This window comes from Melopsittacus undulatus, unplaced genomic scaffold (assembly GCF_012275295.1).
Source record: "Melopsittacus undulatus isolate bMelUnd1 unplaced genomic scaffold, bMelUnd1.mat.Z mat_scaffold_514_arrow_ctg1, whole genome shotgun sequence".
Taxonomy (NCBI): Eukaryota; Metazoa; Chordata; class Aves; order Psittaciformes; family Psittaculidae; genus Melopsittacus; species Melopsittacus undulatus.
This window is the reverse complement of record NW_022994383.1, coordinates 1-56,453: the sequence shown is the minus strand read 5'-3', so window position 1 is coordinate 56,453 and position 56,453 is coordinate 1. Positions and strand designations below refer to the sequence as shown.

General features: G+C 52.3%; 3 protein-coding genes across 3 annotated transcripts; 2 read left to right on the top strand and 1 right to left on the bottom strand.

Moving 5' to 3' along the window:
* Positions 1-2,848: 2,848 nt before the first annotated feature.
* On the top strand, positions 2,849-7,614 carry LOC115946911 (IgGFc-binding protein-like; the record flags this gene model as incomplete). The annotated part of the gene is given in 7 exon segments (XM_034074079.1): positions 2,849-3,033; positions 3,035-3,334; positions 3,372-3,437; positions 3,515-4,045; positions 6,434-6,814; positions 6,915-7,008; positions 7,505-7,614. Coding segments are annotated over 7 exon segments (1,667 nt in total), but the record flags the coding sequence as incomplete, so codon positions are not given.
* Positions 7,615-41,784: 34,170 nt separating this feature from the next.
* Positions 41,785-45,641, bottom strand: LOC117438638 (cytochrome c oxidase subunit 6B1-like). Its single transcript, XM_034074078.1, has 4 exons — positions 45,508-45,641; positions 43,338-43,446; positions 42,438-42,538; positions 41,785-41,964 (listed from the first exon to the last, which is right to left on the bottom strand). The coding sequence occupies exons 1-4, from the start codon at positions 45,601-45,603 to the stop codon at positions 41,911-41,913; spliced, it is 360 nt and encodes a 119-aa protein (XP_033929969.1). The 5' UTR covers positions 45,604-45,641; the 3' UTR covers positions 41,785-41,910.
* A 1,486-nt stretch (positions 45,642-47,127) lies between these two features.
* LOC117438637 (rRNA 2'-O-methyltransferase fibrillarin-like) lies at positions 47,128-54,903 on the top strand (the record flags this gene model as incomplete). Its single annotated transcript, XM_034074077.1, is given in 8 exon segments — positions 47,128-47,188; positions 48,438-48,602; positions 49,949-50,043; positions 50,982-51,152; positions 53,213-53,345; positions 53,422-53,504; positions 53,506-53,535; positions 54,858-54,903. Coding segments are annotated over 8 exon segments (784 nt in total), but the record flags the coding sequence as incomplete, so codon positions are not given.
* Positions 54,904-56,453: the final 1,550 nt, after the last annotated feature.

The following is a 56,453-nucleotide window of genomic DNA, read 5'->3' as shown; positions in this document are numbered from 1 at the left end:
ATGTGGCCGGATGCTCCTCTGGTTGTTCAAGGGGATGGTCCTATATGCAACCAACAGGAGAAGGAGCCCTATAGGGGTGACCGGTTATTGTGGGGTCAATAGCCAAACATAGGAGGTCCATTTAGGCGTGTCACGGTGTGTCAACCCAATGGGGTTCTGGAGGATGTGCCTTTGATGCCTGTCAATACAAGGGACACCGCGACACCGTCTGTAAAGCCATTGCGCCTATGTGACCGTAGTGTCAGAGCCATGGGGTGGATGTGGGGCCATGGAGGACGTCGACCCTTCTGTGGTGAGTGGGGTTGGAGTTTGGGGTCTATGGGGTTACCCTATAGGGGTATGAGGGTTGGGTCGATTTTAGGGCACCGAACACATGGGGGGGGGTTAGGGGCAATGGGAGACCCCAAATGCTTCCCATGGTGGGGTGGGTTGTACCATGTCCTATGTCTTCTTGGGGTGGAGTGGGTTGGTCTTCAATATCAGAATCAATATTTGATATCAAATATTCAATATTCAATATCAAAATCGATATCAAAATCAATGTCCATCAGGTCAATGTCCATCAGATCAATGTCCATCAGATCAATGTCCATCAGATCAATGTCCATCAATGTCCATCAGGTCAATGTCCCATCAGATCAATGTCCATCAGGTCAATGTCCATCAGATCGATTGTCCCATCAGATCAATGTCCATCAGATCAATGTCCATCAGATCAATGTCCATCAGATCAATGTCCATCAGATCAATGCCCATCACATCAATGTCCATCAGATCAATTGTCCATCAGATCAATGTCCATCAGGTCAATGTCCATCAGATCAATGTCCATCAGATCAATGTCCATCAGACCAATGTCCATCAGATCAATGTCCATCAATGTCCATCAGGTCAATGTCCATCAGATCAATGTCCATCAGGTCAATGTCCATCAGATCGATTGTCCATCACATCAATGTCCATCAGATCAATTGTCCATCAGATCAATTGTCCATCAGATCAATGTCCATCAGATCAATTGTCCATCAGATCAATGTCCATCAGATCAATGTCCATCAATGTCCATCAGATCAATGTCCATCAATGTCCATCAGATCAATGTCCATCAGATCAATTGTCCATCAGATCAATGTCCATCAGATCAATGTCCATCAGATCAATGTCCAATCAGATCAATTGTCCATCAGATCAATGTCCATCAGATCAATTGTCCATCAGATCAATGTCCATCAATGTCCATCAGATCAATGTCCATCAGATCAATTGTCCATCAGATCAATTGTCCATCAGATCAATGTCTATCAGATCAATGTCCATCAGATCAATTGTCCATCAGATCAATGTCTATCAGATCAATGTCCATCAGATCAATGTCCATCAGATCAATGTCCATCAGATCAATGTCCATCAGATCAATTGTCCATCAGATCAATGTCTATCAGATCAATGTCCATCAGATCAATGTCCATCAGATCAATGTCCATCAGATCAATGCCCATCAAGGCCAATAGTTGATGTTGGAAGCATCCAAAGCCACATCCTTCCTCCCTCCATCCCTATTGTCCTCCAGACCCTTCCAGTAATGTCAATCCCAAACCCCATCCCCATATCCCCATCAATGCTCCACCACCAACCCCATATGGTCCTCAACACCCCTCTATGCACCAACTCCATCCCATTGCTCCCAACACCTTCATCCTCCTCTTCCTCCCTCCATCCCTATTGTCCTTCAGACCCTTCCAGTAATGTCAATCCCAAACCATCCCCATATCCACATCAATGCTCCATCACCAACCCCACATGGTCCTCAACACCCAACTCCATCCCATTGCTTCCAACACCCTCATCCTCCTCTTCCTCCCCTTCCAGTAATGTCAATCCCAAACCCATCCCTGTATCCACATCAATGCTCCATCACCACCCCATATGGTCCTCAACACCCCTCTATACACCAACTCCATCCCATTGCTCCCAACACCCTCACCCTCCTCTTCCTCCCTCCATCCCTATTGTCCTCCAGACCCTTCCAGTAATGTCAATCCCAAACCCATCCCTGTATCCCATCAATGCTCCACCACCAACACCCCTATATACACCCAACTCCATCCCATTGCTCCCAACACCTTCATCCTCCTCTTCCTCCCTCCATCCTATTGTCCTTCCTCCCCTTCCACTAATGTCAACCCCAAACCCATCCCTGTATCCACATCAATGCTCCATCACCAACACCCCTATATACACCCCACTCCATCCCATTGCTCCCAACACCTTCATCCTCCTCTTCCTCCTTCCATCCCTATTGTCCTTCCTCCCCTTCCAGTAATGTCAATCCCAAACCCATCCCCATATCCACATTGATGCTCCATCACCAACCCCATATGGTACTCAACACCCCTATATACACCCCCTACATCCCATTACTCCCAACACCTTCATCCTCCTCTTCCTCCCCTTCCAGTAATGTCAATCCCAAACCCATCCCCATATCCACATCAATGCTCCACCACTAACACCCCTATATACACCCCACTCCATCCCATTGCTCCCAACACCTTCATCCTCCTCTTCCTCCCCTTCCAGTAATGTCAATCCCAAACCCATTCCCCGTATCCACATCAATGCTCCACCACCAACACCCCTATATACACCCTACTCCATCCCATTGCTCCCAACACCTTCATCCTCCTCTTCCTCCCTCCATCCCTATTGTCCTTCCTCCCCTTCCAGTAATGTCAATCCCAAACCCATCCCTGTATCCACATCAATGCTCCATCACCAACACCCCTCTATACACCCCACTCCATCCCATTCCTCCCAACACCCTCACCCTCCTCTTCCTCCCTTCCAGCCCCATCCTGCCCTCTCCATTCCCATTACGAGCTCTGCGGTACCAGCTGCCCCACAACCTGCCGCGGCCTCACCTCCGCCTGTACCTCCACCCCATGCACCGAGGGTTGTTTCTGCGACCGAGGCTACGTCCTCAGTGGGGACGACTGTGTCCCTGTGTCCGACTGTGGCTGTGAACACCGCGACCCGGTACCACAAGAAGGGTGACGTGTTCTTCACCTCGTGCCGTGAGCGGTGTCAATGTGAAGCCAATGGGGTGTTGCGGTGCCAAGAGGTGTTCTGCGGTGCCCATGAGGAGTGTAGGGTGGAGGATGGGGTGTTGGGGTGTTACCCTACCGGTTACGGGCGGTTGGTGGTGTCCGGTGATCCCCATTATGTGACGTTCGATGGTAGAGCCTTTGACATTGTTGGTTCCTGTACCTATGTCCTGGTGAAGCTCTGTCAACCGGTTATGGGGTTGGAGGACTTCTCGGTGGTGCTGGAGCATGATATGGGGTCACCGGAACAATATGGCCTTGATGAAGAAGGTGGTTACCTCCATCCATGGCTATACAGTCAGCATGGAGAGGGGACGACCATGGGAGGTCATGGTAAGTGGGGTGTGCGCCCCATAGCGCCCCATTGATCCCTATGGGAACCCTTCCTCACCCCATACCCATCCCTATAGGTGGATGGAGAGCTCTATACGTTGCCCATGCTCACCAAGGACAAGAAGATAAGGGTTGGCCAAGAGGGCAACAACATCATCCTATACACTACAACCGGCATCCGGATCCTATACAACACAGCCACCTACCTACTGGTCACCATACCCGATACCTATAAGGGCCACGTATGTGGCTTAGGGGGCAACTACAATGGGGACCCCACTGATGACTTCCAGTTACCGGGGGGCTCATTGGCCCAGAGCCCCGAAGCCTTTGTCACCTATTGGAAGGTCCATACTGGTGATGGGACATGCGTTGATGGTTGCACCGCGTGCCCCATATGTGCCAATGCGGAGCCCTATATGGGAACCACATCCTGTGGGATCATACGGGATCCTATAGGGCCATTCGGCTCCTGCCACCCATGGGTCAGCCCCATAGATTACTTCAACCATTGCGTCCATGATGTCTGCGTTGCCAATGGGGATGAGGAGGTCTTGTGCCATAGCATCCAAGCCTATGTTGCCGCGTGCCAAGCGGCCAATGCCGAGGTCAGGGCATGGAGGACACCCAGTTTGTGCCGTAAGTTCCCTATGGGTCCATCCCATATCCGTTGGCCTCAAAACCCCATATTTCACCCCAAAAAACCCACCCGGTTTGACCATTATGGCTTTGGAGGGGAGGTCTCCATTGAGCTTAAGCCAAGCCAAGCTCCATAGGGTGCTATGGGTGCTATGGGTGTCTATGGGTGCTATAGGGTGTCTATGGGTGCTATAGGGTGTCTATGGGTGTCTATGGGTGCTATGGGTGTCTATGGGTGCTATGGGTGCTATAGGGTGTCTATGGGTGCTATGGGTGTCTGTGGGTGCTATAGGGTGTCTATGGTGCTATGTGTGTCTATGGGTGTTATGGGTGTCTATGGGTGCTATAGGGTGTCTATGGGTGCTATAGGGTGTCTATGGGTGCTATGGGTGCTGTAGGGTGTCTATGGATGCTATAGGGTGTCTATGGGTGCTATGGGTGCCATTTCCCACCTTCCAAGGAAGGAATTCCATCCCACCACCTCCAGATCATCCCCATGGATCTATGGGGGTGGAAATTGGGGTCCCTTAATGTGGTTGTAATGGGGAACGCATCCGTTGGGTGCTCCAAGCAGGGTTAGGGTTAGGGTTTGGGTTTGGGTTTGGGTTTGGGTTAGGTTTTGGGTTAGGGTTAGTGTTAAGGGTTAGGTTTAGGGTTAGGGTTTGGGTTAGGTTTAGGGTTAGGGTTAGGGTTAGGGTTAGGGTTAGGGTTAGGGTTAGGGTTAGGCTTAGGCTTAGTGTTTGGGTTAGGGTTAGGGTTAGGAACGTGTCCCTGTTGGCCAAGGCTCAGTGATGGGTATGACCCATTAGGGTTTAGGGTTAGGATTAGGGTTAGGCTTAGGCTTAGGGTTAGGGTTAGGGTTAGGGTTTGGGTTAGGGGTTAGGGTTAGGGTTAGGAACGTGTCCTGTTGGCCAAGGGCAGTGATGGGTTAGGGTTAGGGTTAGGGTTAGGGTAGGATTAGGGTTAGGCTTAGGCTTAGGCTTAGGGTTAGGGTTAGGGTTTGGGTTAGGAATGTGTCCTTTTGGCCAAGGGCAGTTATGGGTATGACCCATTGTGTTCAATGTCCTGTTTTGGGGTCAATAAATCCATTTCTCCCTATCCAGCTCTCTCCTGCCCACCCCATAGCCACTATGAGCTCTGTACCCACACATGCGACTTCACCTGCTCCAGCCTCTCCATCCCGGCCCCATGTACATGGGGCTGCTTTGAGGGGTGTCAATGTGATGATGGATTCCTGTTCAATGGAGATACTTGTGTGTCCTTGGATCAATGTGGTTGTTGGCACCATGGAAGGTACTTCAAGGTGAGATGGGGACATGTGATTGGTTGGTTGGTCTCATTGGTGTAACCGGATTGGAGGTTTCATATCCAATGAGATGGGTTGTACCAACCGAGTTGGGGGCTCAGGGTTTGGGGTCCCACCAAGGGGATGAAGGAGGTTTGGGATGTCCATATGTGATGGGATCCTCTTAAGGACTCATGTCCAGAGGAACATGGTTGATAACATCCCTGAATCCATGGCAAAGGGAAACCAGTTCATTGAGTCCCATCACCTACATCATCTCCATCACCTCCATCATCTCCATCATCTCCATCTCCATCATCTCCACCATCTCCATCACCTCCACTATCTCCATCACCTCCACTATCTCCATCATCTCCACCATCTCCACCATCTCCACCATCTCCACCATCTCCATCACCTCCATCACCTCCATCATCTCCATCATCTCCATCATCTCCACCATCTCCATCACCTCCATCATCTCCATCATCTCCATCTCCATCACCTCCATCATCTCCACCATCTCCATCATCTCCATCTCCATCATCTCCACCACCTCCATCATCTCCATCACCTCCATCATCTCCATCATCTCCATCATCTCCACCATCTCTATCACCTCCATCATCTCCATCATCTCCATCATCTCCATCTCCATCACCTCCATCATCTCCACCATCTCCATCATCTCCATCATCTCCATCTCCATCATCTCCATCATCTCCACCATCTCCATCATCTCCATCATCTCCATCTCCATCACCTCCATCACCTCCATCATCTCCATCATCTCCATCATCTCCATCATCTCCATCATCTCCATCATCTCCATCATCTCCATCATCTCCATCACCTCCATCACCTCCATCATCTCCATCACCTCCATCATCTCCATCATCTCCATCATCTCCATCATCTCCATCTCCATCACCTCCATCACCTCCACCATCTCCACCATCTCCATCATCTCCACCTCCTGTCTTTCCTCTCCTTTGTCATCTCCTCCCTCATTGGAGATGCCCAATCCCATCAATGGGACACCATCAACCCCTATGGACCCTTCCCCTTCCAGACAGGCGAAACCATCACCACCAACAACTGCACCACCCAATGCACTTGTCACCCATCCCATGGCCTGGTGTGTGAGGACACCCAATGCCCCCAAGACCACATCTGCTCCATACACAATGGGGCTCAGCTCTGTGTCAACCAACGAGGTCAATGTCACCTCCAACCTGGTGCTTCCTTGACCACCTTTGATGGCACCAATGGGATGCTCCTCACCAGTGGCACCTACAAAGTGGCTGCTCTATGTGATGAGCAGTCTCCAAACTGGTTTAAACTGGTGCTGGAGGTCAATGAGTGTCGGGAGGACCATGTCCCTGCTGCTGTTGCCATCTTCATCTTCTTCCGGGAGGCCTTCATCACCATCAATGCCAACATGGAGGTGTGGGTAAGGACATGGATGGGGCTTTGGGGCCATTGGGTTGAATGGGGTCATCTCCTCTTGATGTTCCTATTCCCATCCTCATCCTCCCTTCCATTCACTATAGGTCAATGGTCTTTCCACCCATGTCCCATCCAACGTCTCCAAAGCCATCTCCTTGCATGCGGTCAATGGGAACGTGGCCGTATCCCATATATCCGGTATGGACGTCCTCTTCGGCCCCAATGGCACCGTAACCATCACCGTTGGGGCCACCATGGCCAATCGCTCTGTGCCCCATGTGGCAACTTCAATGGGGACCCCATAGACGACCTGAAGCTACCGGATGGGCGCCTTGTAGGGAGCATTGCAGAGGTGGTCGATGCATGGAAAGCCAAGGACTTTATGGGATGGTGAGTGGGATGGAGCCATGGCCCCATATATATGGGGGGAGATGCTTGGGGCATTGATGGGATAGGGACCGGCCCCATAGGGAAGCAATGGGGGGTCGGTGACCCCCCAATGGGTTCTCTTTGGTTTCATCCGCAGCGACTGAGCCCCAATGGGAAGGAGGTGACTTGGGTGAGTGAAGTCTTCTCCATCCTGGTCCTCATCCATCATGTCCATAGGGAAGAACATGGATCAAGTGGTTCCATTGACCAAAAACCTCACTTTTTTTGGGGGGAAAAAGGGCGAAATTCCCACTTTTTTCCGCAGGTGATATTCCAAGATATTCCATGTTTTCCAGCTATGCCTCCAAGCTGGTGCGGATGGAAGTGGAAGCCCCTGTCTACCCCATGCAAGATATGGGATCACGTTGGGATTGACATTGGAAGACGCTTCCCATCCTCATCCTATTCCATGCTTCCATTGGGATTGACATTGGAAGACGCTTCCCATCCTCTTCCATGCTTCCATTGGGATTGACATTGGAAGACGCTTCCCATCCTCATCCTCTTCCATGCTTCCATTGGGATTGACATTGGAAGATGCTTCCCATCCTCATCCTATTCCATGCTTCCATTGGGATTGACATTGGAAGACGCTTCCCATCCTCATCCTATTCCATGCTTCCATTGGGATTGACATTGGAAGACGCTTCCCATCCTCATCGTATTCCATGCTTCCATTGGAATTGACATTGGAAGACACTTCCCATCCTCATCGTATTCCATGCTTCCATAAAGGGAAACCCAAATCAGCTTAAAATCCCAAATCCCATCGTTTCCTCCCCCCCTTCCAAATGCACTATTCCCGTTTCCATGGAATCTCCATGGTTTCCATGGAATGCTGCTTGTGGCTGAGGCAACCAATAAACCCCTTTGCTTGTGGCTTTGTGCTTGGAATATGGGGTTGGGAACGGGAATGGGAATGGGAATGGGAATTGGGAATGGGAATGGGAATTGGGAATGGGAATTGGGAATGGGAATTGGGAATGGGAATGGGAATTGGGAATGGGAATGGGAATGGGAATTGGGAATGGGGAATGGGAATGGGAATTGAGAATGGGAATTGGGAATAGGAATGGGAATGGGAATTGGGAATGGGGAATGGGAATGGGAATTGGGAATGGGAATTGGGAATGGGAATGGGAATGCGAATGCGAATGGAGAATGGGAATTGGGATGGGAATTGGGAATGGGAATTGGGAACTGGGAATGGGAATTGGGAATGGGAATTGGGAATGGGAATGGGAATGGGAATTGGGAATGGGAATTGGGAATGGGAATTGGGAATGGGAATCCCTCCTCTGAGGACAGGGCTTGGGGCAACCTATGGAAGGTGTCCATGTCCCTTGGTCTCCAAGGCCCATCCCAACCCATTCCTGCTCATCCCAAACCTTCTCCATGCCACACATCCCAATGTCCCCCAATGGAGTCCTGGAATCTTCCCACAGCGATCCCATAGGATTGGGGTGACTTGAGAGCATCCTGATGGGAACGTGATGGGGAATCCAACAGGAACTCATTAGGACGCATTGGAATGATCCCAAAGGAACTGGAGTGAATCCCATTGTCATTACATCAAACCCCAATTCAATCAAATCCCAATTAAACCAAATCCCAAAGGAATTAATCAAATCCCAAATGTCACTTAATCATATCCCAATGTAATTAGGACATAACCAAAGGAATTGGATCAGATCCCAAAGGAATTGGAGATGATCCCAAACCCATTAAATCCCAGCTTAATTAAGCCATATCCTAAATGAACTGGAGATGATCCCAATGTAATTAGGGTGAAACCCAAAGGAATTGGAGATGATCCCAAACCCATTAAATCCCATCCCAATTAAACCATATCCCAAATGAATTGGATCGAATCCCAATGTAATTAGGGTGAAACCCAAAGGAATTGGGTCGAATCCCAAAGCAATTGGAGATGATCCCAAACCCATTAAATCCCAGCTTAATTAAGCCATATCCTAAAGGAATTGAAGCAAATCCCAATGTAATTAGGGTGAAACCCAAAGGAATTGGGTCAAATCCCAAAGCAATTGGATCGAATCCCAAAGCAATTGGACATGATCCCAAACCCATTAAATCCCAGCCCAATTAAGCCATATCCCAAATGAATTGGAGTGAATCCCAATGTAATTGGGGTGAAACCCAAAGGAATTGGGTCGGATCCCAAAGGAATTGGATCAAATCCCAAACCCAATAAATCCCAGCTTAATTAAGCCATATCCTAAAGGAATTGGAGATTATCCCAATGTAATTAGGATGAAACCCAAAGGAATTGGAGATGATCCCAAAGCAATTGGAGATGATCCCAAACCCATTAAATCCCAGCCCAATTAAACCATATCCCAAATGAATTGGATCGAATCCCAATGTAATTAGGGTGAAACCCAAAGGAATTGGATCAAATCCCAAAGCAATTGGAGATGATCCCAAACCCATTAAATCCCAGCCCAATTAAACCATATCCTAAAGGAATTGGAGTGAATCCCAATGTAATTAGGATGAAACCCAAAGGAATTGGATCAAATCCCAAAGGAATTGGAGATGATCCCAAACCCATTAAATCCCAGCCTAATTAAACCATATCCTAAAGGAATTGGAGTGAATCCCAATGTAATTAGGATGAAACCCAAAGGAATTGGGTCGAATCCCAAAGCAATTGGATCTGATCCCAAACCCATTAAATCCCAGCCTAATTAAGCCATATCCCAAAGGAATTGGATCAAATCCCAATGTAAATAGGGTGAAACCCAAAGGAATTGGGTCGAATCCCAAAGCAATTGGCGATGATCCCAAATGAATTGGAGATGATCCCAAACCCATTAAATCCCAGCCCAATTAAACCATATCCCAAATGAATTGGATCTGATCCCAAAGGAATTGGATCGAATCCCAATGTAAATAGGGTGAAACCCAAAGGAATTGGGTCGGATCCCAAAGGAATTCGACCCCCCAGAGAAGGGGACAGGAAAACCCCAAAGGCCTTTCCAATGATCCCAATGGGATATTGAATCCCAGTGGGATTTGAACCCTCCCCAATAGCAGTTAATAGAAATATGGGAGCAATTAATAGGGATATTAAAGGGATTAATAGAGATATCAAACAGTTAATAGATGTATGGGTGCTATAGGGTGTCTATGGCTGCTATAGGGTGTCTATGGGTGCTATAGGGTGTCTATGGCTGCTATAGGGTGTCTATGGCTGCTATGAGTGCTATAGGGTGCTCTAGGGTGTCTATGGGTGCTATAGGGTGTCTGTGGGTGCTATGGGTGTCTATGGGTGCTATGGGTGTCAATGGGTGCTATAGGGTGTCTATGGGTGCTATGGGTGTCTATGGGTGCTATGGGTGTCTATGGGTGCTATGGGTGTCAATGGGTGCTATGGGTGTCTATGGGTGTTATGGGTGTCTATGGGTGCTATAGGGTGTCTATGGGTGCTATGGGTGTCTATGGGTGCTATAGGGTGTCTATGGGTGCTATAGGGTGTCTATGGGTGCTATAGGGTGTCTATGGGTGCTATGAGTGCTATAGGGTGCTATAGGGTGTCTATGGCTGCTATAGGGTGTCTATGGGTGCTATGAGTGCTATAGGGTGCTACAGGGTGTCTGTGGGTGCTATAGGGTGTCTGTGGGTGCTATGGGTGTCTGTGGGTGCTATGGGTGTCTATGGGTGCTATAGGGTGTCTGTGGGTGCTATGGGTGTCTATGGGTGCTATAGGGTGTCTATAGGTGTTATGGGTGTCTATGGGTGTCTATGGGTGCTATGGGTGTCTGTGGGTGCTATAGGGTGTCTGTGGGTGCTATAGGGTGTCTATGGGTGCTATGGGTGTCTGTGGGTGCTATAGGGTGTCTATGGGTGCTATGGGTGTCTGTGGGTGCTATAGGGTGTCTATGGGTGTCTGTGGGTGCTATAGGGTGTCTATGGGTGCTATGGGTGTCTATGGGTGCTATAGGGTGTCTATGGGTGTCTGTGGGTGCTATAGGGTGTCTATGGGTGCTATGGGTGTCTGTGGGTGCTATAGGGTGTCTATGGGTGCTATGGGTGTCTATGGGTGCTATAGGGTGTCTATGGGTGCTATGGGTGTCTATAGGTGCTATAGGGTGTCTCTGGGTGCTATAGGGTGTCTATGGGTGCTATGGGTGTCTGTGGGTGCTATAGGGTGTCTATGGGTGCTATAGGGTGCTATGGGTGCTATAGGGTGTCTGTGGGTGTTATGGGTGTCTGTGGGTGCTATAGGGTGTCTGTGGGTATTATGGGTGTCTGTGGGTGCTATAGGGTGTCTATGGGTGCTATAGGGTGTCTATGGGTATTATGGGTGTCTGTGGGTGCTATAGGGTGTCTATGGGTGCTATGGGTGTCTATGGGTGCTATGGGTGTCTATGGGTGCTATAGGGTGTCTATGGGTGCTATGGGTGTCTATGGGTGCTATGGGTGTCAATGGGTGCTGCTCTCTGGGCCATGGTGCCCTGGAGCCGCCCATTCATTTACTCAGCAATTAACGGAGCCAGGGAAGGGGGGGGGGGGGGGGGAGCACTTGAGGGGGGGGGGGGGGGAGGGTCCCTAAAACATCCGGGTCACTTTAGGGGTCCCTATGGGTCCATTTGGGTCCCTTTTGGGGGGCAATGGGGGGTCCCATTGAGTCCCTTTTGGGGGTCCCTATGGGTCCCTTTGAGTCCCTATTGGGGGCAATAGGGGGTTCCCTTTGAGTCCCTTTTGGGGGCAATGGGGGGTCCCTTTGAGTCCCTATTGGGGGCAATGAGGGGGTCCCTTTGGGTCCCTTTTGGGGGCAATGGGGGGGGTCCCATTGTCGACAATGGGGGGTCCATTTGGGTCCCTTTGGGGGCAATGGGGGGGTCCCTTTGAGACCCTTTTGGGGGGCAATGGGGGGGTCCCATTGAGACCCTTTTGGGGGGCAATATGGGGTCCCATTGTCGACAATGGGGGGGTCCCTTTGAGTCCCTTTTGGGGGGCAATGGGGGGTCCCTTTGAGTCCCTTTTGGGGGCAATGGGGGTCCCTTTGGGTCCCTTTTGCGGGGCAATGGGGGGGTCCCATTGTCGACAATGGGTGTCCATTTGGGTCCCTTTATGGGGCAATGGGGGGGTCCCTTTTTGGAGGTAATGTGGGGTCCTTTTGGGGGGGGTCCCTTTAGGTCCTATTGGGGGGGTCCCTTTATGTCCTATTGGGGGGGTCCGTTAAGGTCCCATTGGGGGGGTCCCTTAAGGTCCCATTAGGGGGGTCCCTTTATGTCCCATTGGGGGGGTCCCTTAAGGTCCCATTGTGGGGGTCCCTTAAGGTCCTATTGGGGGTTCCCTTAATGTCCCATTGTGGGGGTCCCTTTATGTCCCAATTGGGGGTTCCCTTAATGTCCCATTGGGAGGGGTCCCTTAAGGTCCCATTAGGGGGGTCCCTTTATGGTCCCATTGGGGGGTCCCTTTATATCCCATTGGGGGGTCCCTTAAGTTCCTATTGGGGGTTCCCTTAATGTCCCATTGTGGGGGTCCCTTTATGTCCCATTGTGGGGTCCCTTTATGTCCCATTGGGGGGGTCCTTTAAGGTGCCATTGGGGGGTCCCTTTATGTCCCATTGGGGGGGGGGGGGTCCCTTTATGTCCCATTGGGGGGGGGGTCCCTTAAGTTCCCATTGGGGGGGTCCCTTTATGTCCCATTGGGGGGTCCCTTAATGTCCCATTGTGGGGGTCCCTTTATGTCCCATTGGGGGGTCCCTTAAGTTCCCATTGGGGGGGTCCCTTAATGTCCCATTGGGGGGGGGGTCACTTAAGTTCCAATTGGGGGGGTCCCTTTATGTCCCATTGGGGGGGTCCCTTTATGTCCCATTGGGGGGATCCCTTAAGGTCCCATTGGGGGGGGTCCCTTTATATCCCATTGGGGGGATCCCTTAAGCTCCCTATGGGGGTGTCTATGGGTGAGTCTATGCCAGGGGGGTCCTTGGGTACATTTGGGGTGTCCCCCCCCCCCCATTGCTTGGTCCCTATGTGCTCTATGGGGCCCAACCCCCCCCCGGAATTCCATTGTTCTGGAAAACAAAAGGCTCCGGCGCAATTATCCCGAGCAGAGGAGCGGAGGGACCTGAGGGATGGGAATGGGAATGGGAATGGGGGTGGGAATGGGGGTGGGAATGGGAATGGGAATGGGGGTGGGAATGGGGGTGGGAATGGGAATGGGAATGGGGGTGGGAATGGGAATGGGAATGGGAATGGGAATGGGAATGGGGGTGGGAATGGGGGTGGGAATGGGAATGGGAATGGGGATGGGGGTGGGGGGTGGGAATGGGATGGGGATGGGAATGGGGGTGGGAATGGGAATGGGGATGGGAATGGGGGTGGGAATGGGGGTGGGAATGGGGGTGGGAATGGGAATGGGGGTGGGGGTGGGAATGGGATGGGGATGGGATGGGGATGGGGGTGGGAATGGGAATGGGGGTGGGGGTGGGAATGGGATGGGGATGGGATGGGGATGGGGGTGGGAATGGGGGTGGGAATGGGGGTGGGAATGGGAATGGGGAAGGATGGGGGCATGGAGAGAGGGATGGGGGGGGATAATGATGGGGGGTGATGGATGGAGATGAGGGTGGGTGGAGATGATGAAGGTGGATGGAGAGAGATAAGGATGGATGGTGATGGATGGATGGGTGAATGAAGATGAAGATGAAGATAAAGATAAGGATGGATGGAGATAAGGATGGATAGATGGATGATGGATGGATGGCAAATGGAGATAAGGATGGACCATGGATGTATGAAGATAAGGATGGATAGAGATAAGGATTGATGGAGATAAGGATGGACGGATGGATGGGGAATAGAGATAAGGATGGAACGCAGATGGATGAAGATTAGGATTGATGGAGATAAGGATTGATGGATGGATAGTGAATGGAGATAAGGATGGACCATGAATGGATGAAGATAAGGATGGATGGAGATAAGGATTGATGGATGGATGGATGGATGGACAGATGAATAATAAAGATGATGGACATAAGGATGGATGGATGGATGATGGATGGATGACGAATGGAGATAAGGATGGACCACAGATGGATGGAGATAAGGATTGATGGAGATAAGGATAGATGGATGGATGGATGCATGGATAGATGAATAACAAAGATGATGGAGATAAGGATGGCTGGAGATAAGGATGGATGGATGGATGATGGAATGGAGATAAGGATGGACCACGGATGGATGAAGATAAGGATGGATGGAGATAAGGATGGATGATGGATGGATGGATGGATGGGAAATGGAGATAAGGATGGACCACAGGTGGATGAAGATAAGGATGGCTGGAGATAAGGATGGATGGAGGTAAGGATGGATGGATGGGGAATGGAGATAAGGATGGACCATAGATGGATGAAGATAAGGATGGATGGAGATAAGGATAGACGGACGGATGGATGGATGAATAATAAAGATGATGGACATAAGGATGGATGGAGATAAGGATGGATGGATGGATGATGGATGGATGACTAATGGAGATAAGGATGGACCATGGATGGATGATGATAAGGATGGATGGAGATAAGGATTCATGGATGGATGGATGATGGATGGATGGTGAATGGAGATAAGGATGGATAGAGATAAGGACAGATGGACAGACGAATGGATGGATGCATGGATAGATGAATAATAAAGATGATGGACATAAGGATGGATGGGGAATCGAGATAAGGATGGACCACAGATGGATGAAGATAAGGATGGATGGATGGATAGATGATGGATGGACTGAGAATAAGGATGATGGACACAAGAATGGCTGGAGATAAGGATGGACCATGAATGGATGAAGATAAGGATGGATGGAGATAAGGATAGATAGATGGATGGATGGATGATGGATGGCGAATGTAGATAAGGACAGATGGAGATAAGGATGGATGGATGGATGGATGGATGGGGAATGGAGATAAGGATGGACCAGGGATGGATGGAGATAAGGATGGATGGAGATAAGAATAGACAGATGGATGGATGGATACTAATGGAGATAAGGATGGATGATGGATGACTAATAGAGATAAGGATGGATGGAGATAAGGATGTATGATGGATGATGATGATGATGGATGATGATGGTGCAGGACCAGGACACCCTCCCCCCTCCGCCCTCCTGGCGCCAGCCTGGCCCCAGTGGCTCCAGCCCCAGATCTTATCTCTACCTGGGGGGCAGGCTCCACCCTCAGCCCAGTGACCAATGGGGTGGCACTGGGGGGGCAGAGGCAGCGTCTGATTGGTTGATGCCACCCCATTGGGGCCCTATAAATACATGGAGCTCCTGCAAGGACCCACAGCTCCATGGGCCTGGAGAGGTGAGTTCTGGATCTATGGGGTGTCTATGGGGTGTCTATGGGGTCAATGGGTGTATATGGGGGTCTATGGGGTGTCCATGGGGGTCTATGGGTGTCTATGGGGTGTCTATGGGTGTCTATGGGTGTCTATGGGGTCTCTATGGGGTGTCTATGGGGTCAATGGGTGTCCATGGGGGTCTATGGGTGTCTATGGGGTCAATGGGTGTCTATGGGGGTCTATGGGTGTCTATGGGGTCAATGGGTGTCCATGGGGGTCTATGGGGCAAGGTGGGTCCTGGGCACCTAGAGCTCACTTTCATACTGGGGATGTCTATGGGGGTCTATGGGGTGTCTATGGGATGTCCATGGGGTGTCTATGGGAGTCTATGGGGTGTCTATGGGGGTCTATGGGGTGTCTATGGGGTCAATGGGTGTCCATGGGGGTCTATGGGGCAAGGTGGGTCCTGGGCACCTAGAGCTCATTTTCATACTGGGGATGTCTATGGGTGTCTATGGGGTCAGTGGGGGTCTATGGGGTGTCTATGGGGGTCTATGGGGTGTCTATGGGGTGTCCAGGGGGGTTCTATGGGTCCATGGGTCCTGGGCCCCTGGGTCCCATTGCCATACTGGGGGTCTATGGGCTATCTGTGGGGTGTCCATTAGGGTCTATGGAGAGTCTATGGGGTTTCTAAGGGGTCTATGGGACCTATGTGGTCTATGGAGAAGGATGGGTCCCATTTCCATCCTGGGGTGTCTATGGGAGGTCCATTGGTGTCTATGGGGTTCTATGGGGTCTCACCATGCTCTCTCCAACCTATGGGGCAGATGGGGCCCCCTCGGACCCTCCTCCTCTGGGCTTGGCTCCTGCTCCATTGTGGTGAGTCCCATTTGGCCAAAATCCTTCTTTTTCTCCCCAGATTCCCTCCATCCACCCCCAAATTTAGTCTTTTCCACCCCAAATCTGCGTTTTCCACCCCAAATCGGTCCTTTTCCACCCCAAATCGGTCCTTTTCCACCCCAAATCGGTCCTTTTCCACTCCAAATTTGCCTTTTCCACCCCAAATCGATCCTTTTCCATCCCAAATTGGTCCTTTTTCACCCCAAATCGATCCTTTTCCACCCCAAATCGATCCTTTTCCACCTCGAATTGGTCGTTTTCCACCCCAAATTGGTCGTTTTCCACCCCAAATTGGTCCTTTTCCACCCCAAATCTGTCCTTTCCCACTCCAAATTTGCCTTTTCCACCCCAAATCGATCCTTTTCCACCCCAAATCTGTCCTTTTCCACCCCAAATCTGCCTTTTCCACCCCAAATTTGCCTTTTCCACCCCAAATCGACCCTTTTCCACCCCAAATTAGTCCTTTTCCATCCCAAATTGGTCCTTTTCCACCCCAGATTGATCCTTTTCCACCTGGAATTGGTAATTTTCCACTCCAAATCTGCCTTTTCTGCCCCAAATCTACCTTTTCTGTCCCAAATTTGCCCTTTTCTGTCCCAAATTTGCCCTTTTCCATCCCAATTCTGTTTTTTTCCCACCCCAAATCTCCCTTTCCCCCTTCCCCTTTTCTTCCTCCATGCCCCATATTGCTCCTTCCCACCCCAAATCCCCTTTGGAACGAGCAACCCCAATGGCTCATCCCCTATAGAAGCCTTTGGACAATCCCCATCCCATCCATCCTCCCATAGGCATGGACATAAGGTTGGGAAGAGCTTTATGGGATGGAATGAGATCAAACCCCATTGGGAACTGGAAGGAACTGGTGTCCCATAAAGGGTTGAGCTGTTCCTTATGGAGCTCATTGGTGTCATTCCTTATGGAGTCATTGGTGTCATTCCTTATGGAGCTCATTGGTGTCATTCCTTATGGAGTCATTGGTGTCATTCCTTATGGAGCTCAATGGTGTCATTCCTTATGGAGCTCAATGGTGTCATTCCTTATGGAGCTCATTGGTGTCATTCCTTATGGAGCTCATTGGTGTCATTCCTTATGGAGTCATTGGTATCATTCCTTATGGAGCTCATTGGTGTCATTCCTTATGGAGCTCATTGGTGTCATTCCTTATGGAGTCATTGGTGTCATTCCTTATGGAGCTCATTGGTGTCATTCCTTATGGAGTCATTGGTGTCATTCCTTATGGAGCTCATTGGTGTCATTCCTTATGGAGTCATTGGTGTCATTCCTTATGGAGCTCAATGGTGTCATTCCTTATGGAGCTCATTGGTGTCATTCCTTATGGAGCTCATTGGTGTCATTCCTTATGGAGCTCATTGGTGTCATTCCTTATGGAGCTCATTGGTTTCATTCCTTATGGAGCTCATTGGTGTCATTCCTTATGGAGCTCATTGGTGTCATTCCTTATGGAGTCATTGGTGTCATTCCTTATGGAGCTCATTGGTGTCATTCCTTATGGAGTCATTGGTGTCATTCCTTATGGAGCTCATTGGTGTCATTCCTTATGGAGTCATTGGTGTCATTCCTTATGGAGCTCATTGGTGTCATTCCTTATGGAGCTCATTGGTGTCATTCCAGGGGCAGATCCCGATCCCGATCCATCCATCCCAAGCGGATCCAAGCTCTGCCTTGGGGTGAGATGTGGACCTGGGAGAAGATGCAAAGTGATGGAGAATGGACCCAAATGTGTCCCAATGGCCTCATGTAAGGACATCCAATGTGGAGAAGGGACCCAATGCAAGATGGTCAATGGTTGGCCCAAGTGTGTCCCACTTCCATCATGTAAGGACATCCGATGTGGAGAAGGGACCCAATGCAAGATGGTCAATGGGTGGCCCAAGTGTGTTCCATTGCCCTCATGCCTCAACTTCCATTGTGGAGAAGGAACTCAATGCAAGATGGTCAATGGGTCTCCAAAGTGCATCCCATTGCCTTCATGTAATGACATCCATTGCAAGATAGGAACCCAATGCAAGATGGTCAATGGGTGGCCCAAGTGTGTCCCATTGCCTTCATGCCAGAACACCCAATGTGGAGCTGGAACCCAATGTAAGATGGTCAATGGGTCTCCGAAGTGCGTCCCATTGCCTTCATGTAAGGACATTCATTGCAAGACAGGAACCCAATGTAAGATGGTCAATGGGTGGCCCAAGTGTGTCCCGTTGCCTTCATGCCTCAACTTCCATTGCAAGACAGGAACCCAATGCAAGATGGTCAACGGGTGGCCCAAGTGCATCCCACTTCCATCATGCCAGAACACCCAATGTGGAGCTGGAACCCAATGCAAGATGGTTGAAGGGTCTCCAAAGTGCATCCCATTGCCTTCATGCAAGGACATTCATTGTGGGACAGGAACCCAATGCAAGATGGTCAATGGGTGGCCCAAGTGTGTCCCATTGCCTTCATGCCACAACTTCCAGTGCAAGGGAAGGTCCCAGTGCCACATGGTAGCCGGCAGACCCAAGTGCTTGCCCACCCCTTCGTGTCGCCTCTTACGGTGTGAGCAGGGCACCAGGTGTAAGATGCTTGGGGGTTGGCCCAAGTGTGTCCACATCGCTCCATCCTGCCACCTGATTCGCTGCGCCAAGGGCACCCAATGCAAGATGGTCAATGGGTGGCCAAAGTGTGTCCCGTTGCCTTCATGTAAGGACATCCGATGTGGGGCAGGAACCCAATGTAAGATGGTCAATGGGTCTCCAAAGTGTGTCCCATTGCCTTCATGTAAGGACATCCATTGTGGAGAAGGAACCCAATGCAAGATGGTCAATGGTTGGCCCAAGTGTGTCCCATTGCCCTCATGTAATGACATTGAATGTGGGGCAGGAACCCAATGCAAGATGGTCAATGGGTGGCCCAAGTGTGTCCCACTTCCATCATGTAAGGACATCCGATGTGGGGCAGGGACCCAATGCAAGATGGTTGAAGGGTCTCCTAAGTGTGTCCCATTGCCTTCATGTAAGGACATTGAATGTGGGGCAGGAACTCAATGCAAGATGGTCAATGGGTCTCCAAAGTGCGTCCCACTTCCATCATGTAAGGACATCCAATGTGGGGCAGGAACCCAATGCAAGATGGTCAATGGGTCTCCAAAGTGTGTCCCATTGCCTTCATGCAAGGACATTCATTGTGGAGAAGGGACCCAATGCAAGATGGTCAATGGATCTCCAATGTGTGTCCCATTGCCTTCATGTAAGGACATCCAATGTGGGGCAGGAACCCAATGCAAGACGGTCAATGGGTCTCCAAAGTGCATCCCATTGCCTTCATGTAATGACATTGAATGTGGGGCAGGAACCCAATGCAAGATGGTCAATGGTTGGCCCAAGTGTGTCCGGAAGCAGCTCTTCCCAAGGGATGCTCCATTCATTCCCAGTATCCGGATGTCACCTTCGTGTCTCCATCATCCTTGTCCACATGGGACCATGTGTAAGGTGATTGATGGTTGGTCCCAATGCATCCAATCCAAGACCTCCTGGAGGAGACCTTGTGGGGACATCCAATGTCCACAAGGGACCGTGTGCCAGATGACCAATGGGTGGCCTTGGTGTAGCCCCATGGACATCTCCCACCAATCCGTGCCCCATAAGCCACCATCGTGCCAAGAGGTCCATTGCCAGAAGGGGACCATGTGTAAGATGCTGGATGGGTGGCCCAAGTGTGTGGGTCCATTGCCTTCGTGCCGGGATATCCGGTGTCCAAAGGGCACCATGTGCCAAATGGTTGGGTCATGGCCCAAGTGTGTCCATCACCCCCCATCCTGCAGCAGGTTCTGGTGTCCCAAAGGCACCTCCTGCTCTATGGACCATGGTTGGCCTCGATGTGTGCAGATAGGTCTGGTCCATCACCAGGAACCGAATCCAGGTTGGTCTGGGACAAGGAAGTCTTCCAATGTACAACCCATGGCAAAGGAAGAGCCAAAGGGGAGGACAACGTGTGATGAGGTGAGATGTCCACATGGAACCACCTGCAATGTGGTCAATGGGTGGCCTCAATGTCTCCAATCCAAGACCTCCATAAGGAGACCTTCATGCAGTGACCTCCAGTGTCCACAAGGCACCACCTGTAAGATGCTGGATGGTCAACCTCAATGTGTGCATCAGGAACCTTCATGCCAGGACATCCATTGCCAGAAGGGAACCATGTGCCAGATGGTTGATGGTTGGCCAAGATGCATCCAAACCAAGACACCCCAAAGGAGACCTTCATGCCGTGACCTCCAATGTCCCCATGGAACCACCTGCACCATGGTCAATGGCCAACCCCAATGTGTCCAGACCAAGATACCCCCAAGGCCAAGTTCCTGCCATAATATCCAATGTCCACAAGGGACCACCTGTAAGATGCTGGATGGTCAACCTCAATGTGTCCATCACCAACCTTCATGCAGTGATGTCCATTGTGGGAAAGGAACCTCCTGCCATATGGTCAATGGTTGGCCAAGATGCATCCAAACCAAGACAGCTCCAAGGACACCTTCCTGCCATGACATCCAATGTCCCAAAGGGACAACCTGCACCATGGTCAATGGGTGGCCTCAATGTGTCCATCACCAACCTTCATGCCAGGACATCCATTGCCAGAAGGGAACCATGTGCCAGATGGTCAATGGGTGGCCAAGATGCATCCAAACCAAGACACCCCAAAGGAGACCTTCATGCAGTGACCTCCAGTGTCCTAAGGGAACAACGTGTAACACGGTCAATGGGTGGCCTCAATGTGTTCATACCAAGACACCCCCAAGGGCACCTTCATGCAGTGACCTCCAATGCCCCAAAGGAACCACCTGTAACATGGTCAATGGCCAACCCCAATGTGTCCATCACCAACCAACCTGCAGTGACATCCATTGCCAGAAGGGAACCACCTGCACCATGGTCAATGGGTGGCCAAGATGCATCCAAACCAAGACAGCTCCAAGGGCACCTTCATGCAGTGACCTCCAATGTCCCACAGGGACCAACTGCAACATGGTCAATGGCCAACCCCAATGTGTTCAGATCAAGACCTCCATTAGGAGACCTTCATGCAGTGACCTCCAGTGTCCTAAGGGAACAACGTGCAACATGGTCAATGGCCAACCCCAGTGTCTCCACACCAAGATACCCCCAAAACCACCTTCCTGCAATGACCTCCAATGTCCCCAAAGGACCACATGTAAGATGCTGGATGGTCAACCTCAATGTGTCCATCACCAAACTTCATGCAGTGATGTCCAGTGTCAGAAGGGAACCATGTGCCATATGGTTGATGGTTGGCCAAGATGCATCCAAACCAAGACCTCCATAAAGAGACCTTCATGCAGTGACCTCCAGTGTCCTAAGGGAACAATGTGTACCATGATCAATGGCCAACCTCAATGTGTCCAAGCCAAGATCTCCATAAAGAGACCTTCATGCACTGACATCCATTGCCAGAAGGGAACCACCTGCACCATGGTCAATGGCAAAGCCCAATGTGTCCAATCCAAGACATCACCAAGGCCACCTTCATGCAGTGACATCCAATGTCCACAAGGCACCACCTGTAAGATGCTGGATGGTCAACCTCAATGTGTCCATCACCAACCAACCTGCAGTGATGTCCATTGCCAGAAGGGAACCATGTGCCAGATGGTTGATGGTTGGCCAAGATGCATCCAAGCCAAGACAGCTCCAAGGGCACCTTCCTGCCATGACCTCCAATGTCCCACAGGGACCAACTGCACCATGGTCAATGGCCAACCCCAATGTGTCCACACCAAGACACCCCCAAGGCCACCTTCTTGTAGTGACCTCCAGTGTCCACAAGGGACCACATGTAAGATGCTGGATGGTCAACCTCAATGTGTCCATCAGCCACCAACCTGCAGTGACGTCCATTGCCAGAAGGGAACCACCTGCACCATCGTCAATGGTTGGCCAAGATGCATCCAATTCAAGACCTCCATAAGGAGACCTTCATGCAGTGACCTCCAATGTCCCCATGGAAGCACCTGCACCATGGTCAATGGGTGGCCTCAATGTGTCCATCACCAACCTTCATGCCAGGACATCCATTGCCAGAAGGGAACCATGTGCCAGATGGTTGATGGTTGGCCAAGATGCATCCAAACCAAGACCTCCATTAGGAGACCTTCATGCAGTGACCTCCAATGTCCTAAGGGAACAATGTGTAACATGGTCAATGGCCAACCCCAATGTGTGCAATCCAAGATGTCCATAAGGAGACCTTCATGCAGTGAAATCCATTGCCAGAAGGGAACCACCTGCACCATGGTCAATGGATGGCCAAGATGCATCCAAACCAAGACCTCCGTAAGGAGACCTTCATGCAGTGACCTCCAATGTCCACAAGGCACCACATGTAAGATGCTGGATGGTCAACCTCAATGTGTCCATCTGGAACCAACCTGCAGTGATGTCCATTGCCAGAAGGGAACCATGTGCCAGATGGTTGATGGTTGGCCAAGATGCATCCAATTCAAGACCTCCATAAGGAGACCTTCATGCAGTGACCTCCAATGCCCCCATGGAACCACCTGCAACATGGTCAATGGCCAACCCCAGTGTGTCCAGACCAAGATACCCCCAAGGCCACCATCTTGTAGTGACCTCCAATGTCCACAAGGGACCATGTGTAAGATGCTGGATGGTCAAACTCAATGTGTCCATCACCAACCTTCATGCAGTGACATCCATTGTCAGAAGGGGACTATGTGCCAGATAGTTGATGGTTGGCCTCAATGTGTCCCTACCAAGACCTCCATAAGGAGACCTTCATGCAGTGACCTCCAGTGTCCCCATGGAACCACCTGCACCATGGTCAATGGTCAACCCCAATGTGTCCATACCAAGATACCCCCAAGGGCACCTTCTTGTAGTGACCTCCAATGTCACCAGAGGACCACATGTAAGATGCTGGATGGTCAACCTCAATGTGTCCATCACCAACCAACCTGCAGTGACATCCATTGCCAGAAGGGAACCATGTGCCAGATGGTCAATGGGTGGCCAAGATGCATCCAAACCAAGACCTCCATAATGAGACCTTCATGCAGTGACCTCCAATGTCCCCAAAGGACCATGTGTAAGATGCTGGATGGTCAACCTCAATGTGTCCATCACCAACCTTCATGCAGTGACATACAATGTCCTAAGGGAACAACATGTAACATGGTCAATGGCCAACCCCAATGTGTCCAGATCAAGATACCCCCAAGGCCACCTTCTTGTAGTGACCTCCAATGTCCACAAGGGACCACGTGTAAGATGCTGGATGGTCAACCCCAATGTGTCCATCAGGAACCAACCTGCAGTGATGTCCATTGCCAGAAGGGAACCATGTGCCAGATGGTCAATGGTTGGCCAAGATGCATCCAAACCAAGACCTCCATAAGGAGACCTTCATGCAGTGACCTTCAATGTCCTAAGGGAACCACCTGTAATATGGTCAATGGCCAACCCCAGTGTGTCCATCACCAAACAACCTGCAGTGATGTCCATTGCCAGAAGGGAACCTCCTGCCAGATGGTCCATGGGTGGCCAAGATGCATCCAAACCAAGACTTCAATAAGGAGACCTTCATGCAGTGACCTCCAATGTCCCTATGGAACCACCTGCACCATGGTGAATGGGTGGCCTCAATGTGTCCATCACCAACCTTCATGCCAGAACATCCATTGCCAGAAGGGAACCATGTGCCAGATGGTCAATGGTTGGCCAAGATGCATCCAAGCCAAGACACCCCCAAGGGCACCTTCATGCAGTGACCTCCAATGTCCCCAAAGGACCACATGTAAGATGCTGGATGGTCAACCTCAATGTGTCCATCACCAACCAACCTGCAGTGATGTCCATTGTGGGAAAGGAACCTCCTGCCAGATGGTTGATGGTTGGCCAAGATGCATCCAAACCAAGACCTCCATAAGGAGACCTTCATGCAGTGACCTCCAATGTCCTAAGGGAACAACATGTAACATGGTCAATGGCCAACCCCAATGTGTCAAAGACAAGACCTCCATAAGGAGACCTTCATGCAGTGACCTCCAATGTCCCAAAGGAACCACCTGCAGCATGGTCAATGGTCAACCCCAGTGTCTCCACACCAAGATACCCCCAAAACCACCTTCCTGCAATGACCTCCAATGTCCCCAAAGGACCACGTGTAAGATGCTGGATGGTCAACCTCAATGTGTCCATCACCAACCAACCTGCAGTGATGTCCATTGTCAGAAGGGAACCATGTGCCAGATGGTTGATGGGTGGCCTCAATGTGTCCCTACCAAGACCTCCATAAGGAGACCTTCATGCAGTGACATCCAATGTCCTAAGGGAACAATGTGTAACATGGTCAATGGCCAACCCCAATGTGTCCATCACCAACCTTCATGTAGTGATGCCCAGTGTGGGAAAGGAACCTCCTGCCAGATGGTTGATGGTTGGCCAAGATGCATCCAAGCCAAGACCTCCATAATGAGACCTTCATGCAGTGACCTCCAGTGTCCTAAGGGAACCACCTGCAACATGGTCAATGGCCAACCTCAATGTGTCCAGATCAAGATAACCCCAAGGCCACCTTCTTGTAGTGACCTCCAATGTCCACAATGGACCACATGTAACATGGTCAATGGTCAACCTCAATGTGTCCATCAGGAACCTTCATGCAGTGATGTCCAGTGCCAGAAGGGAACCACCTGCACCATGGTCAATGGGTGGCCAAGATGCATCCAATCCAAGACACCCCAAAGGAGACCTTCATGCAGTGACCTCCAGTGTCCCCATGGAACCACCTGCACCATGGTCAATGGTCAACCCCAATGTATCCACACCAAGATACCCCCAAGGGCATCTTCTTGCCATGACCTCCAGTGCCTACAAGGGACCATATGTAAGATGCTGGATGGTCAACCTCAATGTGTCCATCACCAACCAACCTGCAGTGATGTCCATTGCCAGAAGGGAACCACCTGCACCATGGTCAATGGGTGGCCAAAATGCATCCAAACCAAGACAGCTCCAAGGGCACATTCTTGCCATGACCTCCAATGTCCTAAGGGAACAACGTGTACCATGATCAATGGCCAACCCCAATGTGTGCAAGCCAAGATCTCCATAAAGAGACCTTCATGCAGTGACCTCCAATGTCCAATGGGTACCACCTGCAACATGTTCAATGGCCAACCCCAATGTGTCCAGACCAAGATACCCCCAAGGCCAACTTCCTGCCATAATATCCAATGTCCACAATGGACCACGTGTAAGATGTTGGATGGTCAACCTCAATGTGTCCATCAGGAACCAACCTGCAGTGATGTCCAGTGCCAGAAGGGAAACATGTGCCAGATGGTCAATGGTTGGCCAAGATGCATCCAAACCAAGACAGCTCCAAGGGCACCTTCATGCAGTGACCTCCAATGTCCCAAAGGAACCACCTGCACCATGGTCAATGGGTGGCCTCAATGTGTCCATCAGCAACCAACCTGCAGTGACATCCAGTGTCCCAAAGGGACCACCTGTAACATGGTTGATGGTTGGCCAAGATGCATCCAAACCAAGATCCCCATAAGGAGACCTTCATGCAGTGACCTCCAATGTCCTAAGGGAACAACGTGTAACATGGTCAATGGGTGGCCTCAGTGTGTCCATACCAAGACACCCCCAAGGACACCTTCTTGCCATGACATACAATGTCCCCAAAGGACGACATGTAAGATGCTGGATGGTCAACCTCAATGTGTCCATCAGCAACCTTCATGCAGTGACATCCATTGCCAGAAGGGAACCACCTGCACCATGGTCAATGGGTGGCCAAGATGCATCCAAACCAAGACCTCTATAAGGAGACCTTCATGCAGTGACCTCCAATGTCCTAAGGGAACCACCTGCACTATGGTCAATGGCCAACCCCAGTGTGTCCAGACCAAGATACCCCTGAGGTCACCTTCTTGTAGTGACCTCCAATGTCCACAAGGGACCACGTGTAAGATGCTGGATGGTCAACCTCAATGTGTGCATCAGCAACCAACCTGCAGTGATGTCCATTGTCAGAAGGGAACCATGTGCCAGATGGTTGATGGCTGGCCAAGATGCATCCAAACCAAGACAACCAAAAGGAGACCTTCATGCAGTGACCTCCAATGTCCAATGGGCACCACCTGTAAGATGACCAATGATTGGCCTCAATGCGTCCACCACCAACCTTCATGTAGGAACACCCAATGTCCCCCTGGTGCCACCTGCACCATGGTCAATGGATGGCCCCGTTGCCTCCCCATCCATCCCCTCCTCACCCCCCCATCCTGGGGCCACCCCAAAGCCCCCCCCTCCTTGCCCCATAGCTCCTCCTCACCCCCCATGTCCTGTATTGGCATCCATTGCGTCTCCATCCCCTTATCCTGCCCCCATATCCCATGTCCTCCTCCCACCACCTGCATGGTGCTCCATGGCCACCCCACATGCGTGTCCCATCCCTCCTGCCACCACCTCCAGTGCCCCATAGGCATGGCCTGTAAGGTCCTCAATGGTTGGCCCCGTTGCGTGCGGGTCCCATCCTGCCACGACCTCCGTTGTCCTATTGGGACCACTTGTAGGGTGGTGGGATCCTGGCCCCAATGCATCCGGATGAGCAGGAGCATCCCTATGGGCTCCTGCTCCAGCACCTCCTGCCCACCAGGGACCTCCTGTGAACTGGTGCAGGATAGGCCCACATGCATCCCAGTCCATACCACCTGCTCCCAGTTACGGTGCCCACCGGGATCCCAGTGCCAGGCAATGGGAACGCGGCACCAATGTGTGCCAATGGAGCCGTCGTGCCGCGGTGTCCGGTGCCCATATGGGAGCACATGTAGGGTGATGGGGGGCACCCCAAAGTGCCTCCATGTGCCACAACCACCCCTTGTGTGCCATGTCCTGGGCCGGTGGCGGTACCGGGACTTCAATGGGAGGCTCCATGGGTTGAGGCCAGGATGTAGGAAGGTTCTGGTGAGGTCCTGCGGCACCAATGGGGCCTCCATGGAGGTCAGCACTATGGGGCAGGTGGGGACAGGACCTGGAGCCACCTTCAGCCATGTCAGCATCCGTGGGGATGGAGTCGAGGTGGTGATGGAGCGGGGAGAGGAGAGCGTGGCCAGGGTGAGGACACATGGTGGGGGTGAGGCTGGGGGTGATGGATGATGGTGGTGATGGTGCGGGGAGAGGAGAGCGTGGCCAGGGTGAGGACACATGGTGGGGGTGAGGCTGGGGGTGAGGGATGATGGGGATGGTGATGATGATGGTGGTGATGGATGATGGTGATGATGGTGGTGATGATGGTGGTGATGGATGATGGTGATGATGGTGGTGATGGTGGTGATGGTGGTGATGGTGATGATGGGGATGGTGATGATGATGGTGGTGATGGTGCGGGGAGAGGAGAGCGTGGCCAGGGTGAGGACACATGGTGGGGGGGTGATGGATGATGGGGATGGTGGTGATGGATGATGGGGATGATGGTGGTGATGATGGTGGTGATGATGATGATTACACTGATGGATAATGATGATGATGGAATGTGATGATGATGATGACAATGATGATTGATGATGATGACGATGATGATGATGAGAATGATGGATAATAATGGTGATGATGATAGATGATGATTATGATGATGGATAATGATGGATGATGACAATGATGGATGATGATGATGACAATGATGATGATGACGATGATCGTGATGGATGATGTTGATAACTATGATGATGATGACAATGACAATGATGATGACAATGATGATGATGGATTATGATGATGATAACCATGATGATGACGACGATAATGGTGATGGTGACGATAATGATGATGACAATGATGATGAAGATGATGATAATGATGGATGATGATGATAGATGATGATTATGATGATAGATGATGATGGTGATGATGATAATGATGACAATGATGATGACAATGACAATGATGATGCTGACGATGATGATGGCTGATGATGGATGATGATAGATGACGATGATGATGGATGATGGATGATGATGACAGATAGTGATGATAGATGACAATGATGATGACGATGATGATGGATGATGCTGACAACGATGATGATGATGACAATGATGATGATGGATGATGATGATGCTGACAGATGATGATGACAATGATGACAATGATGATGACAATGATGATGCTGACGTTCCCTTCTCCACCCCCCCTCTCCCCCCAGGTCTCCGGACACCCGTCCCCCCTCCCCCTGTCCCTGGCCGGGGGCCGGGGTGCGCGTGGAGCGCCGGGGGGGGCCAGCGCAGGGTGACCATGGCCATTGGGGTGCGCGTGGCCATGGGGGGGGATGGAGCCGTCACCGTCACTGCCCCTATGGGGCTGAGGGGGCAGCTCTGTGGGGTCTGCGGACGGGACAAGGACATGGAGGAGGAGGGGATGTGTGGTGAGTGGGGGGGGGGTGGGGGTGGGGGATGGGGGTGGGGATGATGATGGATGGGGGATGATGATGAGAGTTGATGATGAATGATGATGATGGATGATGATGATAATGATGATAATGATAAGGATAATGGATGATGATGGTGGATGATGATAGATGACAATGATGATGGATGATGATGATGGATGATGATGATGGATGATGATGCATAATGATGATAGATGACAATGATGATGGATAATGATGATAGATTATGATGATGGATGAAGATGATAGATGACGATGATGGATGATGATGCTAGATGACAATGATGATGGATGACGATGATGATGGATGATGATGGATAATGATGATAGATGAAGATGATGATGGATGACGATGATGATGGATGATGATGGATAATGATGATAGATGAAGATGATGATGGATGATGATGATAGATGACAATGATGATGGATGACGATGATGATGGATGATGATGGATAATGATGATAGATGAAGATGATGATGGATGATGATGATAGATGACAATGATGATGATGACAATGATGATGATGGATTATGATGGATGATGATGGATGGTGGATGATGATGATGGATGATGATGGTGGATAGTGGATGATGATCGATGATGGACGATGATGATGGATAATGATGATAGATGATGATGATAGATGACAATGATGATGATGGATCATGATGAAAGGTGACAACGATGATGATGGAAGATGATGATGGATGATGATGGTGGATAATGATGATAGATGACGATGATGATGATGGATAATGATGATGATGGATAATGATGATAGATGACAATGATGACGGATGATGGATGATGATAGATGATGATGATAATGATGATGCTGATGGATGACGATGATGATGATGGATAATGATGATGGATGGTGGATGATGATGATGGATAATGATGATGGTGGATAATGATGATAGATGACAATGATGATGATGGATGATGATAGATGATGATGATGATGACAATGATGATGGCTGATGATGATAATGATGCTGATGCTGATGGATGACGACCACCACCACTAACCCCATCTCCTCTCCCCCCAGCCCCCCCTTGCACCCCCACATCCCCCCACAACCCTTGTCCCCCCCCCCCCCCTCCCACCCCCCCCCAGCCCCACAACCTCCACATGCTCCGTACTGGGCATGGGTCATCTCCGCACCTTCGACCGTCTCCATCACCAGTTCCCCATCTCCTGCCCCCATCTCCTCACTGGGATCTGCAATGGGGCCGGATCCTTCCGGGTCCTCATCCGGGGCGGCCCCAATGGCCTCCATGGGGTGGACGTCCTGCTGGGACCCACACGTGTGGGGCTGGAGCCTGACGTGGTCACGGTGAGTGGATGCAGTGGGGAGGAGGGGGAGGGGGGATTGAGGGACCCCATTCCCATCCCATTCCCATCCCATTCCCATCCCATTCCCATCCCATTTCCTTCCATTCTCCCCAATAACACCCATTTCTCCCCCTTCCCACCCTATTCCCACCCCATTTTCCCCCATCTCCCCTCATTCCCACCCCATTTCTCCCCATTCCCACCCCATTCCCTTCCATTGCCCCCATTAACCCCCATTTCTTCCCATTCCCACCCCATTCCCTCCCCATTCCCCCCCATTCCCATCCCATTCCCACCCCATTCCCTCCCCATTCCCTCCCCATTCCCTCCCCATTCCCACCCCATTCCCACCCCATTCCCACCCCATTCCCTCCCCATTTCTCCCCATTCCCACCCCATTCCCTTCCATTGCCCCCATTAACCCCCATTAACTCCCATCTCCCCTCATTCCCACCCTATATCCCCCCATTCCCACCCCATTCCCTTCCATTGCCCCCAACAACCCCATTCCCTCCCCATTCCCACCCCATTCCCACCTCATTCCCACCCCATTTCCTTCCATTCCCTACAATAACCCCCATTTCTCCCCATTCCCACCCCATTCCCTTCCATTGCCCCCAATAACCCCCATTCCCACCCCATTCCCACCCCATTTCCCCCCATTTTCCCCATTCCCACCCCATTCCTTCCATTCCCCCCAATAACACCCATCTCCCCTCATTCCCACCCCATTCCCATCCCATTCCCATCCCATTTCCCCCCATTCCCCCTCATTCCCACCCCATTTCCTTCCATTCCCCCAATAACACCCATTTCTCCCCATTCCACCCTATTTTCCCCCATCTCCCCCCATTCCCACCCCATTCCCTTCCATTGCCCCCAATAACCCCCATTCCCACCCCATTCCCTTCCATTCCCCCCATTAACTCCCATTTCTCCCCATTCCCACCCCATTCCCTTCCATTGCCCCATTAGCTCCCATTCCCTCCCCATTCCCTCCCCATTCCCATCCCATTCCCACCCCATTCCCACCCCATTCCCATCCCATTCCCTCCCCATTCCCTTCCCATTCCCCCCATTAACCCCCATCTCCCCCCATCTCCCCCATTGCAGCTCAACGACACCCCCCTCCGCCTGCCCCACACCTCTGCCCCATTGGGGCTCACCCTAGAGCGCCGGGGCTGGGAGGTCACCATGGCCACCCCCTATGGGCTAGCACTGGCCTTCGATGGCCACCACGGCTGGGTCAGCATCACTGCCCCTGCCTCACTTGGGGGGCAGCTCTGCGGCCTCTGTGGGGACATGGACGGGGACCCCAAGGATGATGTGGGGCAGGAGGGACAGTGGATGGTGGGGAGAGAGCATCGGGAATGTCGGGATCCAATGGGATGCAAGAAGGATGAGGAATGCCGGGATCCAATGGGATGCAAGAGGAAGGATGAGGAATGTCGGGATCCAATGGGATGCAAGAAGGATGAGGAATGTCGGGATCCAATGGGATGCAAGAAGGAGGAATGTCGGGATCCAATGGGATGCAAGAGGAAGGAGGAGGAATGTCGGGATCCAATGGGATGCAAGAGGAAGGAGGAGGAATGTCGGGATCCAATGGGATGCAAGAGGAAGGATGAGGAATGTCGGGATCCAATGGGATGCAGGAAGGATGAGGAATGTCGGGATCCAATGGGATGCAGGAAGGATGAGGAATGTCGGGATCCAATGGGATGCAAGAAGGATGAGCATCGGGAATGTCGGGATCCAATGGGATGCAAGAGGAAGGATGAGGATGACAAGTGCCGGATGCTGCTGAGGAAGGAAGGACCATTCGGGCCCTGCCATGACCTCGTCCATCCCAGTTCCTATTACTGGGATTGTATATGGGACCAGTGTTATCCCAATGGGATGTGCCGGGTCCTGGCTGCCTATGCTGCTGCCTGCAGGAGAGCCGGGATCATGGCCATGGAATGGAGAGGGGAGGAGCTGTGCCGTGAGTGGGGGGAACGGGGGGTGGGACCCATAGGGTATCCATAGGACCCATAGAGTATCCATAGAACCCATAGAGTATCCATGGGACCCATAGAGTATCCATAGGAGCCATAGAGCATCCATAGGAGCCATAGAGTATCCATAGGAGCCATAGAGCATCCATGGGACCCATAGAGTATCCATAGGACCCATAGAGCATCCATGGGACCCATAGAGTATCCATGGGACCCATAGAGCACCCATAGGACTAAGGTGGGATGGGAAGGGATAACATAGACCATAGAGTATCCATAGGACCCATAGAGTATCCATAGGACCCATAGAGCATCCATAGGAGCCATAGAGTATCCATAGGACCAAGCTGGGATGGGAAGGGATAACAGGGACCCATAGAGCATCCATGGGACCCATAGAGCACCCCTAGGACCCATAGGGCATCCATGGGACCCATAGAGCACCCATAGGACCCATAGAGCACCTATAGAGCACCCACAGGACCAAGGTGGGATGGGGAGGGAGAGGGTGGACCCATAGAGCATCCACGGGACCCATAGAGCATCCATAGGCCCCATAGATCACCCATAGGACCCATAGAGCACCCATAGAACCCATAGAGCACCCATAGGACCCATAGAGCACCCATAGGACCCATAGGACCCATAGAGCACCCATAGACCCATAGATCACCTATAGGACCCATAGAGCACCCATAGGACCCACAGATCACCCACCACCATCCCCAACCCTCTCTCTCCTCTCCCCCCAGCACCCAACTGCCCCATAGGCACCCACTACACCCCCTGCCTCCCCGGCTGCGCCCCCCCCCCGGCCCCCGGCACCCCCCCATTGTGCCCTATGGGGCCGGGCACCGGTGGCACCTGCCGCGCTGTGGGGCAGAGCCATTGGGTGACCTTCTATGGGGCAGCCGTGGCCATAGGGGGGAACTGCTCCCATATGGTGCTGCTGAGGAGCTGTCGGCTATGGGGCGGCCGTGGGGCCTTCGAGGTCGGGGTCATGGAGCCTATGGGAGGAGGAGGAGGAGGAGGAAGGAGTGTGGTGGTGACCGTGGAGGAGAGGAGATGGGTGATGAGGGATGGGGGGGTACAGGTGAGGATGGGAATGGGAATGGGGTGGGAATGGGGATGGGATGGGGATGGGGATGGGGATGGGGATGGGGATGGGATGGGGATGGGATGGGGATGGGATGGGGATGGGATGGGATGGGATGGGATGGGGATGGGCTGGGGATGGGATGGGGATGGGATGGGGAGGGGATGGGATGGGATGGGAATGGGATGGGGATGGGAATGGGATGGGGATGGGGATGGGATGGGATGGGGATGGGGATGGGGATGGGGATGGGATGGGGATGGGATGGGATGGGGATGGGATGGGGATGGGGATGGGATGGGATGGGATGGGGATGGGATGGGGATGGGATGGGATGGGATGGGGATGGGATGGGGATGGGATGGGATGGGATGGGATGGGGATGGGATGGGGATGGGATGGGATGGGGATGGGGATGGGATGGGGATGGGGATGGGATGGGATGGGATGGGGATGGGATGGGGATGGGATGGGGATGGGATGGGATGGGGATGGGATGGAGATGGGGATGGGGATGGGATGGGATGGGGATGGGATGGGGATGGGGATGGGATGGGGATGGGATGGGAATGGGAAGGGGATGGGATGGGGATGGGATGGGATGGGGATGGGATGGGATGGGAATGGGGATGGGATGGGGATGGGATGGGGATGGGATGGGGATGGGATGGGAATGGGATGGGGATGGGATGGGAAGGGGATGGGATGGGGATGGGATGGGGATGGGATGGGGATGGGGATGGGATGGGAATGGGATGGGATGGGGATGGGATGGGAATGGGATGGGAATGGGAAGGGGATGGGGATGGGATGGGATGGAGATGGGGATGGGGATGGGATGGGATGGGGATGGGATGGGGATGGGGATGGGATGGGGATGGGATGGGAATGGGAAGGGGATGGGGATGGGATGGGATGGGGATGGGATGGGATGGGATGGGAATGGGGATGGGATGGGGATGGGATGGGGATGGGGATGGGATGGGAATGGGATGGGATGGGGATGGGATGGGAATGGGATGGGGATGGGATGGGAAGGGGATGGGATGGGGATGGGATGGGATGGGATGGGGATGGGATGGGGATGGGGATGGGATGGGGATGGGATGGGGATGGGATGGGGATGGGGATGGGATGGGGATGGGATGGGGATGGGATGGGGATGGGATGGGATGGGGATGGGATGGGGATGGGATGGGATGGGGATGGGATGGGATGGGGATGGGATGGGGATGGGATGGGATGGGGATGGGGATGGGGATGGGATGGGATGGGAATGGGGATGGGAAGGGAATGGGATGGGATGGGGATGGGGATGGGATGGGGATGGGATGGGATGGGGATGGGATGGGGATGGGATGGGATGGGGATGGGATGGGATGGGATGGGGATGGGATGGGGATGGGATGGGATGGGAATGGGGATGGGAAGGGAATGGGATGGGATGGGGATGGGGATGGGATGGGGATGGGATGGGATGGGGATGGGATGGGGATGGGATGGGATGGGGATGGGATGGGGATGGGATGGGGATGGGGATGGGATGGGATGGGATGGGGATGGGATGGGGATGGGATGGGATGGGATGGGGATGGGATGGGGATGGGATGGGGATGGGATGGGGATGGGATGGGATGGGATGGGGATGGGGATGGGATGGGATGGGATGGGGATGGGATGGGGATGGATTGAAATGGATGGGATGGGATGGGGATGGGATGGGGATGGGATGGGATGGGATGGGGATGGGATGGGGATGGGATGGGGATGGGATGGGGATGGGATGGGGATGGGATGGGATGGGGATGGGATGGGGATGGGGATGGGATGGGATGGGGATGGATGGGGATGGGATGGGGATGGGGATGAAGGACAAGGATCCATCCATGACCCCCATCCCCATCCCCAGCTGGACGGATCCCCCATCCCCATCCCCTCCTGCCTGGACGACGGCTCCGTCTGCGTCTCCCTGTCCCCCAGCACCGGATCCCTGGTGCTCAGCACCTCATCCGGCCTCACCGTCACCTCCGGCCCCCTGGTGTCCATCACCGTGGCCTCGAGGCTGCAGAACCTCACCTGCGGCCTCTGCGCTGCCTCCGACCCCATTGAGGCCAATGGGGCCGGATGCAACCCCAAACCCTGCCCCGGCCCCACCTGCCCTATATGCCACCAGCCCCATAAGAGGGCCTCGATCCATAGGGAGCTGTGTGGTATCCTATGGGATAAGCGAGGTCCATTCCGGAGGTGTCATTCCCATGTGGATGTCGGGATCTTCTTCCATGTGTGTCTATGGGAGCTGTGTGAGGCTCCGGGACACAGGAGGGTGCTGGAGATGGTGCTGAGCGCCTATGGGGATGCTTGTACCCAGGCTGGGGTGATGGTGGAGCCGTGGAAGGTGCCGGATGTGTGCCGTGAGTTGGGAATGGGGTGGGATGGGGGTTGATGGGGATTCCCCATTGGGTGTCCATCTATGGGATCCATGTGTCTGTATGTGATGTCCATGTGTCCATCTATGGGATCCATGTGTCCGTATGTGATGTCCATGTGTCCATCTATGATGTCCATGTGTCCATATGTGATGTCCATGTGTCCATCTATGATGTCCATGTGTCCATATGGGATGTCCATGTGTCCATATGTGATGTCCATGTGTCCATATGTGACGTCCATGTGTCCATCTATGATGTCCATGTGTCCATATGTGATGTCCATGTGTCCATCTGTGATGTCCATGTGTCCATTTATGATGTCCATGTGTCCATATGGGATGTCCATGTGTCCATATGTGATGTCCATGTGTCCCTATGTGATGTCCATGTGTCCACATGGGATGTCCATGTGTCCACATGTGATGTCCATGTGTCCATATATGGTGTCCATGTGTCCATATGGGATGTCCATGTGTCCATCTATGATGTCCATGTGTCCATATGTGACGTCCATGTGTCCATCTATGACATCCATGTGTCCATCTGTGACATCCATGTGTCCATCTATGACATCCCTGTGTCCATGTAAGACATCCATGTGTCCATCTAGGACATCCATGATGTCCTCCTTGTGTCACCAACAGCCCCATGGTGCCCTGAGGACAACACTGGTCCCCATAGGAAGCGGGTGCAAAGGGACCTGCTGACAGGTGAGGGGGGACACCATGGGGCTGGGTGGAGATGGATGATGGAGGCATGGATGGAGCCATTGGATGGATGATGGAGCCATTGGATGGAGTAATTGGAGATGGATGGATGGAGCCAATGGAGATGGATGATGGAGTCATTGGAGATGGATGGATGGAGCCAATGGAGATGGATGGATGGAGCCAATGGAGATGGATGGATGGAGCCAATGGAGATGGATGGAGCCAATGGAGATGCATGGATGGAGCCAATGGAGATGGATGGAGCCAATGGAGATGGATGGATGGAGCCAATGGAGATGGATGGATGGAGCCAATGGAGATGCATGGATGGAGCCAATGGAGATGCATGGATGGAGCCAATGGATATGGATGGATGGAGCCAATGGAGATGGATGGATGGAGCCAATGGAGATGGATGGAGCCAATGGAGATGGATGGATGGAGCCAATGGAGATGGATGGATGGAGCCAATGGAGATGGATGGATGGAGCCAATGGAGATGGATGATGGAGTCATTGGAGATGGATGGATGGAGCCAATGGAGATGGATGGATGGAGCCAATGGAGATGGATGGATGGAGCCAATGGAGATGCATGGATGGAGCCAATGGAGATGGATGGAGCCAATGGAGATGCATGGATGGAGCCAATGGATATGGATGGATGGAGCCAATGGAGATGGATGGATGGAGCCAATGGAGATGGATGGATGGAGCCAATGGAGATGCATGGATGGAGTCAATGGAGATGGATGGATGGAGCCAATGGAGATGGATGGATGGAGCCAATGGAGATGGATGGATGGAGCCAATGGAGATGGATGATGGAGTCATTGGAGATGGATGGATGGAGCCAATGGAGATGGATGGAGCCAATGGAGATGGATGGATGGAGTCAATGGAGATGGATGGATGGAGCCAATGGAGATGGATGGATGGAGCCAATGGAGATGGATGGATGGAGCCAATGGAGATGGATGGAGCCAATGGAGATGGATGGATGGAGCCAATGGAGATGGATGGATGGAGCCAATGGAGATGGATGGATGGAGCCAATGGAGATGGATGGATGGAGCCAATGGAGATGGATGGATGGAGCCATTGGAGATGGATGGATGGAGCCATTGGAGATGGATGATGGAGTCATTGGAGATGGATGGATGGAGCCAATGGAGATGGATGATGGAGCCAATGGAGATGGATGGAGCCAATGGAGATGCATGGATGGAGCCAATGGATATGGATGGATGGAGCCAATGGAGATGGATGGATGGAGCCATTGGAGATGGATGATGGAGTCATTGGAGATGGATGGATGGAGCCAATGGAGATGCATGGATGGAGCCAATGGAGATGGATGGAGCCAATGGAGATGCATGGATGGAGCCAATGGATATGGATGGATGGAGCCAATGGAGATGGATGGATGGAGCCATTGGAGATGGATGATGGAGTCATTGGAGATGGATGGATGGAGCCAATGGAGATGCATGGATGGAGCCAATGGAGATGGATGGATGGAGCCAATGGAGATGGATGATGGAGTCATTGGAGATGGATGGATGGAGCCAATGGAGATGGATGGATGGAGCCAATGGAGATGGATGGATGGAGCCAATGGAGATGCATGGATGGAGCCAATGGAGATGGATGGAGCCAATGGAGATGCATGGATGGAGCCAATGGATATGGATGGATGGAGCCAATGGAGATGGATGGATGGAGCCAATGGAGATGGATGGAGCCAATGGAGATGGATGGATGGAGCCAATGGAGATGGATGGAGCCAATGGAGATGGATGGAGCCAATGGAGATGGATGGAGTCAATGGAGATGGATGGAGTCAATGGAGATGGATGGATGGAGCCAATGGAGATGGATGGATGGAGCCAATGGAGATGGATGGAGTCAATGGAGATGGATGGATGGAGCCAATGGAGATGGATGGATGGAGTCAATGGAGATGGATGGATGGAGCCAATGGAGATGGATGGATGGAGCCAATGGAGATGCATTTATGGAGCCAATGGATATGGATGGAGCCAATGGAGATGGATGGATGGAGCCAATGGAGATGGATGGATGGAGCCAATGGAGATGGATGGAGCCAATGGAGATGGATGGATGGAGCCATTGGAGATGGATGGATGGAGCCAATGGAGATGGATGGATGGAGCCAATGGAGATGGATGGATGGAGCCAATGGAGATGGATGGATGGAGCCAATGGAGATGGATGGATGGAGCCAATGGAGATGGATGGATGGAGCCAATGGAGATGGATGGATGGATGATGGATGGATGGATGGAGCCAATGGAGATGGATGGATGGAGCCAATGGAGATGCATGGATGGAGCCAATGGAGATGGATGGATGGAGCCATTGGAGATGGATGGAGCCAATGGAGATGGATGATGGAGCCAATGGAGATGGATGGAGCCAATGGAGATGGATGGATGGAGCCAATGGAGATGGATGGATGGAGCCAATGGAGATGGATGGATGGAGCCAATGGAGATGGATGATGGAGTCATTGGAGATGGATGGATGGAGCAATGGAGATGCATGGATGGAGCCAATGGAGATGCATGGATGGAGCCAATGGAGATGGATGGATGGAGCCATTGGAGATGGATGGATGGAGCCAATGGAGATGGATGGATGGAGCCAATGGAGATGGATGATGGGAGCCAATGGAGATGGATGGATGGAGCCAATGGAGATGGATGGATGGAGCCATTGGAGATGGATGATGGAGCCAATGGAGATGGATGGAGCCAATGGAGATGGATGGATGGAGCCATTGGAGATGGATGGATGGAGCCAATGGAGATGGATGGATGGAGCCAATGGAGATGGATGGATGGATGATGGATACATGGATGGAACCAATGGAGGTGGATGGATGGAGCCATTGGAGATGGATGGATGGAGCCAATGGAGATGGATGATGGAGTCATTGGAGATGGATGGAGCCAATGGAGATGGATGGATGGAGCCAATGGAGATGGATGGAGCCAATGGAGATGGATGGATGGAAGTCAATGGAGATGGATGGATGGAGCCAATGGAGATGGATGGATGAGCCAATGGAGATGGATGGATGGAGCCATTGGAGATGGATGGAGCCAATGGAGATGGATGATGGAGCCAATGGAGATGGATGGAGCCAATGGAGATGGATGATGGAGCCATTGGAGATGGATGGATGGAGCCAATGGAGATGGATGGATGGAGCCAATGGAGATGGATGATGGAGTCATTGGAGATGGATGGATGGAGCCAATGGAGATGGATGGATGGAGCCAATGGAGATGCATGGATGGAGCCAATGGAGATGGATGGATGGAGCCAATGGAGATGGATGGATGGAGCCAATGGAGATGGATGGATGGAGCCAATGGAGATGGATGATGGAGCCATTGGAGATGGATGGATGGAGCCAATGGAGATGGATGGATGGAGCCAATGGAGATGGATGGATGGAGCCAATGGAGATGGATGGAGCCAATGGAGATGGATGGAGCCAATGGAGATGGATGGATGGAGCCAATGGAGATGGATGGATGGAGCCAATGGAGATGGATGATGGAGTCATTGGAGATGGTTGGATGGAGCCAATGGAGATGGATGGATGGAGCCAATGGAGATGGATGGATGGAGCCAATGGAGATGGATGGATGGATGATGGATACATGGATGGAAACCAATGGAGGTGGATGGATGGAGCCATTGGAGATGGATGGATGGAGCCAATGGAGATGGATGATGGAGTCATTGGAGATGGATGGAGCCAATGGAGATGGATGGATGGAGCCAATGGAGATGGATGGAGCCAATGGAGATGGATGGATGGAGTCAATGGAGATGGATGGATGGAGTCATTGGAGATGGATGGAGCCAATGGAGATGGATGGATGGAGCCAATGGAGATGGATGATGGAGCCAATGGAGATGGATGGATGGAGGCAATGGAGATGGATGGATGGAGCCAATGGAGATGCATGGATGGAGCCAATGGAGATGGATGGAGCCAATGGAGATGGATGGATGGAGCCAATGGAGATGGATGGATGGAGCCAATGGAGATGGATGATGGAGCCAATGGAGATGGATGGAGCCAATGGAGATGGATGGATGGAGTCATTGGAGATGGATGGATGGAGCCAATGGAGATGGATGATGGAGTCATTGGAGATGGATGGATGGAGCCAATGGAGATGGATGGATGGAGCCATTGGAGATGGATGGAGCCAATGGAGATGGATGATGGAGCCATTGGAGATGGATGGAGCCAATGGAGATGGATGGAGCCAATGGAGATGGATGGAGCCAATGGAGATGGATGGAGCCAATGGAGATGGATGGAGCCAATGGAGATGATAGAGCCATTGGAGACACTCATGGCCCCATGTCCTCCTGCAGGTCTCCTCCCTGGAGCTCTCCCCCTACAAGGCCTCACCCAGACCCTGGCAGTCCCTGGGGCAGTTGTGGGGCAGGTCCTGGGCCTGCGACCCCTTCAGGTGCTCCCATTGATCCCATAGGATCCCCTATGGGACCCCCAGTGCCCATCCCACCACCATTGGGAAGCAATAAAGGCTCCTTGGTGGCACCTCAATGGGGTTCGTGCTGTGGTAACTGGCTTGGGACACCAACCCCTACTATGGGGTCATCTCCACCACCATAGGGCCACCAAACACCACCATGGGGCCACCTAACCAGTACTATGGGGTCATCTCCATCACCCTGGGGCTACCCAACCAGCACCATGGGGTCACCTCCACCACCATAGGGCCACCCAACCAGTACCATGGGGTCATCTCCACCACCATGGGGCCACCAAACACCACCATAGGGCCACCCAACCACCACCATGGGGTCATCTCCACCACCATAGGGCCACCAAACACCACCATTGGGCCACCCAACCAGTACCATGGGGTCATCTCCACCACCATAGGGCCACCCAACCAGTACCATGGGGTCATCTCCACCACCATAGGGCCATCAAACACCACCATAGGGCCACCCAACCAGCACCATGGGGCCACCCAACCAGTACCATGGGGTCATCTCCATCATCATAGGACCACCAACCACCACCATAGGACCACCCAACACCACCATAGGACCACCAAACGCCCCCATAGGACCACCAACCACCACCATGGGGCCACCAGCCACCCCCATAGGGCCACCAACCACCCCATAGGACCCCCTCCACCCCTTCCATAAGCACTCCATGGACCAGTTAAACCCTTTATTGGCCACCAAGTGGGTGACAAGGTTGCCCCATCCAGCCCCATAGTGACCCATATGGGATGACACCACCACAGTGACACCAGTGTCACCTCCTTGGGGTTGGAGGTGCTCAGATCTTGCCTGGGAAGATGCCTTCTTCACGGTACTCGTCCCATGTGGTCACCTGTAGGGGGATAACATGGGGATAACATGGGAATATCATAGGGATAACATGGGAATATCATGGGGATAACATGGGAATAACATGGGGATAACATGGGGATATCATAGGGATATAATGGGGATAACATGGGGATAACATGGGGATATCATAGGGATAACATGGGAATATCATGGGGATAACATGGGGATAACATGGGGATAACATGGGGACCCCATAGATCATGGGCACACCAAGAGGACCCCATAGATCATGGGGACACTCTGATGGCCATGGGGACACCATGGACACACCAAGAGGAACCTATAGATCATGGGGACACCAAGAGGAACCCATAGATCATGGGGTCACCCTGGAGACCCTGATGGCCATAGGGACACCAAGAGAACCCCAAAGCAGAACCCCCCCCCCATTGATCCCCATAGGTCCCCCATCCTGCTCCCCACACCCCCCCCACCCCATTGCCCCCTACTCACCCACGAAGTGGGGCACAGGGACTTGTAGACCCTATAGTACCATTGACATGGGGCCGCATCCGCCCCCTTGGCTGCCATGGCCTTCTGGCACCGATGGAAATCTATGGATGGGAATTAGGGTTATATGTAGGGTCTATAGGGTCCATAGGGTCTATAGGGTCCATAGGGTCTATAGGGTCCATAGGGTCTAGAGGGCCCATAGGGATCCATAGGGTCTATATGATCTATAGGGTCTATAGGGTCCATAGGGATCTATAGGGTCTATAGGGTCCATAGGAATCTATAGGGTCTATAGGGTCCATAGGGTCTATAGGGATCTATAGGGTCTATAGGGTCCATAGGGTCTATAGGGTCCATAGGGCCTATAAGGATCCATAGGGTCTATATGATCTATAGGGTCCATAGGGTCTATAGGATCTAAAGGGTCCATAGGGTCTATAGGGTCCATAGAGATCTATAGGGTCTATAGGGTACGTAGGGTCTATAGGGTCCATAGGGTCTATAGGGTCTATAGTGTCCATAGGGATCTATAGTGTCTATAGGGTCCATAGGGATCTATAGGGTCTATAGGCTCTATAAGGTCCATAGGGCCTATAGGATCTATAGGGTCCATAGGGTCTATAGGGTCTACAGAGTCTATAGGATCCATAGGGTCTATAGGGTCTCTAGGGTCCATAGGGATCTATAGGGTCTATAGGGTCCATGGGGTCCATAGGGATCTATAGGGTCTATAGGGTCCATGGGGTCCATAGGGATCTATAGGGTCTATAGAGTCCATAGGGTCTCTAGGGTCCATAGGGTCTATAGGGTCCATAGGATCTATAAGGATCTATAGGGTCCATAGGGTCCATAGTGATCTATAGGGATCTATAGGGTCCATAGGGTCTATAGGGTCCCTACCGACATAGTTCTGCCAACAGTTCTTGGTCTGGTTCTGGTTGGGGAAGCGGCTGTCGAATGGGGCAGTCTTATAGCGCTTGAGCTTGGCCTGGATGTCCTCAGCCATGGCCTAGGGGGGCAATTAATGGTGCTTAATTACCCCCCCCCTCATTAACTGCCCCCCCATGGCATGGGGGCAATTAACAGGGATTAATTACCCCCCTTCATTAATAGCCCCCCTTGGGGTATTAATGGCTTATTGGGGTGGTTATTAGAGCCCATTCCCATCCCATTCCCTACCATTAGATCCCATTCCCATCCCACTCCCTCCCATTAGATCCCATTCCCATCCCATTCCCTCCCATTAGACCCCATTATTCCCATCCCATTCCCTCCCATTCCCATCCCATTCCCTCCCATTAGACCCCATTATTCCCATCCCATTCCCTCCCATTCCCACCCCATTCCCATCCCATTAGACCCCATTCCCATCCCATTCCCTCCCATTAGACCCCATTCCCATCCCATTCCCTCCCATTAGACCCCATTCCCATCCCATTAGATCCCATTGCCATCCCATTCCCATTATAACCCCATTAATTGCCCTAATGGGGTCATTACTGCTCTATGGGGGGGTTAAAGCAAGAGGTGAATATAAAGGTAATAACAGGTTATTAATGGGGTTAATTAATCCCTAATAGGGTAATTAATACCCCATAGCCTTAATTAAGAGCCATAGCATTAATTAACCCCCTTGCCATTAAGACCCCCATTAATTAATTAACCCCATTAATTAATGGGCTAATTAATGGCCATTAGGGTTGCATTAATGCCCCCCTATGGAAGTGGCAATAGAAGCTTAATAAGGATAATTAATGGGTTAATTAAGCCATAATGGGCTAATTAATACCCATTAGGATCAATTAATACCCTCCCCGGGGTAATTAATACCCATTAGGGTCAATTAATACCCCCCCGGGGTAATTAATACCCATTAGGGTCAATTAATACCCTCCCTGGGGTAATTAATACCCCCCCGGGGTAATTAATAGCCATTAGGCCTAATTACCCCCCTCTAATGACTAATGTAAGGCAATTAATAGGTTAATTAAGCTTATTAGGGCTAATAAATACTCTCAGCCTCCATTAATACCCCCCAGTGCTCCCAGTAACCCCACTGGGCACTCCCAGTAATGGCCCCATTGAGCCCAATCCGTCCCAGTGCCCCCCCCCATTGCTCCCAATGGGGGTCCTATTGATCCCAATATGGTCCAATTGATCCCAATGGCGCTCCCATTGCTCCCAGTCCGTCCCAGTGCCCCCCCCCCATTGCTCCCAATGGGGCTCCCATTGCTCCCAATGGGGCTCCTATTGATCCCAATGGGCTCCCATTGCTCCCAGTCCGTCCCAGTGCCCCCCCCCATTGATCCCAATGGCGCTCCCATTGCTCCCAGTCCGTCCCAGTGCCCCCCCCATTGCTCCCAATGGGGCTCCCGTTGATCCCAATGGTGCTCCCATTGATCCCTATGGTGCTCCCATTGATCCCTATGGGGCTCCCATTGATCCCAATGGCGCTCCCATTGCTCCCAGTCCGTCCCAGTGCCCCCCCATTGATCCCAATGGGGCTCCCGTTGATCCCTATGGGGGTCCAATTGATCCCAATGGCGCTCCCGTTGATCCCAGTCCGTCCCAGTGCCCCCCCCCATTGCTCCCAATGTGGCTCCTATTGCTCCCAATAGGGTCCAATTGATCCCAATGGAGCTCCCATTGCTCCCAGTCCGTCCCAGTGCCCCCCCCATTGCTCCTAATGGGGCTCCCATTGCTCCCAATGGGGTCCTATTGATCCCAATGGGGTCCTATTGATCCCAATGGGGTCCAATTGATCCCAATGGGGCTCCCATTGCTCCCAGTCCGTCCCAGTGCCCCCCCCCATTGCTCCCAATGGGGCTCCCGTTGATCCCAATGGGGGTCCTATTGATCCCAATGGGGCTCCAATTGATCCCATGGCGCTCCCATTGCTCCCAGTCTGTCCCAGTGCCCCCCCCCCCATTGCTCCCAATGGGGGTCCTATTGATCCCAATGGTGCTCCCGTTGATCCCAATGGGGCTCCCATTGATCCCTATGGGCTCCCATTGATCCCAATGGGGCTCCCATTGCTCCCAGTTCATCCCAGTTCATCCCAGTTCCTCACCCGTCTCCGCTCAAAGTCACTTTCAGGCCGGAACCACCGAGACGCAGCGGAAGCGCAGAGCGGCGCCGGAAGTGACGTAACGCGAGGGCGCTCCATAGACTTCAATGGGGGGAACCATAGAGACGGCGGAGGGGGAGGGAGCGGCCCCAAAGAGGCCTGGGCCACGCCATGGCTTGGAGGACCCAAAAGAGCACGGAATTGACCCAAAATAGCACGAAATTGACCCAAAATACACGGAATTGACCAAAATGCACGTAATTGACCCAAAATAACACGGAATTGACCCAAAATAGCACAAAATTGACCCAAAATGGCACGGAATTGACCCAAACTAGCACGAAATTGACCCAAAAAACACGGAATTGACCCAAAATAACACGAAATTGACGCAAAATTGCACGAAATTGACCCAAAATAACACGGAATTGACCCAAAATTGCCCCAGAAACCCCAAATTCCCCCTTTTTCACCCCAAAATCCCTTCCCCCCCCCCCCCCGGTGCCGCAGACGGGCACTAGGACCCGGCGGCGCTGGATGACGTCATGACGTACGTACGGGGGCGGGGCTTAGGGGAGGCAGTTCCGGTTCCGGTGTTGTCGGAGCAACACGTGGGATGAGGCCAGGTATGGACTGGGATAAACTGGGATCTAATGGGATAAACTGGGATCTAATGGGGTTTAATGGGAGCTAATGGGATCCAATGGGGTTTAATGGGATCCAATGGGGTTTAATGGGATCTAATGGGGTTTAATGGGAGCTAATGGGATCCAATGGGGTCTAATGGGATCTAATGGGGTCTAATGGGATGGGAATGGGGTCTAATGGGATCTAATGGGGTTTAATGGGAGCTAATGGGATCCAATGGGGTCTAATGGGATCTCATGGGGTCTAATGGGATGGGAATGGGGTCTAATGGGATCTAATGGGATGGGAATGGGGTCTAATGGGATTTAATGGGATCTAATGGGGTCTAATGGTAGGGAATGGGATGGGAATGGGGTCTAATGGGATCTAATGGGAGGGAATGGGATGGGAATGGGACCTAATGGGAGGGAATGGGATGGGAATGGGACCTAATGGGAGGGAATGGGATGGGAATGGGGTCTAATGGGATCTAATGGGATTTAATGGGATCTAATGGGATCTAATGGGAGGGAATGGGATGGGAATGGGGTCTAATGGGATTTAATGGGATCTAATGGGAGGGAATGGGATGGGAATGGGATCTAATGGGATTTAATGGGATCTAATGGGAGGGAATGGGATGGGAATGGGATCTAATGGGATTTAATGGGATCTAATGGGAGGGAATGGGATGGGAATGGGATCTAATGGGATTTAATGGGATCTAATGGGAGGGAATGGGGTGGGAATGGGATCTAACGGGATCTAATGGGATCTAATGGGAGGGAACGGGATGGGGCTGGGGAACTGGGATGAGCAGGGGGGGGGGGGTGCTTGAGGCAAACTGGGAATACTGGGAGCCTGCAGCCCTGTGCTCCCAGTGCTCCCAGTGCTCCCAGTTTAACACTGGTTCCACAGGGTTCAGCCCCCGAGGGGGGGGACGCGGCGGCTTCCGGGGGGGCCGAGGTAAGCGGGGACCTTGCCAGTGCTCCCAGTATGGAGCTGGGAGAGCCCCTGACCCTCCCAGTCCATTCCAATCCCCTCCCAGTCTATCCCAGTCCATCCTGATCCCCTTCCAGTCCATCCCAATCCATTCCTATTCCCTCCTAGTCTATCCCAGTCCATTCCAATCCCCTCCCAGTCCATCCCAGTCCATCCTGATCCCCTTCCAGTCCATTCCAATCCCATCCTATTTCATCCCAGTGTATCCTACTTCATCCCAATCCCATCCCAGTCCATTCCAATCCCATCCTATTCTATCCCAGTCCCTCCCAATCCCCTTCCAGTCCATCCCAGTCCATTCTAATCCCATCCTATTCCCTCCTAGTTTATCCCAGACCACCCCAATCCCCTTCCAGTATATCCCGGTCTATCCCAATCCCATCCCAGTCCATCCCAATCCCCTTCCAGTCCATCCCAGTCTATCCCAGTCCATCCTGATCCCCTTCCAGTCCCATCCTATTCCATCCCAGTCTATCCCATTCCCATCCTATTCCATCCCAGTCTATCCCATTCCCATCCTATTCCATCCCAGTCTATCCCACTCCATCCCAATCCCTTTCTAGTCTATTCCAATCCCATCCTATTGCATCCCTGTCTATACCACTTTATCCACATCCCATCCCAGTCCATCCCAGTCTATCTCAGTCCACCCCAACCCCCTTCCAGTCCATTCCAATCCCATCCTATTCCATCCCAGTCTATCCCAATCCCATCCCAGTCTATCTCATTCCACCCCAATCCCCTTCCAGTCTATCCCAGTCTATCCCAATCCCATCCCAGTCCATTCCAATCCCATCCTATTCCATCCCAATCTATCCTAATCCCATCCTATTCCATCCCAGTCCATTCCAATCCCATCCTATTCCATCCCAGTCCATTCCAATCCCATCCTATTCCATCCCAGTCTATCCAGTGCACCCTAATCCCCTTCCAGTATGTCCCGGTCTATCCCAGTCCCATCCCAGTCCATCCCATTATAACCCAGTCCATCCCAGTCTATCCCAATCCCATCCTATTCCATCCCAGTCCACCCCAATCCCCTTCCAGTCTATCCCAGTCTATTCCAATCCCATCCCAGTCCGTTCCAATCCCCTCCTATTCCATCCCAGTCTATCCCAATCCCATCCTATTCCATCCCAGTCCATCCTAGTCTACCCCAATCCCCTTCCAGTCTATCCCAGTCTATCCTTATCCATCCCAGTCCATCCCAATCCCATCCTTATCCATCCCAGTCCATTCCAATCCCATCCCAGTCCCTCCCCATCCCTTCCCAGTCCCTCCCATTGGATCCCATTGCTCTGCAGGAGGCGGGTTCCAGCCCCGGGGCGGGGCCCGAGGGGGCGGGGCCGGCCCCAGGGGGCGTGGCCGAGGCGGTGCAAGGGGCGGGGCCAGAGGAGGGAGGGGCGGAGCCTCCAGAGGCGGCTTCCGGGGGGGCAAGAAAGTGACGGTGGAGCCACATAGGCACCCAGGTAATGGGATGGGATGGGATAGACTGGGATGGACTGGGATAGACTGGGATGGGGTTGGGATGGACTGGGATAGACTGGGAATGAGTTGGGATGGACTGGGATGGGATTGGGATGGACTGGGATAGACTGGGAAGGGGTTGGGATGGACTGGGATAGACTGGGAAGGGGTTGGGATGGACTGGGATAGATTGGGATGGAATGGGATAGACTGGGATGGGATTGGGATGGACTGGGATAGACTGGGAAGGGGTTGGGATGGACTGGGATAGATTGGGATGGAATGGGATAGACTGGGATGGGATTGGGATGGAATGGGATAGAATGGGATGGAATGGGATAGACTGGGATGGGATTGGGATGGACTGGGATATAATGGGATGCACTGGGATGCGACTGGGGAGGGGTTGGGATGGACTGGGATGGAATGGGATGGGGTTGGGATGGACTGGGATAGACTGGGATGGACTGGGAGGGGGTTGGGATGGACTGGGATAGACTGGATGGACTGGGATAGACTGGGATGGGGTTGGGATGGACTGGGATAGACTGGGAATGAGTTGGGATGGACTGGGATGGGATTGGGATGGACTGGGATAGACTGGGATGGGATTGGGATGGAATGGGATAGACTGGGGTGGGGTTGGGATGGACTGGGATAGACTGGGATGGAATGGGATAGACTGGGAAGGACTGGGGTAGACTGGGATGGGATTGGGATGGACTGGGATATAATGGGATGGACTGGGATGCGACTGGGGAGGGGTTGGGATGGACTGGGATAGACTGGGCTGGAATGGGATGGGGTTGGGATGGACTGGGATAGACTGGGATGGACAGGGATGGGATTGGGATAGACTGGGATGGGTTGGGATGGACTGGGATAGACTGGGACGGGGTTGGGATAGACTGGGATAGACTGGGATATAATGGGATGGGGTTGGGATGGACTGGGATAGATTGGGAGGGAATTATGATGGGTTGGGATAGATTGGGATGGACTGGAATGGGATTGGGATGGACTGGAATGGGATTGGGATGGACTGGGATAGGATTGGGATGGACAGGGATAGACTGGGATAGTCTGGGGTGGGGTTAAGATGGGATTGGGATAGACTGGGGGGGCATTGGGATGGACTGGGATGGGGTTGGCATAGACTTGGATGGACTGGGAGGGGTCTGGACTAGACTGGGATGGACTGCGATAGACTGGGGTAGAGTGGGATGGGGTTGGGCTGGACTGGGATAGACTGGGAGGGGAATGGGATCGACTGGGCTGGGGTTGGCATAGACTGGGAGGGACTGGGATGGACTGGGATGTACTGGGGCTCACCTGTGTCCCCTGCCAGGGGTGTTCATCTGCCGGGGCCGGGAGGATGCGCTGGTCACCCGCAACCTGGTGCCTGGAGAGTCTGTCTATGGGGAGAAGAGGATCTCAGTGGAGGTACTGGGATGGACTGGGATAAACTGGGAGGGCACTGGGATGGACTGGATAGACTGGGATGGCACTGGGATGGACTGGGATAAACTGGGATGGCCTTCAGATAGAATGGAAGGGCACTGGGATAGACTGGGAGGGCATTGGGATAGACTGGGAGGTCACTGGGATGGCCTGGGAGGGCATTGGGATAGAATGGAAGGCACTGGGATAGACTGGGAGGGCACTGGGAGGGCATTGGATAGAATGGAAGGCACTGGGATAGACTGGGAGGGGCAGTGGAATGGACTGGGATAGACTGGGAGGGCACTGGGGTAGACTGGGAGGTCACTGGGAGGGCACTGGGATAGACTGGGAAGGCACTGGGATAGACTGGGAAGGCACTGGGATAGACTGGGAGGGCACTGGGATAGACGGGGAGTGCACTGGGATAGACCTGGAACGGACTGGGATAAGAGTGGGAGGGCACTGGGATAGACTGGAAGGCACTGGGATAGACTGGGAGGGCAGTGGGATGGACTGGGACAGACTGGGATAGACTGGAGGACACTGGGATAGACTGGGAGGGCACTCGGTTAGACTGGGAGGTCACTGGGATGCTCTGGAGGGGGAGTGGGATGGAATGGGAGGGCACTGGGATTGGCTGGAATAGACTGGGAGGGCACTGGGATAGACTGGAAGGGCATTGGGATAGATTGGGATAGACTGGGAGGTCACTGGGATGAACTGGAATAGACTGGGATGGACTGGGATAGACTGGGAGGTCACTGGCATAACCTGGGATCAGGATTGGATCACCTGGGAGAGCCTGTGATCCACTGGGATACCTGAAGGCCCTTATTGGACCTTCTCCATCTCCCCACTGGTGCCACTGGTCGCACTGGGAAGTGTCACTGGTCATACTGGGAACCTCCAGGTATCCATAACACGTGTCCCTATCCTAGGACGGGGATTCCAAGGTGGAATATCGCGCCTGGAACCCGTTCCGCTCCAAACTGGCCGCGGCCATACTGGGAGGCATCGACCAGATCCATATCCAGCCTGGAGCCAAGGTCCTGTACCTGGGAGCTGCATCCGGGACAACCGTATCCCATGTGTCCGACATCGTGGGGCCGGTAGGGAATGGGAATGTGATGTGTGGATCATGGGATGTATGGATCATAGGGATGGATGGATCATAGGGATGTATGGATCATGGGATGTATGGATAACAGGGATGGATGGATCATAGGGATGGATGGATCATAGGGATGTATGGATCATAGGGATACATGGATCATAGGGATGCTGAAGACCCCATTGATGCCCTATGGGTGATGGCACAGTGTCCATAGGGATACTGAGGACACCATGGATGCATGTATGGATCATAGGGGTGTATGGATCATGGGATGTATGGATAACAGGGATGTATGGATCATAGGGATGGATGGATCATAGCGATGTATGGATAACAGGAGCTGCATCTGGGACAACCGTATCCCATGTGTCCGACATCGTGGGGCCGGTAGGGAATGGGATGTATGGATAACAGGGATGTATAGATTATAGGGATGGATGGATCATAGGGATGTATGGATAACAGGGATGTATGGATCATAGGGATGGATGGATCATAGGGATGGATGGATCATAGGGATGTATGGATCATAGGGATGCTGAGGACCCCATTGATGCCCTATGGGTGATGGAACAGTGTCCATAGGGATACAGAGGACACCATGGATGCATGGATAACAGGGATGCATGGATAACGGATGTATGGATCATAGGGATGTATGGATAACAGGGATGTATGGATCATAGGGATGGATGGATAACAGGGATGTATGGATCATAGGGATGGATGGATAACAGGGATGTATGGATCATAGGGATGGATGGATAACAGGAGCGGCATCCAGGACAACCGTTATCCCATCTGTCCGACATCGTGGGGCCTGTAGGGAATGGGAATGGGATGGATGGATAACAGGGATGTATGGATCATAGGGATGGATGGATCATAGGGATGTATGGATCATAGGGATGCTGAGGACCCCATTGAAGCCCTATGGGTGATGTCCCCATATCCATAGGGATGCTGAGGACCACATGGATTGCCCTATGGGTGATGTCCCTATATCCATATGGATACTGATGACCCCATTGATTCCCTATGGGTGACATCCCCATATCCATAAGGATACCGATGACCCATTGATTCCCTATGGGATGACGCCCCTATATCATAAGGATACCGATGACCCCATTGATCCCCTATGGCTCATGTCCCTATATCCATAGTGATACCGATGACCCCATTGATTCCCTATGGCTCATGTCCCCATATCCATAGTGATACCGATGACCCCATTGATTCCCTATGGGTCATGTCCCTATATCCACAGTGATACTGATGACCCCATTGATTCCCTATGGATGACATCCCCATATCCACAGGGATACCGATGACCCCATTGATTCCCTATGGATGACGTCCCTATATCCATAGGGATACTGAGGACCCCATGGGTGCCCTATGGGTGATGTTTCCATATCCATAGGGATACTGAGGACTCCATTAATACCCTATGGTGATTGTCCCTATATCCATAGGGATACCGATGACCCCATTGATACCCTATGGGTGACATGCCTATATCCATATGGATACTGATGACCCCATTGATACCCTATGGATGACATCCCTATATCCACATGGATACCGATGACCCCATTGATTCCCTATGGGTGATGTCCCCTATATCCATAGGGATACTGATGACCCCATTGATTCCCTATGGGTGACATCCCCATATCCATAGGGATACTGAGGTTGCCATTGATACCCTATGTGTGATGTATCCATAGGGATACTGATGACCCCATTGATTCCTATGGGTAATGTCCCCCATATCCATAGTGATACGATGACCCCATTGATTCCCTATGGATAACATCCCCATATCCATAGGGATACTGATGACCCCCATTGATTCCCTATGGATGACGTCCCTATATCCATAGGGATACTGAGGACCCCATGGGTGCCCTATGGGTGATGTTTCCATATCCATAGGGATACTGAGGACTCCATTAATACTCTATGGGTGATGTCCCTATGTCCATAGGGATACTGATGACCCCATTGATTCCCTATGGCTCATGTCCCTATATCCCTCCCCATTCCCAGGAGGGTCTGGTTTACGCTGTGGAATTCTCCCATCGCTCCGGTCGGGATCTCATCAACGTGGCCAAGAAGAGGACCAACGTGATCCCAGTCATCGAGGATGCTCGGCACCCCCACAAGTACCGCATGCTGATTGGTCAGTTGGTTGCCATAGCAACGCATAGGATGCTCCGGTTGCTATGGGATCCCGTTATCCATACCCGTATCCATAGGGATGGTGGATGTCATCTTTGCGGATGTGGCCCAGCCGGATCAGACCCGGATCGTGGCGCTCAATGCACAGCACTTCCTGCGGAGGGGGGGGGCACTTCATCATCTCCATTAAGGTAACACCAGTATGGACCAGTACAAACCAGTATGAAGCCCTGAGTATCAGCATTGAGCAGGAATGGGGTAACAGGTATCAGGAATGGGCAATGGGAAGCAGGAATGGGATATGGGAAGCAGGAATGAGGCATAGGAAGCAGGAACAGGGTATTGGGAACCTGGCACTGGTTACTGGGAACCAGTATGGGCCAGTAATGGGACACTGGGAAGCAAGTAATGAGGTACTGGGAACCGGTTGCTCTCCAGTACAGGGTCTCTGGTCACCAGTATGGAGTCACTGGTCCCCAGTATGGAGTCACTGGTTTCCATAACAGCATCACTGGTCCCCAGTATAGGGTCACTGGTCCCCAGTATGGAGTCTCTTGTTCCCAGTATGGGGTGTACTGGTTCCCAGTATAGAGTCACTGGTCCCCCAGTATGGAGTTACTGGACTCCAATTAGGTCCCAGTATGGTGTCACTGGTCCCCATTATGGAGTCACTGTTCCCCATTGTGGAGTCACTGGTCCCCAGTATGGAGTTACTGGACTCCAGTTAGTCCCAGTATAGAGTCACTGGTTTCCATTATGGAGTCACTGGTTTCCAGTATGGAGTCTAGTTCCCAGTATGAAGTCACTGGTTCCCAGTATGAAGTCACTGGTTCCCAGTATGGATTCACTGGTTCCCAGTTAGTCCTGTAATGGAGTCACTGGTCCCCATTATGGAGTCTCTGATTCCCAGTATGGGGTCACTGGTTCCCAGTTAGTCCCAGTATGGAGTCACTGGTTCCCATTATGGAGTCTCTATTTCCCATTATGGAGTCCCTGGTCTCCAGTATGGAGTCTCTGATTCCCAGTATGGGGTCACTGGTTCCCAGTTAGTCCCCTATCATGGACTCACTGGTCCCCAGTATGGAGTCACTGGTCCCCCAGTATGGAGTCACTGGTCCCAGTTAGTCCCAGTATGGAGTCACTGGTTCCCAGTATGGAGTCACTAGTCCCCATTATGGAGTCACTGGTCCCCAGTATGGTGTCACTCGTCCCCCAGTTTAGTCCCATTATGGAGTCATTGGTCCCCATTATGGAGTCACTGCTTCCCATTATGAAGTCCCTGGTCTCCAGTATGAAGTCTAGTTCCCAGTATGGGGTCACTGGTTCCCAGTTAGTTCCAGTATGGAGTCACTGGTTCCCAGTATGGAGTCTCTGATTCCCAGTATGGAGTCTCTGCTTCCCAGTATGGGGTCACTGGTTCCCAGTATGGGGTCACTGGTTCCCAGTTAGTTTCCAGTATGGAGTCACTGGTTCCCAGTTACTCCCAGTCTGGACTCACTGGTGCCCCCTACAGGCCAACTGCATAGACTCGACGGCGGCTCCCGAGGCCGTGTTCGCGGGTCTGTGATCCTCAGTATGGAGTCACTGGTTCCCAGTTAGTCCCAGTATGGTGTCTTTGATCCCCAGTATGGAGTCACTGGTTCCCAGTTAGTCCCAGTATGGAGTCACTGGTCTCCAGTATGGGGTCACTGGTTCCCAGTTAGTCCCAGTATGGAGTCACTGGTCCCCAGTTAGTCCCATTATGCAGTCACTGGTTCCCAGTATGGGGTCACTGATCCCCATATGGAGTCACTGTTCCCACATTATGGAGTCTGATTCCCAGTATGGAGTCACTGGTCCCCAGTATGGAGTCACTGGTTCCCCAGTATGGAGTCTCTGATTCCCAGTATGGAGTCACTGGTTCCCAGTTAGTCCCAGTATGGAGTCTCTGATTCCCAGTATGGAGTCACTGGTTCCCAGTTAGTCCCAGTATGGAGTCACTGGTCCCCAGTATTGAGTCACTGGTTCCCAGTATGAAGTCTAGTTCCCAGTCTGCAGTCACTGGTCCCCAGTTAATCCCAGTCTGCAGTCACTGGTTCCCAGTTACTCCCAGTCTGCAGTCACTGGTGCCCCCTGCAGGCCAACTGCATAGACTCGACGGCCGCTCCCGAGGCCGTGTTCGTGGGTCTTTGATCCCCAGTATGGAGTCACTGGTTCCCAGTTAGTCCCAGTATGGAGTCACTGGTTCCCAGTTAGTCCCAGTATGGAGTCACTGGTTCCCAGTTAGTCCCAGTATGGAGTCACTGGTTCCCAGTTAGTCCCCAGTATGGAGTCTCTGATTCCCAGTATGGAGTCACTGGTTCCCAGTTAGCCCCAGTATGAAGTGACTGGTTCCCAGTATGAAGTCTAGTTCCCAGTATGGAGTCACTGGTCCCCAGTTAGCCCCCAGTATGGAGTCACTGGTTTCCCAGTTAGTCCCAGTATGGAGTCACTGGTCCCCAGTTAGTCCCAGTATGAAGTCACCTGGTCCCCAGTTAGTCCCAGTATGGAGTCACTGGTCTCCAGTATGGGGTCACTGGTTCCCAGTATGAAGTCTAGTTCCCAGTATGGAGTCACTGGTTCCCAGTTACTCCCAGTCTGGACTCACTGGTGCCCCCCTGCAGGCCAACTGCATAGACTCAACAGCCGCTCCGAGGCCGTTGTTCGCGGGTCCTTTGATCCCCAGTATGGGGTCACTGGTTCCCAGTTAATCCCAGTATGCAGTCACTGGTTTCCAGTATGAAGTCACTGGTTCCCAGTATGGAGTCACTGGTTCCCAGTCTGCAGTCACTGGGTTCCCAGTTAGTCCCAGTATTGGAGTCCCTGGTTCCCAGTCTGCAGTCACTGGTTCCCAGTTACTCCCAGTCTGGACTCACTGGTGCCCCCTACAGGCCAACTGCATAGACTCGACGGCCCGCTCCAGAGGCCGTGTTCGCGGGTCTTTGAATCCCCAGTCTGCAGTCACTTGGTTCCCAGTTAGTTCCCAGTATGGAGTCACTGGTTCCCGTTAATCCCAGTATGGAGTCACTGGTTCCCAGTTAGTCCCAGTCCTGGACTCACTGGTTGCCCCCATCCAGCCAACTGCATAGAC

What these genes read in the sequence shown, in the direction of transcription:
- LOC117438638 (XM_034074078.1), bottom strand. Translation starts at nt 45,603, where the DNA reads ATGGAGCGCCCTCGCGTTACGTCACTTCCGGCGCCGCTCTGCGCTTCC. An exon ending in CTGTTGGCAGAACTATGTCG is followed by an intron (nt 42,539 to 43,337) that starts GTAGGGACCCTA and finishes TCCCATCCATAG; the next exon opens with ATTTCCATCGGTGCCAGAAG. An exon ending in CCCTGTGCCCCACTTCGTGG is followed by an intron (nt 41,965 to 42,437) that starts GTGAGTAGGGGG and finishes ATCCCCCTACAG; the next exon opens with GTGACCACATGGGACGAGTA.